Source organism: Mesoplodon mirus (assembly GCF_964341445.2).
Source record: "Mesoplodon mirus genome assembly, chromosome: 6".
Taxonomy (NCBI): domain Eukaryota; kingdom Metazoa; phylum Chordata; class Mammalia; order Artiodactyla; family Ziphiidae; genus Mesoplodon; species Mesoplodon mirus.
In genome coordinates, this window is record NC_138982.1 from 7,449,338 (window position 1) to 7,521,426 (window position 72,089).

Consider the following 72,089-nt stretch of genomic DNA (forward strand, 5'->3'; position numbering starts at 1 on the left):
GTCACTTGTTTTCTTTTGTACATGGTATTTTTTTTGCTCTACAGAAAATTTTCATCTCTATAATCAAATTTGTCTGTCTTTTATTCTATGCCATCTAGGTTTTATGCCCTATTTAGACAAGACAAAATTATATACTTTTTGAAGCCTCTCATATTTTCTTTTGTTTTTAAAAAATTTTTTAATTGAAGTGGAGTTGATTTACAACGCTGTGCTAATTTCTGCTGTACAGCAAACTGACTCAGTTATACACATATATACATTCTTTTTTTATATTCTTTTCCATTATGGTTTATCCCAGGAGACTGGATACAGTTCCCTGTGCTATACAGTAGGACACTGTTGTTTATCCATTCTAAATGTAATAGTTTGCATCTACCAACCCCAAACTCCCTGTCCATCCTTCTCCTTCCCCCTTCCCCCTTTTCATCTGTTCTCTATGTCTGTGAGTCTGTTCACTTGTGCCATAGATAGGTTCATTTGTGCCATATTTTAGATTCCACATATAACTGAAATCATATGGTATTTGTCTTTCACTTTCTGGAAGTCTCTCATATTTTCTTCTAACATTTTTATGGTTTCATTTTCAAATCACTTTTATTGAGGTATAATTTATGCACAATAAATGCACCCATTTCACGTATGCAGTTCAATGAGTTCTGACAAATATATATAGCCAAGTAATCAGCAGTACAGTTAAGAGCGTTTCCATCACCTCACTGATCGAGTTCCAGCCACTGAATTCCCTCCATGTGTCTCCATCCCCTTTACAGTCAATCCCCACCTCCAGCCCCACCCCAGTCAATCACGTGTCTGATTTCTCTCCCTCTAGATTAGTCTTGCCTATTCTAGAATGTCATATTGGAATTGTATCTGGCTTCTTTCACTAACATCTGTGAGATTTACCCATGTTATTGTGCATATTTTCTTTCTTTGGTATTGTTGAGTGTGTTTCATCATATGGATAAACCATAATTCGTTTATCCTTTCATCTGCTGCATCTTTTCCAGTTTGGGGTTATTATGAATAATACTGCTTGGCTCTGCTTTTTTGTTTTGCTTCTGATGGTTTAATTTTTTTAATACCCTTTATTTTGTAGAGTGGTTTTAGGTTCACAGCAAAATTGAGTGGAAAGCAGAGAATTTCCATACACTCCCTGACTCCACACACGTACAACCTGCCCACTGTCAACATTCCCAACCAGAGTGATACATTTGTTATCACTGATGAACATACACTGACACATCTTTGTCACTCACAGTCCATAGTTTACCTTAGGTTTTACCATAGGTTGTACATTCTATGGGTTTTGGCAAATGTGTAATTTTGACAAATGACCTGTATCCACCACTATAGTATCATAGAGAATAGTTCCACTGCCCTAAAAATCCCCTGTGCTTTGCCTATTCATCTCTCCTCCTTCAGCCCCTGGCAACCCCTGATCTTTTTACTGTCCCCATAGTTTTGCCTATTCCAGAATGTCATGTAGTTGGAATCATACAGTATGTAGGCTTTTTAGATTGGCTTTTTTCCCTTAGGAATATGCATTTAAGGTTCCTCCTCCATGTCTTTTCATGGCTTGATGGCTCATTTCTTTTTAGTGCTGAATAATATTCCATTGTATGGATGTACCACAGTCTATTTATCCATTCACCTACAAAGAACTTCTTGGTTGCTTCCAAATGTTGGCAATTATGAATAAAGCTGCTATAAACATCTGTGTGCCGATTTTTCTGTGGGGACATAACTTCTCAGCTCTTATGGGTAAATACCACGGAACACAATGGCTGGATTGTAGGGAAAGAATATGTTTAATTTGGTAAGAAACTGCCAAACTGTCTTCCAAAGTGGAAGCCAAAGTGGCTGTGAAACCGTCCACCTCAGATTGGGACTTGAACCCACGTGTCAGGACTCAAACCTGTCCAAAACCCTGATTGGGACTTGAACCCATGTGGCCAGGAGTCGAACATGGACAAAACCCACAGTCTTCCAAATGAGATCACACAACAGGTTTCAGGACTTAATGAAGCTCAGGTTCTTTTTTTTTTTAAATAAATTTATTTATTTTATTTATTTATTTTTGGCTGCTTTTGGTCTTCGTTGCTGCATGCGGGCTTTCTCTAGTTGCGGTGAGCAGGGACTACTCTTTGTTGCAGCGTGTGCTTCTCACTGAAGTGGCTTCTTTTGTTGCAGAGCATGGGCTCTAGGTGCACAGGCTTCAGTAGTTGTGGCACGTGGGCTCAGTAGTTGTGGCTCGCAGGCTCTAGAGTGCAGGCTCAGTAGTTGTGGTGCACAGGCTTAGTTGCTCCTCAGCATGTGGGATCTTCCCAGACCAGGGATTGAACCCATGTCCCCTGCCTTGACAGGCAGATTCTTAACCACTGCGCCACCAGGAAAGTCCCAAAGCTCAGGTTCTTGATGTCTGATCACAGAAAGAATTCAGTGAGAGACAAAGTGATAGGTAGGAAGTGGATTTATTTAGAGAGAAACACACTCCACAGACAGAGCGTGGGCCATCTCAGAAGGTGAGAGCAGCCTTGGGAGCAACACACTCAACAGACAGAGCACAGGCTATCTCAGAACGTGAGAGAGGTCTTGAGAGCAACACACTCCACAGACAGAGTGTGGGCTATCTCAGAAGGTGAGAGAGGCCTTGGAAGAAACACACTCCACAGAGTGTAGGCCATCTCAGAAGGTGAGGAAGGCACCAGGGTATGGGGTTGTCAGTTTTTATACAGGTGGGTAATTTCATAGGCTAATGAGTGGAAGGAGTATTCCAGCTATTTCAGGAAGGGGCGGGGATTTCCAGGAATTGGGCGACCGCCCACTTTTTTTTTTTTTTTTTTTTTTTTTTTTTTTTTTGTGGTACGTGGGCCTCTCTCTGTGGTGGCCTCTCACATTGTGGAGCACAGGCTCCGGACATGCAGGCTCAGCGGCCGTGGCTCACGGGCCCAGCCGCTCCGCGGCATGTGGGATCTTCCCAGACCGGGGCACGAACCCGTGTCCCCTGCATCGGCAGGCAGACTCTCAACCACTGCGCCACCAGGGAAGCCCGACCGCCCACTTTTTGATCCTTATGGTCAGTCTTGGAACTGTCATGGCGCCTGTGGATGTGTCATTTAGTGTGCTGATGTGTTACAGTGAGCATATACTCTTGAGGCTCAAGGTCTAGTGGAAGTCGACTTGTCTGCCATCTTGGACCCATTTGGTTCTAATCAGTTTATGTCATGTTCTTGGGCTAGTCATTCTTTCAAAGGTTGTGCCCTGCCCCCTTCCCTCCTACTTCAGCTGTACCGTTTTGCATTTTCATCAGGAATGAATGAGAGTTCCTGTTGATCCACATCCTCATCAACATTTGGTATTGCCAGTGTTTTGGATTTTGACCATTCTAATAGGTGTGTAGTGGTATCTCATCGTTTAATTTGCATTTCCCCGATGACATATGTTGTTGAACATGCATATTTGCTATCTGTATATCTTCTTCAGTGAAGTGTCTGTTCAGATCTCTTGCCCATATTTTACTTGGATTGTTCATTTTCTTATTTTTAAGAGTTCTTTGTATATTTTGGATAACAGTCCTTTAAAAGATATGTGTTTTGCAAATATTTTCTCCTGAACTGTGGTTTGTCTTCTCACTCTCTTGACTTGGCTTACCTTTCTGTATTTAAATATATCTGGAATTTAATTTTATCTAAGGAGTGAGATTGGAAGCCCAAGTTTTGTTTGTTTGTTGCAAATGGGATAATCTAGTAATCCCAACATGTTTTATCAAATAATTCATTTTCCCCCACTAATCTGCAATGCCACTTTTATACCAAATCCTCATATGTATTTGGATCTAAAAAACAGAATGGTTTTTAAAGTCTGTGTCTAATGGCTACTTAAAACAAGTAGCCTATATATAACCTAAAACTTCTTCAAATGTGACAAAGTACCTAAGTCATTTTCATGCATGTGTTCACCATTTCCTGTTCTTTATTGGAAACGGTGGTTGTATAAACTACATTGGGCTGGAATTTGCCCAGGGACAAATCAGGGGCTCCCTGAGAACACAGACCATGAGCCTGGGAGCTCCCTGACCTGTTTTCTCAGACTGGTCATTCCCTAAGGGCAGCAATCCAGTTACCTCCTTTATCAGCAGGTCAAACACAGTAACATGTTTCCTCCTACTTGGGGGGAAAAGACGCTTTTGCTACTGTTATGATGAGGATGCCCCAGAGTAGAGGCTGTACCATCTCTGAAAATCACTGGATACCCACCCCACATACTGGCCACTCCCTTCTTCTTGTTAACTGTTTATTAGACCTGCTCCTAGCCCTGGGGGCCCCCAAAGAGAAGGTGGCAGTGTGTGCTGTGGGCTGAGTAAAAATAAAGACCACCTCTGTTGGGTGTCCATTGCTGACAATCCTCCCAGCAAGCAGAAAACCACTTGGGGGGTGGAGGGTGGCCTAAGCTCAGGTCCACGTCCCCCTCTCAGTGGTCCACGCTGGAAGAGGAGGCCTTCAGCTTGACCTTGCGATGTCCCACACCCCACCTCCTCCTGGACGGCTGCTCCCCCAGCATTGCCAGCTGCCGCCCTTCCCACCCTGGGCTTCTCCCTCCCTTTCTTTCCCTTTGAATATTTTGTTTTCCTTTTCAGAAGAGAGGATCATGAGATAGAGCTCAGCTCTGGAAACAGAATTCGGAGGGTGGGGATAAGGGGAGGGCTCAGTACTTCCCTTTTTTATTTATCTTTTTTCTTTTTGGTGCGGGATAGTTCCCCAAGCAGGGACTGAACCTGCTCCCCCTGCAGTGGAAGCAGTCTTTTTTTTTTTTTTTTTAACATCTTTATTGGAGTGTAATTGCTTTACAGTGGTGTGTTAGCCAAGTGAATCAGTTATACATATACATATGTTCCCCATCTCTCTTCCCTCTTGCGTCTCCCTCCCTCCCACCCTCCCTATCCCACCCCTCTAGGTGGTCACAAAGCACCGAGCTGATCTCCCTGTGCTATGCGGCTGCTTCCCACTATCTATTTTACGTTTGGTAGTGTATATATGTCCATGCCTCTCTCTCACTTTGACACAGCTTGCACTTCCCCCTCCCCATATCCTCAAGTCCATTCTCTAGTAGGTCTGTGTCTTTATTCCTGTCTTACCCCTAGGTTCTTCATGACATTTTTTTTCTTAGAGTCCATATATATGTGTTAGCATACGGTATTTGTCTTTCTCTTTCTGACTTACTTCACTCTGTATGACAGACTCTAGGTCCATCCACCTCACTACAAATAACTCAATTTCGTTCCTTTTTATGGCTGAGTAATATTCCATTGTATATACGTGCCACATCTTCTATTTCTTTTTTCTTTTTTTTTTCTTTACTTTTTTCCACATCTTCTTTATCCATTCATCCAATGATGGACACTTAGGTTGTTTCCATCTCCTGGCTATTGTAAATAGAGCTGCAATGAACATTTTGGTACATGACTCCTTTTGAATTATGGTTTTCTCAGGGTATATGCCCAGTAGTGGGATTGCTGGGTCATATGGTAGTTCTATTTGTAGTTTTTTAAGGAACCTCCATACTGTTCTCCATAGTGGCTGTACCAATTCACATTCCCACCAGCAGTGCAAGAGTGTTCCCTTTTCTCCACACCCTCTCCAGCATTTATTGTTTCTAGATTTTTTGATGATGGCCAGTGGCCATTCTGACTGGTGTGAGATGATATCTCATTGTAGTTTTGAGTTGCACTTCTCTAACGATTAATGATGTTGAGCATTCTTTCATGTGTTTGTTGGCAACCTGTATCTCTTCTTTGGAGAAATGTCTATTTAGGTCTTCTGCCCATTTTTGGATTGGGTTGTTTGTTTTTTTGTTATTGAGCTGCATGAGCTGCCTGTAAATTTGAGAGATTAATCCTTTGTCAGTTGCTTCATTTGCAAATATTTTCTCCATTCTGAGGGTTGTCTTTTGGTCTTGTTTATGGTTTCCTTTGCTGTGCAAAAGCTTTTAAGGTTCATTAGGTCCCATTTGTTTATTTTTGTTTTTATTTCCATTTCTCTAGGAGGTGGGTCAAAAAGGATCTTGCTGTGATGTATGTCATAGAGTGTTCTGCCTATGTTTTCCTCTAAGAGTTTGATAGTTTCTGGCCTAACATTTAGGTCTTTAATCCATTTTGAGCTTATTTTTGTGTATGGTGTTAGGGAGTGTTCTAACCTCATACTTTTATATGTACCTGTCCAGTTTTCCCAGCACCACTTATTGAAGAGGCTGTCCTTTCTCCACTGTACCTTCCTGCCTCCTTTATCAAAGATAAGGTGACCATATGTGCATGGGTTTATCTCTGGGCTTTCTATCCTGTTCCATTGATCTATATTTCTGTTTTTGTGCCAGTACCATACTGTCTTGATTACTGTAGCTTTGTAGTATAGTCTGAAGCCAGGAAGCCTGATTCCTCCAGCTGCAGTTTTCGTTCTCAAAACTGCTTTGGCTATTCGGGGTCTTTTGTGTTTCCATACAAATTGTGAAATTTCTTGTTCTAGTTCTGTAAAAAATGTTGTTGGTAATTTGACAGGGATTGCACTGACTCTGTAGATTGCTTTGGGTAGTATAGTCATTTTCACAATGTTGATTCTTCCAATCCAAGAACATGGTATATCGCTCCTTCTATTTGTATCATCTTTAATTTCTTTCATCAGTGTCTTATAATTTTCTGCATACAGGTCTTTTGTCTCCTTAGGTTTATTCCTAGACATTTTATTCTTTTTGTTGCAATGGTAAATGAGAGTGTTTTCTTGATTTCACTTTCAAATTTTTCATCATTAGTGTATAGGAATGCCAGAGATTTTTGTGCATTAATTTTGTATCCTGCTACTTTACCAAATTCATTGATTAGCTCTAGTAGTTCTCTGGTAGCATCTTTAGGATTCACTATGTATAGTATCATGTCATCTGCAAACAGTGACAGCTTTACTTCTTCTTTTCCGATTTGATTCCTTTTATTACCTTTTCTTCTCTGATTGCTGTGGCTACAACTTCCAAAACTATGTTGAATAAGAGTGGTGTTCCTGATCTTAGTGGAAATGCTTTCAGTTTTTCACCATTGAGGACGATGTTGGCTGTGGGTTTGTCATATATGGCCTTTATTATGTTGAGGAAAGTTCCCTCTATGCCTACTTTCTGCAGGGTTTTTATCATAAATGGGTGTTGAATTTTGTCGAAAGCTTTCTCTGCATCTATTGAGATGATCATATGGTTTTTCTCCTTCAATTTGTTAATATGGTGTATCACGTTGATTGATTTGCGTATATTGAAGAATCCTTGCATCCCTGGAATAAACCCCACTTGATCATGGTGTATGATCCTTTTAATGTGCTGTTGGATTCTGTTTGCTAGTATTTTGTTGAGGATTTTTGCATCTATGTTCATCAGTGATATTGGCCTCTAGTTTTCTTTCTTTGTGACATCCTTGTCTGGTTTTGGTATCAGGGTGATGGAAGCACGGTCTTAAATACTGGACTGCCATGGATGTCCCAGGTTCAGTACTTTGAAGACTGCCCTAAGTCAAAGTTACTCACTGCTTCCTAAACCTTGTGTTAGCAGGAGCTCATGATTAATATTTCACAGAAAACAAATGAATAAAACATGCCGCTAAATGTTCCTTTTTAGCAGCTCTATCTCATTAAAGGCCTGCGCGGCAGGTCTGTGAGGCTCCCTCTGCTGGCAGATCTGAGACGGGCTCAGCGGCTCAGAGGAGGTAAAGGAGCCAGCAGCCGTCCTCCGAGCCCCACAGTGAGCAAAGCATCTTGGGAGGGCCCAGAGCAGGGGGAAAAACAGGGTACTGGGGGTTCGAGGGTGCATTTCCAGCTCTGATGCTCACCCGTGGTTTCACTAGAGCTTGTGTTTCCTCATCTCTACAATGATGGTGGTAACTCCCTCAAGGGGTTGTCATGAAGATGAGATGAAACCACACGTAAAGCAAGTATCCATCACATAGTCAAGGCTCAATGAATGGCACCAATCAAATTATCCAAGACTCATTGGAATAACTTTGCTCTATTCGTGGAAAGTGTTCTTAAATTAGCACCTTCTACTCACCCTGATGATGAATCTTGGTTGAAAACTACATTTTAATGAAAGGTATCATGGACCTTCTTCATTCTCCCCATTCACCTACTCTCCCCCGCACCCCAGCCTACTCATTATTCCTCTGAGAGTGCGCACCCAGTCCAAGCCACCAACTGCAACAGCCCCCTAAGGCATTTCCTGTTTCCTTTCTTGCCCTCCTTCCACCCAGCCTCCACACATTACCAGAGTGATCTTTTGAAATTGAAAACTGGGTCCCTTAACAGATACACACTACTATATATAAAATAGATAAACAACAAGGACCTACTGTGTACCACAGGGAACTATATTCAATATCTTATAATAACCTATAAGGGAAAAGAATCTAAAAAAGAATACATAAATAAATATATATATATGTAACTGAATCACTTTGCTGTACACCTGAAACGAACACAACATTGTACATTAACTATACAATTAAAAAATGGTTAAGAGAAAAAAGAAATAAAATACAACTGATGTTTTAAAATAATCTATATAGCTTTCAGTAAGAAAATTATTCAGTGTATATTGATTGTGTGCTTAGTTTAGGGCAATTACTTTAGGAGGCATAATTGAAATTATCATGATGTAAGGTGAGTATTGATATTTCAATTCTACATTTGAAATAGCTGAATGTCACAGACTGTTAATTAACTTGCTTGATATCACAAAGTGGCAGAAGTATAATTCAAACCCAGATTTTTCTAATTCCAAAGTCTGTATCTTTATTATTTCCCTAACCAAGTGGCTCTATTTGTAAGTTTGCAGGGTGGGGCAATGGGGCAGGGGAAAGTTACATAAAAGATAGGAAACTGACTATTCAAATAAAATGCAGTCTTTGACTCTGAGCCAAAAGAAAGAAAGGAAAAGAAAACTGGGTCCTTGCACTAGGGTGCTTAAAAGCCTCCAGTGGGTTTTCCTCTCACTTAGAATATGCAGACAAAAAAATGTCGCCTGCCAGTATCAGTAAACAAAGGATGTTGCAGCCATCAAGCCAGCAGCCACTACCCCCAATTGTGTACCCTGAGGGGATTCAGGATGGAAAAAAACAGGAGACTGGCCCTAGATAGTTAAGGTGCTTATCAAAGGAATGATTTCAATCAGCCCAGACTCTTGCATCTTCCCATACACAGGAAAGTGCTAAATTCATTAAGATGTCCGGTTTTCTTTCATTAGCAGTCATCTTTTGATGTTTGACTACCTGTTTTTTGTTTGTTTGAACTCCTGCATATCCTGGCCCCTCCCTTATCTTTTTGGAGCAGTTCCTCAGAACTATCTGAGAGGCTGAATCCCCAGGCTTACGTCCTCAGTAAGGCTGCTGAATAAAACATAATTCTCAACTTTTAGGTTGTGCGCTTTTTTTTTTTTTTCCGGTCACCAGACCTACAAGTGCCTGCATGAGCTGGCTCCTGTCCACCTGTCCAACTCCCTCTCCAACCTGTCTTTTCTTTTTTTTTTTTTTTTTGATGTTGGGGGTAGGCATTTATTTATTTATTTATCTTATTTATTTTCGCTGTGTTGGGTCTTCGTTTCTGTGCGAGGGCTTTCTCTAGTTGCGGCGAGCGGGGGCCACTCTTCATCGCGGTGCGTGGGCCTCTCACTATCGCAGCCTCTCTTATTGCAGAGCACAGGCTCCAGACGCGCAGGCTCAGTCGTTGTGGCTCACGGGCCTCGTGGCTCCGCGGCATGTGGGATCCTCCCAGTCCAGGGCTCGAACCCGTGTCCCCTGCATTAGCAGGCAGATTCTCAACCACTGCGCCACATGGGAAGCCCCCAACCTGTCTTGTCGTGCTCACTCCGCTCTGTCCCACTGCCTTCCTTGTTCCTTAAACTCACTCAGAGCCTTTTCACTTGCTCTGCCTAGAAATGCACTTCACCCCTGTTACCGGCTGAATCGTGTCCTCCCAAAATGCTTATGTTGAAGTCCTAACCTCCAGTACCTCGGAATGTGACTGGATTTGGAGAGAGGGCCTTTGAAGAGGAAATTAAGGTAAAATGAGGTCATGTGGGTGGGCCCTAATCCAATAGGACGGGTATCCTTATAAGAGGAGATTAGAACAGGGACACACACGGACTGAGAGACATTCATACGAGGACACGATGAGAAGGTGGCCATCTGCAAGCCAAGGAGATGCCTCAGAAGAAACCAAACCTGCCAGAACCTTGATCGTGGACTTCGAGCCTCCAGGACTGTGACAAAATAAATTTCTGTTGTTTAAGCCACCCAGTCTGTGGTATTTCCTTATGGCAGCCCTAGGGAACTAATACAACCCCCATCCTCACACAGCTGGTTCTTTTTTATCCTTCTCAGCAGTCAACCGAAAAGCCATGTCCCCAGAGAGTATGTCTATCACCACTCAGTCTAAACTACATCTTCCCATCCCTTAATTTTCTTCATGGTAAAATAGTTCCACAGCATGAAATTATGTGATTTGTTGACCAGCGTATTGTCTGTTGTAAAGGAGAATATAAACTCTGTGAGAGCTGCCACCTTGTCCGTCTCGTTGCTCTGCTAGGACAGTACCTGGCCCTGGGTAGGCACGTGGAAAATATTTATTTAATGTCCACGATGCCAAGTGCCCAAGAGGCTACATAGACAAATATGAAATGGTTCCCAACCTGGGGAAGCGTGGGGCCCGCGGTTGGCCAGGAATCCTGGCTCTCAGGGAGTGCACGAGCCTGCGGGGTGGACAGGGCATGGTCTGGAGAGGCCAGCACAGAGCTGTGCAAGCACACAGCAGAGGAGGGAGGTGTTGGGACATCTCTGAAAGCCCAGAGTGAAGCAACTGTGTGAATGTGGGCAATGCCAGCAGTTCAGTTGGCTTAGAGGGACCTGCGCTTATAGGAAGGGGTAGGAGAGTAGGGGGGCGGTAGACAGGGACTTCAGCATTAAGTGCCAAGCAGGGGCGTTGAACTGTCTTCGCTCTCCTTTCGCCTCTGTCTCACTCTTCCTCCTTCTCTATCTCTCTGTCTCTCTCTCTCTCTCTCTTTGCCTCTCTCTATCTCTGTCTCTGTCCCTCTCGTTTTTCTGCCTCTTCCTCTTCATCTCCTCTCTCTCTCCCTCTCCCTCCCCCCTCCCTCCCTCCCTTCCCCTTTTCTTTTTTTTCTTTTTTTTAAAAATAAATTTATTTATTTTTGGCTGCATCGGGTCTTCATTGCTGCGCGTGGGCTTCTCGTTGCGGTGGCTTCTCTTGTTGCGGAGCACAGGCTCTAGGTGCATGGGCTTCAGTAGCTGTGGCTCACAGGCTCTAGAGCTCAGGCTCAGTAGTTGTAATGCACAGGCTTAGTTGCTCCATGGCATGTGGGATCTTCCCAGACCAGGGATCAAACCCGTATCCCCCGCATTGGCAGGCGGATTCTTAACCACTGTGCCACCGGAGAAGGCCCCCCTTTTCTTATAAGTAGAAAAAAATAAAGAAATCCAACCTTATAGGTGTGCTGTGAGAACAGAATGATATAATACATGTGAAAGCATCCACCAACGTGTCAGATCCCTAACTGATAAATATTTGTTGAATAAAAGTTAGTTGCATAACTGTAATAAATAACTGCATAAACTGTAATAACTATCTAGGGGACCGTACATCCAAAAGCGCAGAATGCTTCCAGCTTTTTTCCATCCTGAATTCCCCTCACGGCACACTGGCACTGTGGGTTGTGACTTAATTCTCTGTAGAAGGGGATGATGAGCAATGCTCTTTGTTCTTTCTGTTTACAGTTTTATATATTTTGCCTGGATTTTCATATTTCTGATCCTTGTTACTCCATTTTGTTTGAAAGTGAAAGTCCTACAGAGCCAAAATTATGGAAAATCTGGGAAAACAACTTTAAGTATTTCCTAATCAATGAAAAGAGGAAAAACAGTTTCGCTGTGGCCAAGAAATTGGATGGCGATGGTTTCACGGACATCCTGAAAGAAGACATTAAGGGATTAATTGAGGAGCGAACAGGAACACAAAGTAAAAGAAGTTCTTGGCACCTCATACTTCTGGGAGATTTAAAGGCTTTTCCAAGGTAATTCTGACTACAGGCTGTGGGGCTTTCCCCGACACTGATCTTTGACCCTAACTCCAAGGTCAGTGAGACTTCCCAGTCCTGTTTTCTGTTTCTCTTCTGTTCACCCAACTACTAAGCAGGGTAAGAGGGCATGGCCTGAGGTCAAGGATGGAGAAGGTGGAAAGCTGCTGAAGCAGTTCTGGGGTGGGGCGTGAGGGGGGACCCAGACTCAAGGGAATCGGCCACCTATGAAATAAAAGTGTTATCACTCTCTTCACCACCAAATATTTGCCAAGTGCTGCTTTGCACAGCGTTGCTGCCAAACCAGAAGTCTATCCTTTTAACTTTCGGCCATTGACTCTGGGTATTGACCCAGTGCCAACTTCTTGCCAGGTACTGTTCAGGGGAGAAAAAATCAACTATGCTTTTTGGCTTTGGGGGTTGAAAGACCCAAACCAGCACACATGGAACTGTTAAAGAACACTCCAAGGGTGAATTCTAGTTTTCATTTATAGACTTAAAAGGCCCATAGGGTACCCAGCACAATGAATGAACAGACTCCACCACCATCATGGTACTTTGTGGTGAAATTTCCCAAAACCAGGGATAAAAGAAAGATCCTAAAAGGTTAAAATAGCAAAAAAACATGTTCTATATAAAGACCAGAGCTACAAATGGAGTCAAGCTTCTCAATATGAGCTCTGGATGCTAGAAACCAATGGGGCAGTGACTTCAAAAGTCAGAGTGGGGGAACTTCCCTGGTGGTGCAGTGGTTAAGAATCCACCTGCCAGTGCAGGGGACACAAGTTCGAGCCCTGGTCCGGGAAGATCCCACATGCCATGGAGCAACTAAGCCCGTGCGCCACAACTACTGAGCCTGCGCTCTAGAGCCCGCAAGCCAAAACTACTGAAGCCCGCGCGCCTAGAGCCCATGCTCTGCAACAAGAGAAGCCACCGCAATGAGAAGCCCGCACACCACAACGAAGAGTAGCCCCCGCTCGTCCCAACTAGAGAAAGCCCGCGCGCAGCAACGAAGACCCAATGCAGCCAAAAACAAATAAATAAAATAAATAAATTTATTTTTTTAGATGTATAACTAAATCACTTTGCTGTACAGCAGAAATTAGCACAACATTGTAAATCAACTATACTTCAATAAAAAAAAACAGAAAAAAAAAAAAAAGCAGGGACCCTTGGTAAGGCCCTTGGATGGTTTCTTAAATGGGAGGCGGGGCACAACGTCTGCATTACCACACACCGTTGAGGTCCCAGGCATTGTCCACACAAAAGTGTGTTACACCCTATCTCAACAAAATCTATGCATTTCTTTGCAAGGTGTCACTACCCTTCTAATACTCCTGTCCTGGAGGGTAGGAAAAGTCGTATTTTGTTTTCTGGGGTTTTTCTCCAAGCCACCTGGGACACATTCCTAAATTGCTCCCTGGTGGACAGTGTTTCCAACAAGCTAACTGAATCCTTCTGGGGGAAATCCATTTTCTACCAGCTCCTTAGATATTTCCAGTGTGAGCTCTGCTTATCATCTGCGTATCTATGGAGAGCCTTTAACCATGACTGAATTGAAATGTGACACAGAGTAACTGGTGTTGCTGATGGGAGAGGTGGCTCAATGGGACATGAAACCTGCATTTGGGAGCCACTGCCCTCATGGCTCCATCTGGGGCTCAGATATAAGTATACATTTCGTCCTCTGGGCACCGCATCTCCTTAAGTTCTCTCAAAAGCCCCCTCTCCCCCACCCCCACCCCCTTTTTTTTTTGAAACTATAGCTAATGTCTCATTCAACCAATGAACAATTGAGATGGTGTAGAACAGAGGATGAGAGTACAGATTCTGTAGCCCGACTCCCTAGGTTTCCATCCCAACTCAGCTACGTGCTAGTTGAGTCACCTTGACAAATCCTCTAACCCCTCTGTATCTCAGTCTCCTCGTCTATAAAATGTCCTTCATTGGGTTCTACAGTTAAAATACATGAAAAGTGCTTACAACAAGGCCTGGCACATGGTGAGTACTGTACACATCTGAAGCTCTTTGAGATGATTACCATGAAGGCATCAAGTACCCAGGAGGAGGACGCTTACCCAACTCTTACCAATGATGTCCTCTGAGGAGTAGGATTTAGGAAGGGAGGCTGAAGTGAGGATTTTAATTTCTAACTCATGCGCTTCTGTATTGTTTGAATGTATTACTTTCTATTAAAAGCAAAATAAGGAAAAAAATTTAATGGCATCTGGCTGAGAATATAAAACAATCTCTCCAAACCTCCCACTAAAAGCTAAAAAGACACAAAGATTTTTTTTAAAATCTTACCCAAATATTTAAAACTAATGTTGCCAATCTAGAGCCCATATGAATTTTCTGTACCTACAAGACCAACAAAGGCTAAGTGGGGGGAAAATGGCATCGGTTGTCCATCTGTGCTCCACTTCCCAACAAATAGCTATTAAGAACTTTTCTTCAGCCCATAGCAATTAAAAAAAATTTTTTTAGTAGAATTTTACTTTAATATAAAATGAAAAAAACCCACAAAAACCCAAAGCCCTAATAGGTTAAAACAAGTCAAACAATCATTCTACACAGATAAAACCTTCAAAAAGGTCAACTGAAGTAATCCAGAGCTAAAAGTGAATTGTGCAGATTTTCAAGGAAGTCACCAGTCATGTAACATAAACAAATTATTTACACACTTGCAAGCCCTCTAAGAAATGTGCCCCAAGAAGCATTAACTTTGTTTTTTCGTGTGCCATCCTGAAGACTTGCACATTTTATTTTTCAGATAATTTAACATTTTTAATAGAGTGTGTTCTGTACCAAGTGGTAGTGCTTTGGTACTATTCATATAGGACTGCTTATCCTAAAGAGTTGACATTTCCCCCAAGAGGAGCTTCTGCTTTAGAAGTTTCATATAAATTAAAATCTTTATCAAACATCAATATGGAGGGAGGTGACACAGGATGCAACATATACAGTCAAGTTACCTCTGTATATTTAGAAATTACTCTTTCAAGATATTCACACCAGAGAGCTTAGTCTGTCCTGCTTAATATTCAGTAGTACAGGTTTGAATCATCAGAACCTTGGCAAGACCTTAATATTTCAAAGTTATTAACAACTATAGGGGCAAGTCCATGTTTACTGAGTTATGACAAATATATTATAACGAAGGAAAACAAGTATAGCCAGCCATCTTTAAAAAATGCTCTAACCACTGCTTCTGAATATAGAAAGACTAAAACTACATACATTTATCATACAACAAATCCCATCTCTGTCCCCTGAAATTCCCCTAATTTCATTCAGTTGAAGGGGATTTTTTTTTAATAGATGGATACTAGGAAAGCCCAAGGGGATTTTTAAAAAAGACTTAAAAGCATTTTACAGCCACATTCAGCTTTCCTATGAAATACTCAGCATCTTAAATATTGGGTTGGCCAAAAGGTTCGTTTGGGTTTTTCCATGACATCGTACAGAAAAAACCCAAACGAACGTTTTGGCCAACCCGATATTATGTACACTTTTTTCTTTTCTTTTAGTAAGCTAGACACTGGCTTCAGAGTTTGTGGAACTGAAGGAAAAATAACCCAGTCAAAACTATCCTAAGGGCTTCCCTGGTGGCGCAGTGGTTAAGAATCCACCTGCCAAGGCAGGGGACACAGGTTCAAGCCCTGGTCCGGGAAGATCCCATATGCCGCGGAGCAACTAAGTCCATGAGAGCCTCCGCTCCGCAAGAAGAGAAGCCACTGCAATGAGAAGCCCACGCACCACAATGAAGACCCAATGCAGCCAAAAATAGATAAATAAAATAAATATATTTTTAAAACCTCTATTTAAAAAAAACAACTATTCTAGAGATCGTCATTTGGCAGAATAGCAGGTATCCAAGTTTAAAATAGGAGGGTCATTTTGTTGCTTTGTTTTCCAAAATTTAAATTGTTTTTTGTTTCCTTTCTACATAAACCTCAGTCACCACACCTGAGTGGAGATGGGCAGAGGCTCTGGCCCCTGTGCCTCCAGCTTCTCAGCAGCTGCTTTCTTATTGCTGCAGCAAGACTTGAATAGTGTGTATCAGATGAGGACTTCCCCAAGACAGCCTTTAGAGATAATGCCACAGCATATTTTCTGTCTTATCCAGTATGTGAGATCCAAAATGGAAAACACTGGCGTTCTGTTAGAGCCAGAAGCCGTCTCTGTATCTGAGCCATCATCTGACTGGTTACTATAACAAGGAGATTGAGCTGGGAAGGCACTTGAGGTGGTACTGTGAGCATCAGAATTACGACGTTTAAATTCCTTTGGCAGTTTGCTGATCTGGTTGCTTTTTATCCTGTTTCCAGATAGAGTTTTCACTTTCTCTGGTTTCAGTGTAGTTTTTAGACTGGGTCCTGCCCTTACATCTACCACGTGATTCCAGTTTTGTTTTTTGGTTGTTTTTTTTTTTGAGTCTGCTGGTAATTTCTTCCATCTTTTCACAGCAGGACAGGGGCATTACAGATGTCTCCTGATCAAGTCTCATGTAACCGAAAGCAGCTCTGGAAGTCCTTTTCATAGAGTTTACTGTCAGTGAATTGAGAACTGGAGGATTTAGCTCTACAAATACAGCAGCCCTCTATACTTTGGTATATCTTTGGCTTGTGAAAACCAAACACCTCTTCTTCTGGGCAATGGTCTTCCAAAAGCAGCCGATTCACATGCAATAACGTTCCTGAAGTGTGGAGTGCATGCCAAACCAATCCCCCCCTCCAATCGCTCCCTCCTCAACTGCCATGTCTAAAACGATTGTCTCCTGCAGTTCAGCAGCAATTAAAATTTGAGGTTAGTACCAATCAGGAAATAAAGTAGCAGTCCCCTCTACTTCACAACGAGCTTATTTGTTTGTTTTGAGCCAAGCAACCAGTTGTGGCCACTCACAGTTTCCCCATCAGTTTCTCTTCCTACATTCAGTTAAAAACTACAGCTCCCAGAAGACCCCTCGGTAGGAATGGGGGTCTGGAAGAGGTACAGGTGTGCCTGACACAAAAATTTAGCCCCACCCACCCTGCCTTAATATCATTCTGGAAAAGCACCTAGAAGCTTGTTTGTTTAAGGGGAAAGGGCTCAAGAAACCTCATCTTGTGCTGGTCCTGAAGGAATCACTTAAAGACATTAGCCAACAGCAATGAGGAAGGAAAATTATAAAAGAGATGGCAGATGACACAGTACAGTGGAACCTCAACAAACATGACAGCCAACTAACCCTGGAATCCCCACAAAAATGAAGGCATCATCCACCACACCCCAGTGGGCAGCCCCAGGGGCTACCGGATGGAATGTGCAGGGGGCAGAGTCTCCTTCCACGATGCCATCTGAATGAGGTTCCAAAGTAAACGGTCACATTATGAATTGCTATTGCTCTTACGGGAATAATTTACTCCACATAAGAACTTGGGCTCCCTCCTTACCAGTTTCAGAAGCTTCATTAAATGTAATTACCACAGCATTCACTATGCCAAAAACATGGAGCTACAGCCATTGTCTTAAAAGAAATACATCTAAAATGCTGCAGGCACTTTGGAAAACAGTCTGGCAGTTACTCCAAATGTTAAACATTGAATTATCATATGACCCAGCAATGACACTCTCAAGTATATTCCCAAGAGAAGTGAAAATGTATCTGCATGCTAAAACTTGTACACAAATATTCATGGCAGGATTATCCATGACAGCCAAAAAGTGGAAACAATCCAAATGGCCATCAATTGAGAATGGATAAACAAAATGTGATACAGTCATATGACAGACTATTATTCAGTCATAAAAGGGAATGAAGTACTTGATGTGTGCTGCAACATGAATGAACCTTGAAAACATTATGCTTAGTGAAAGAAACCAGACACAAAAGGCCACATATTGTATAATTCTATTTATATGAAAAGTCCAGATTAGACAAATACATAGAAAGTAGATTAGTGGTTGGCAGAGGATAGGGAGAGAGGAGAATGGGAGTGACTGATAACAAGTGTGGGGTTTCTTTTTGGGTGAGGAAAGTGTTCTGGAATTAGGTAGTGGTGATGGCTCTACAACCATCAGAATACACTAAAAACCACTAAACTGTACACTATACATAGGTGAATTTTATGGCATGTGAAAGATCCCTCAATAAAACTGCTGTAAAAAAGGATAGAACTAACCTTCCCACACACCAAAAGTTAATACAAGGGTTTGGGGGAAGTATGGCCAGGGTGTCAATTTTTATTTCTATTTTTTGGAGTTTCGTTTGTTTGTTTTTTTCAAAATTTCCCTCTCTAATGTGCAGCTATTATTTCACTAACTGAAGCTCTGGGATCAGAGAGATTCTGCTGGATTCAAATCCAATCTCTTTCTGGATGAACTGGATAATCTTGGGCAAGTCAATTATTCTAAATCTCAGTCTCCTCATGAAAAATTGGGGGAATAATATCAATGGCCTCATAGGGCAGTTGTGTTAGAGAATGCTGTAGATCAGAGCCTGGCATATTAGTAAGTGCTCAAGCAATATGCCTTGTGAGGTAGGTATTCTTGTGCCCATTTTACAGATGAGCATTTACTGTGGAGTGGATGCACACTTGCCAGTGACATGCAGTCTGTACATTTTGTGGGCATTTAGGAGCAGGTAATGAGCATAGAGAGCTAAGGCCATCAGGGAGGACTTCGTGAAGGAAATGGCCCTGGAAGGAAAGGAAGGTGAGCCCTGGATAACCCCACATGGGTGGGAAAGTGTAGTGAGGACCCTGCAGGTGAAATGGAAGTTACCAAACAAAGAGGCGGGAAATATCAACATTTGTTCATTGTGGGTGATGAATACAGATTATGTTATATTATTTCCTGCACTTCTGCACCTTAGAAATAATTACTAATTAACAAAAATTTTAAATATTTAATCATGTTGTAGAGGGATAAAACATTATCTTTCCCTCAGTCTTTGACCTTCTTGTATATACATACAAGAAAAAACTTGCTGGTTAGAAAAATGAGTAAATGCCAGTTTTCTTTATTCTTTCTAAAATAAAGAATATTTATTCTACACTAATCGTATACTACACTAAGCATTGTCTGTAAACACCGTACTGTTGTTTGTGATCCTGTACGAGTGTCTACAAGCCTTTCCATGCACTGAGTGCTACTCTGAGGTAGACACCAGGAAGCATAAATGCTGGGTCATAGATCCAATTATTAAAACGTGAATCAAGCAGGGGCCAATGGGAAATTTCACAATTTTGCTGTGAACGTCAAACAGCTCTAAAAAAAAATAGTCTAAAAAAAGTACATCAGAGTCTGGGCAGACTCGTGTCCCAACTCCTCTTGCTTACCGGATATCCAGGTCGTTTCTCACGTGGCGTGAAGTTCGAATCCGCTTGTCTGCGCGGGCCCAGGCGGCACCCGGTGCAGCCCTCGGGGCGGGAGGACTAGGTGCGAGGACCTGGTGACCCACTACCCTCCGGGCACGCGCTCTTGCCCCGCCTCCCGGCCCCTTCCATTGAGAAACCCCTTAGCGATCACGTGAAAGAGGCATGCCGGCTGCTTGACGTCACGCAGTGCGTACCAATGGTAGCTTCTGTTTATATCGCGGGGAGGGGGGGAGGGTCGGAATATTCACGCCCCCGCTGCCACCGAGTTGCCCTCTAGCGCGGGTGGTGAAAACCTAGCCAGGGTGGGAGGCGGCGTGGCTGCAGCGCGGCGGGGAGGGCCGCGCCGGTCGCCTTCTGCAGCCGCGTCTCCGTCAGTTCCCGTCGCCGTCACTGGAGCGCCGTGCGGCTCCAGTCCGGGGCGGAAGCTGCGGCCGTCGCGGCGGCCGGATCCGCGTCCCGCCTCAGCGCCCGGAGGACATGCGGGAGAGAGAATGAGCCAGAGGGACACGCTGGTGCATCTGTTTGCCGGAGGGTACGTCCCAGGAGGGGCTTGCAGACTGGGGCTGAGGGCGCTGGGCTGAGGCCGAGGGCCGTGGCCTGCGACGCGGGCGAGAAGGCAGAAGGGGCTTCAGCCCCGGGGACCGAGAGAGTGAGGCCTGGGCGGGGAGGGGTGAGGGGACTGGAGCCGGGGGAGCTGAGGGAACCCATGGGACTGAGGCCGAGGCGGGGAGGGGTGGGAGGGCGAAGCCGGCAGGACGTCAGGCTTTGGGCCCGCGGAACCGGAGCGAGGCCTAGAGAGTGGCCGGCGGGGCTGGCGTCCACGCAGGCCCAGTCCACGCGCCGCGGCCTAGCGGACGGCGGGGATGCGGGGCCATGGAAGGCCAGTAACTGCAAGCCTCACGTAGGTTGCTTGGCCGGGGCGGCGTGGGGGGGGCGGGCGGCGGGTAAAGCGGGAAGTGCGGAGGCCGAGGACAAAATGGGCGCCGGGCCTCCTCCTCCTTCCGTCCCTGGCGCGCGGGCTGCGGGGCTGCCTCACGTCGCTCACGCCCCGCCTCGGATCTCCGGCAGCTGATTTCCGGGCCCTCCTCGGCCCCGGTGGGTCATCTGGGGGCTTCCGGCGCCAGCTGGAAGGCTTTGGGGTTCTGTCGCCCGCAATAGCTGTAGGTTTCTAGGTCTTGGAAAATTTCCTTTCTCCAGGTTGCGAGATGCGCTACAAAGCGATAGTGCTTCTAGGGTCGGATTCTATTCCTGAGAACCAGGCGTCTTGCGTACCCGCTGCTTTTCGTCTGCTTAAACGGAGAAAGTGGAGGGTAGGGGAGAGGTCAGAAGCTTTGGCAGTAGTTACTGTGCGTACAAGATTAAGACTAAACTTGAAGTCTCAGTTCCCTGATGGCCAACTTGAGTGCTACAGATCTTTTGTTCACCCAGTTTAGTCTCCTTTTTAGGTGGTTCTTTCCAAATTATTTGGAGAGTCGTAGCAATTTTAAATTTAGGAGTTACTTCTTATCTGTAGGATCATAGTCGTATCAAAAATGGCTACGGTGAATTATGCTGAGGCTCTTTGCTGCCATTATGACCATATAAAGTCGCATCCCTTTAAAGCATACAGTTTTTTTTAAATCGACTACTTTAAGAATATTAAAGTAATACACAGGCGGTTCTATTCACAGTGGCTTGATTGGAGTTAAACGTGTGGACTCTATTGCCAGTGATGACAGTACTTTCCTTGAGTTGGCACATTCATTGAACAAACATTTATTGTACACCAGTAATGGGCCAGGCACTGTTCTGGCATTAAAATACTTTTCATTTAATACTATTCATTTATTCGTGAGACAGGGTTTAGGCAGGGTTTGCTTTCTATATTTCTGATACGTAAGAATAATCTTGGCAAATTAAATCATTTTTAAAAAACCATTAGCCATGTAGATGTTCTTATAAAGATGTCTTGTGCAAATAATTGGGTTCCCTCCTGTAATTAGATCATAAGGTAATTTTTGAAAGTTAGGAGACCACACATCTACTTCTGGCCACTATTTTGAGCAAAAAATGGACACGCTCTTTGATTTTAATTCATCTTCATCTGTAGAATGAAGAAGTTGTACTAAATGATCTCTAAGGCCCTATTCTAGGTCCTAACATTTTTATTGCTCTGCATTCAAGATTCAGATGTCAAGTTTTGTTAAAAATAGGGCATATTTATTTGAAATGTTAGCTTGATTGCACTAACTTCCCAGTTTGGATTAGGATCATCAGTCACGTTGTTGTTACTAATGTATGTCAAGGCCCTTATGGTTAGCGTTTTCTTTAAAAACAGAAATGGGGCATTTTTGCAGCATCTAAACCCAAATAGATTTAGGAGGCCCTCTACCCCCAAAAAAAAGAACCTAGCATATGCAGGTTTTTTAGAGTATTAAATGAAGTACTTGTTTATAGGTCCTGACACAAGATAGGTACTCAGGCTTATAAATTTTCTTCTTTTGCATCCCATCTCGATTTCATGTTTATATGTGGTCTCATAAGTCATTTCAGTAAGACTTGGCTTACCTTTTTTAGAGAAACAGTAGAACTAGGAAGGATGATGGTAAAGATCATCTGGTTTAGCCCCTTCAAAATATGGGAAAATACCAAGGTATAAAAAATTTCTTAACCAATATTAAACAGCTTTTCATACATGTTAAATGAGTTAAAATAATCTCTGAAGAACCTCCCAGCTCTATATTAAATGAAATCATTTAGAATAGATTATGAAATTTCTATTTCTGTATGAAATTTCTATAGGATATTCTGGAAATCTGTATGCTAAGCATTATGGAAATGCAAACTGAGTTGTGGGTAACATTGTTCTTAATTGAAGATGTCTAGTATATCTCAAGGTTGCATATTTAGGCAATCATTTTTTGGACGTTCTTCATAGAAAACTAGATTTCATTTTTTTATCATGATAGAATTATGTAAATTAGGAGTTAGGAAACTTATATTTTACTTTAATAATAACAAGATAGAGAAAAGGCGAGAGATCTTTTTATTAGCCGTTGTGCAAGAACCAATAACCTTTCACAGTGGCATTTAATCTTTAGACAAAAATTGTCTTAAGATGGAGCCTTTGGATTGTTTTCCTGATGGTTATAATTGTATTTATTCAAATATGTGTTTATCAGGATCTCACATTTCTAGTAGCCTTATAGATGTATTATTAAATCAGGAAAACTTGAAACAGACTAGCACTGGACCTTGGGTCTGGGTGACCGACTCACATGCATAACTCGTGCTTTCTTTAACACACCCTTTGGTCCCATTATGTTTTTGTCAGGGTTAATATTCAGAGTTTGTAAGGTCATCGGTTAGGTTGATTGAGTTACGGAGGCTACTCACAACTGCCCAAAAAGGGTGTAAATATGATTTAATTTTAGCTATGCTTTTAATAACACTATATGTTTATGTATGAAGACATAAGCAGTATGTTTTTAAATTCTTTGATAGATCTATATTGTTCAGTTGTGTGTCAGCTGCATATGTCCACCAAGAGGCAGTTTGGGCTTTTTTCCATTTGAGAGAGAGATTGCCTCAAATGAGAGGAATAAACCTTCACCCTTTAAGTGGATGAATTTCCTTCCTTTGTAGCTCCTGTGACAGTGAGAGCTTAATACATATAGTTAGTAATTTCAGATTATCTAAGAAATGGTTTATTTTTATATCCTGGAATTAATCAACCCATTCATTTATCAAACCATTTATTTTTCATTTATTCAGTAAGAAACTCCGTTTGGGTGTCAGATCTACGTTGATTCTGTAGAAATTTTGTCATAATATTTGTTAAATTACTTGCACCTGTTTCCTTGTAAAATCAGGGCAGAAGTAGACTACTTAAAAGTATAATGTGGTTTATTTACACTTTGTCTACATTTTTTATTAGCCTTATTTCCATAATTTTTATAACCTTTTCTTTTTTTTCTTTTTAAAAATACATTTTAATTCTTACTAGTAGATTGCATGAGTAAGGTAATTTGCTTATCCTGATGTATTCTCAAACTTATTTTCCTGTAAGGGGATTAGTGTAGTATAGCATTGTGGGTCAGGGACGCCTGGGAGTTTCCAAGACCTTTTTGGTGGTCTGAGACGTTAAAGCTCTTCTCATAAAAGTACTAACACATTATTTGCCTTTTCACTGAGTTGAGATTTGGACTGATGGTGCAAAAGCAATGACTGGTGAAGCTGCTGTTACCGTAGCGTACATCCAGGCAGCATCACCAGACTGTGCTAGTAGTCATTAGCACTTGCAATTTAAAAACACAGGGTCTCTTAAGAATGTTCTTGAAGCGGTAAAAATTAATGTTTTAAATCTTGACTCTTGGGATTTCCCTGGTGGTCCCGTGGTTAAGATTCCACGCTTCCACTGCAGGGAACGTGGGTTCAATCCCTGGTCAAGGAACTAAGATCCCACATGTCACGTGGCACGCCCCCCCCCAAAAAAATCTTGACTCTTAAGTACACATCTTCATTTCATATTCTGTTTGGCAAATGGGAAACATGAGTAAAGCATTTCTACAGTTGTTTCAGCCTCAAGCTGAACTAGCCTCCTTTTTCATGAGAACCACTCTTGAAAGAACAGTTGATAGAGAGACTGTGACAATTCAGACTTGAATATTTGGCAGACATTTTCTCAAAAAATGAAAGAAGTGGGCCTGTTGGTTCAAGGAAAACCACAACAAATGATAACATTTGTTGCCATATGATAAAATTTGAGTTTTCAAGCAAAAATTAGAATTTTTGAAATCTTTTTTTTTTTTTTTTTTTTTTTTTGCTGTACGCGGGCCTCTCACTGCTGTGGCCTCTCCCGTTGCGGAGCACAGGCTCCGGACACACAGGCTCCGCGGCCATGGCTCGCGGGCCCAGCCGCTCCGCGGCATGTGGGATCTTCCGGGATCGGGGCACGAACCCGTGTCCCCTGCATCGGCAGGCGGACTCTCAACCACTGCGCCACCAGGGAAGCCCTGAAATCTTTTTTTTTTTAAATCGTTTATTTATTTATTTATGGCTGCATTGGGTCTTCGTTGCTGGGCGCGGGCTTTCTTTAGTTTCAGTGAGCGAGGGCTGCTCTTCATTGTGTTGCACGGGCTTCTCATTGCTGTGGCTTCTCCCGTTGCTGAGCATGGGCTCTAGGCACATGGGCTTCAGTAGTTGTGGCTCGCGGGCTCTAGAGCGCAGGCTCAGTAGTTGTGGCGCACGGGCTTAGTTGCTCCGCAGCATGTGGGATCTTCCGGGACCAGGGCTCAAACCCATGTCCCCTGCATTGGCAGGCGGATTCTTAACCACTGCGCCACCAGGGAAGTCCCTTGAAATCTAGAATAGATAGAAAATGTAATTTTTAAAATATTGTATCACAAAACGTATCTACACTTGGAAGACCTGTATAATCCAGTGAACCAATGGTTTTCAAATAACCAACGCATGATGTTATAGAGTAGTGCATAGGTAAAAGATTCAGAATGTAAAATAAAGCAATGGATTTTAATGTAACAATATGAAAAGTTTATTGGTATAGTTCAGATTCCATATTGCAGCTAATTTCAAGAGCCTACCACATGCCCAGTTTTAATGTAATATTGAAAAATATCCACAGTTATCTGAAAGGGGGCGTTGAATTGTTACACTAAGTAAATTATATCATTAATTAAAAGGTTTCAGTGCCATGGTTGAGGAAAAAGTGGAGTGGGATAAAGGAGAATAATGGGGGTGCACTGTAGTTCTAAGTAGGAGGATAATAGAGTCTTTGAGAAGGTGACTTTTGAACAAAGACCTGGAGAGGAGAGAGTTAACTATTCAGAGGGAACAGGCAGTGAAAAGACCCTAAGTAGGGTAGGAGCACTGAAATGAGGCAAGTATAGCCAGAGTAGTAAGCCATTGTTAGGCCATTGAAGATCTTTGGCTTTTCTGAAATGGGAAAAGTCATTGCAGGAGTCTTAAAGCCAAATTCTGGTCGCACCATGCTTAGAACAGACTGTACGTAGGGGCAGGGCCAGAAGTAGGGAAATGATTTGGCTACTGGAGTAATCAAAGCGAGAGGTAACGGTTCTTCAGAGAAGGCTGTAATGTACTGTATGTGGTGTGTGCAGAAGAGTCAAGAATAACTCCAAGGTTTTTAGTTCAGGCACCTAGAGGGAGGGAATTGCTGTTAACTGAGATGGGAAGGTTGTGGATGGCATACGGTTGGGGTGGGGGAAGATCAGTATGTAGTTCCATTTAAGACGAAAATTTGAGAAGTAGAGAAGTCAAAAAGCCAGTTGTTTAGGTGGATGGTTATATTAGGTAACTCCAGGAAGGAGCTCTGGACTAGAGATAACACATTTAATAGTTAATGGAACATAGATGATGACATGAGCCTAGACGAGGTCACTAAGGGAGTGAATATAGAGCAGAAGAGAGGAAATTTCAGCAAAAGAGATCAGAAGAAGAGCAGGAACCAGCAAAGTAGACTTAAAAAGTGACCAAGAAAATGTGTTCTGAAAGTCAAATGAAGAAACAAATATACAGTATTTAGGAAGGACATATGTTATTGTCCATTAAGATGAGGTCTGAGAGCTATTAATTATTGAATTTATCAATTGTGGAGACCTTGGTTACCTTGATCAGCAGTTTTCAAGGCAGAGCAGGGGAGGGAAATCTCATGGGAGTGGGAGAGAAATTAGAGACAGTAAATAGGATTTTGAGATTTGTTGCAAAGGGGGATCAAAGAAACAAAGCAGTAATTTGGGTGGGGGGGGGTTACTTTTACTAAAACTACCACATACCCTCAGCATATTTTGCTTCTGTAGTGAATTTTAGTCTTGATATCATTGTTTTTCCTTACATTAAAGACTATACATCTACATCTTGGGCTGTATGATAACGGCTTTCCTCTGTGTTTCCATGTTTATCAAAGTTGTTGGTTAACATTTTCTTTTTTTTTCAGTTTATCAGTGTTTTGATTTTGCTTTAGCATTTCAAATAAGCCTAGCTTGTTAATTGTTTTCCTGCATGAGAAACACTACATGTACCCCCCCAGCCAAATACCATTATTTTCAACCACTCTTATATCTGACTTTTCATAAGGTAGTCTGTCAAGTATGTAGAATATGTCCTTCATTCTTCAAGAATTTGTTTCTTGCCCGAACATTAAAGCTTCAGAAGAAATAACCTGTACAAATATACTATCAGAGAAACAATCTTTAGTAAGACTTCCTAAATGATTTTTATGGAATTTCAGAGACAGGCTACATGTTTTGAGATTGCAAAACTCTATAGCTAACATTTCTTTTTTTTTTCCTTTTTAACTTTTTAAAATATTTGTTTATCTAATTTTGGCTGTGTCGGGTCTTAGTTGCAGCAGGAGGGCTCTTCATTGCTGCACGCGGTCTTCTCTCTAATTGTGGCGCCCAGTCTCCAGAGCGTGTGGGCTCAGTAGTTGCAGCACGTGGCTTAGTTGCCCCGTGGCATGTGGGATCTTAGTTCCCTGACCAGGGATTGAACCCTTGTTCCCTGCATTGGAAGGCAGATTCTTAACCACTGGACCACTAGGGAAGTCCCTATAGCTAACATTTTAATGAATCTCTTTCTTAGCGGTATTTCTTAATTTGACTAATGCCCTAATTAGGAAATTACAGGGGAGTGTTAACCTGCAGCAGAAAAATGACAAAATATTTTAACATATTCACTTTGCTTTACAAAGCTAGACACTGCAGTTGTCTGACAAAATAGTTTTGTTTAATGTTAACAGAAATATATTTCTAAAGTACCTACATATACATATATATGTGTGTATATACGTACACACACATACACACAAATATTGTGGACCCAATCAGAATAGATTTTGTCCATTTATAAATTAACCTTGCCTATTCAAAACAAGTGTCCTGATCCATACGTGCTCAAAAGGTCAGAATCAAAGATACATGTGTAACAACCACAGTCTTAGAATCCCGTTTCTTTTCCTTGAGCCATCCTTTCCTTAGAAACCTGGGGCACCTTAAATTCCTCCATAGGTGTGGCTAGTAAAGTTCTCTAAAGCCAGGGGAACTGAATCTAGTGGTTCAGGCCCTTGGGGCTATCCTGCTGATCAGGTTTTGCATTTGCACTGACCTAGGGATTTATGACTCTTGGCATCATGGCTGAACTGATCTGCTTGTTACTCATGTTTACTTAGTGAACAATTTCTTTTTCCCCTTCCCTATCTTCCCCCAGCCTCCCACATTTCTGATTCTTGTGTTGCTGTAACTTGGGTGAGGGAGAGTATTTTAGGGCCCTCAGAGTCCTTTCTCTTTCTTAAAGATCTATTTTCCCAGATTTTTTTGTTTTGTTTTTTTAACCAGTTTCTTCGTTACATTGTGCCTAGCTTCAAAAAAAAAAATTTCCATTCTAAGCAGCTTTTAGCCATTGCTTTACTCAAGGAATCCATAGCCCTTGAGTAGTCAGAACCCCTGGCATGTCAAAAAATGTTACCTTCATTATATACAGTAAACAAGTAGAAGCAACACTTGAAAGTTCTGAGACATTTACACTCCCAACTTAGCATAGGCTAAAAATGTGTCTACATTCCAGCAAATTCCTGGGGTGACTTGATTTACTTATTGTATAATTTCTCAAACATGAAAATAGAATAGTTTTAAATGTCTTGTAAAGGTGTTTCGTGATAACCATGTTAAACAATTCTTAAATATTCTCTAAAATCAGTGCATAGTTATATGATAACCTGACTCTCACCAAGCAGCCTTGGCCTCATATCTTTAAAAGGTATGAGATTTGCCTTTGAAACTTTAAAATTAGCATTGATCCAAATAGTTTTATGAAGAATACATAGTTGAGATTTTCTAACGTGGATATACCAAGGGTATAGGGACATTTAACAGTTTTATTTGTTTCATAACCTTAGAAACCCCCTTTCTAGATTTTTTTTTTTTTAAACAGGATCTTTTTTTTTTTTTTTTTTGGCTGCATTGGGTCTTCATTGCTGTGTGTGGGCTTTCTCTAGTTATGGCGAACGGGGGCTACTCTTAGTTGCAGTGCACGGGCCTCTCATTGCGGTGGCTTCTCTTGTTGTGGAGCACGGGGTCTAGGTGCATGGGCTTCGGTAGTTGTGGCTCGCGGGCTCAGTAGTTGTGGCTCACCGGCTTAGTTGCTCCGTGGCATGTGGGATCTTACCAGGCCAGGGCTCGAACCCGTGCCCCCTGCATTGGCAGGCGGATTCTTAACCACTGCACCACCAGAGCAGTCCCCTTTCTAGATTTTTGATGTTACAGAATAACACATTTATATGCTCTTCTGCAATCAAACTTGGCTGTTCTCTCCTTGGAATTCTTTGCTAATCAAAGCATTTAAAGCAAATGAGTGAGAGACTTTGAATTGTAACTTTTTCTTTTAACAGTAAAGCATCCAACTTAGTACTTTCGTTAGTAACAAATTACTTTGGTGACACCTTGCAATTGATCTTGACACATAGGCCACATCACTGGATCAGAAGGGACTCAGGACCAGCTAGAAGGCTAGAAACAAAATGAGGCCCTGCATAAAAACAGAAAGATAGATCAGTGGATCAGGATAGAAAGCCCAGAGATAAACCCATGCACATATGGCCAACTTATCTTTGATAAAGGAGGCAGGAATGTACAGTGGAGAAAGGACAGCCTCTTCAATAAGTGGTGCTGGGAAAACTGGACAAGGACATGTAAAAGTTTGAGATTAGATCATTCCCTAACACCATACACAAAAATAAGCTCAAAATGGATTAAAGACTTAAATGTAAGGCCAGAAACTATCAAACTCTTAGAGGAAAACATAGGTAGAACACTCTATGACATAAATCACAGCAAGATCCTTTTGGACCCACCTCCTAGAGAAATGGAAATAAAAACAAAGATAAACAAATGGGACCTAATGAAACTTCAAAGCTTTTGCACAGCAAAGGAAACCATAAACAAGACCAAAAGACAACCCTCAGAATGGGAGAAAATATTTGCAAATGAAGCAACTGACAAAGGATTAATCTCCAAAATTTATAAACAGCTCATGCAGCTCAATAGCAAAAAAACAAACAACCCAATCCAAAAATGGGCAGAAGACTTAAATAGGCATTTCTCCAAAGAAGATATACAGACTGCCAACAAACACATGAAAGAATGCTCAACATCATTAATCATCAGAGAAATGCAAATCAAAACTACAATGAGATATCATCTCACACCAGTCAGAATGGCCATCATCAAGAAATCTAGAAACAATAAATGCTGGAGAGGGTGTGGAGAAAAGGGAACACTCTTGCACTGCTGGTGGGAATGTGAATTGGTACAGCCACTATGGAGAACAGTATGGAGGTTCCTTAAAAAACTAAAAATAGAACTACCATATGACCCAGCCATCCCACTACTGGGCATATACCCTGAGAAAACCATAATTCAAAAAGAGACATGTACCAAAATGTTCATTGCAGCTCTATTCACAATAGCCCGGAGCTGGAAACAACCTAAGTGTCCATCATCGGATGAATGGATAAAGAAGATGTGGCACATATATACAATGGAATATTACTCAGCCATAAAAAGAAACGAAACTGAGCTATTTGTAATGAGGTGGATAGACCTAGAGTTTGTCATACAGAGTGAAGTAAGTCAGAAAGAGAAAGACAAATACCGTATGCTAACACACATATACGGAATTAAAAAAAAAAAAAATGGCATGAAGAACCTAGGGGTAAAACGGGAATAAAGACACAGACCTACTTGAGAATGGACTTGAGGATATGGGGAGGGGGAAGGGTAAGCTGTGACAAAGCGAAAGAGAGGCATGGACATATATACACTACCAAACGTGGGGTAGATAGATGGTGGGAAGCGGCCGCATGGCACAGGGAGATCAGCTCGGTGCCTTGTGACCGCCTGGAGGGGTGGGATGGGGAGGGTGGGAGGGAGGGAGATGCATGAGGGAAGGGATGTGGGAACAGATGTATGTGTATGACTGATTCACTTTGTTATAAAGCAGAAACTAATAAAAATAAATAAATAAATAAAAAATAAAAAGCAAAAAAAAAAAAAAAATGAGGCCCTGCTTTAAGGCACTTGCAGTGGGGATGGTGAGGGGAAATATAAGAGGAAGTTTAGAATGTAGAACCAGTGAGACTTGAGGATAGTCGGATATCAGAAGGCCTCTTTATCCTTTGATCTCCCTTCGAACTGATGATTGTTAGCCTCCAGTACCACAAAAGCATGCTTGGTGTGTTAAACTCTAATAATTAGAATTAGAGCAGAGGCCAGTATGGTTGGAACAGAGGGAGTGAGAAGGTGGATAGTAGATGAGATCAGGAGGAATCAGGGAAGATCAGATTGTGTTAGATCCTGTAGGCCATTGTGAGGACTTGGGCTTTTATTCTGAATGACACAGGAAGTCTTTGGAAAGCTTTGAGCAGAGGAGTGACTTGATCTGACAAGATTTTAATAAGTCACTCTTATGTATTGAAGATACATTGGAGGGAATCCGGTAAGGGTAGAAGAAGAGGGACACAATTAGGAGGTTACTGCAGTGACCTCGACAAAATGTTGTGGCTTAGACCAGGGTGGAAATGGTGAGAGGTGGTCAAGATTCTGGATTTATTTTGGAGTTCTGAGTCAAAGACACTGGCGCAAATACATCATTTTCTCCTGGAGTCCATTGGGTCCCAGAAACATCCACCACATTCTCCAGTTAAAAACCCGTGCTGTTTTTAAAGGATACTTACTGCTAAAATTATGATTAAACATTTATTTAAAAATAAAGAAATGTATACGTATAGTTTTAAACAAAGCTGCTGAAAGACAGTAAAAACCAACGTTTCCCTGCTCCCTTCCTCTGTGTCTCCTTACCAGTGGGAACTTCTTATTTTCTCTGCTTAACAGTTAGGTTTGGCATAGAATTCTAGAATAAGTAATTTTCTGCCGTTGTTGAGTGATGTGATGCTATTACGACTTTTCCTGTGTATGCGACCTTTTGTTCTTTCTAGAAATTCTTCATGAGATCTTTGTCTCCAGTATTATGAAAGATTGCAGTATTGTAACTTGATGTGGGTGTTTTGCATCCATTGTACCCATTAAACCTGAGCTCACAGTTTGAGTTCATGTTCTTCAGAAAATTAGGCTTCTGCCCTGGAATACAGTTTTACCCATGGTGGGGAGGAAGAGAATACCGCCTGGGTATCCTAGCTTTGCTACATGACCTGTCAGCCAGTCCTTCTGTTTTAAATTCTTAGCCTTACCTCCATCTTGAGTACTTGGTGCCCTTAGTCATTAGGCCTGTTGTAAGGAGTTCAGCAGGGCAAAACTGTTTGCTTCTCTTTGGTATTTCCTTCTGCAAGCCTTTCTTCCTCTTTTCCAAGGCAGTTAATCTTTCCCATTTGCTTCATTGCTTGAAATCGTGTTAATTTCTCCTCTCTTTGTCCTTGTGGCATTTTCCTTTAGACAGTGAGATTTTTGACATGGTGAAGAGATAAACTAATGTAATTAATCCTGCTTTCATACATAGAGATTTTTAAATGTTTATTGACAACAGTAGTTTTGTTCTCTACATCAAGTATGACTTCAGTGTACAAAATAATTACTTTAAAATGACTAAGATAAAAGCAGCATGAGAAACACTGGAGTGTCACTCCTGTACTACATACCTATTGCATTTTATGATGTAAAACTGCTTCAGGACAGTGTAAGTGCTTGTGTATACACCCACTTACACCGCCCCCCCCCTGCAGCTCTGTACAGTTTAGATCGTCATGTATTTTATTTATTGAAGTGGTTTTTTTAGGAATCATAGTATATGTCTGTGCTCTGCCATGAAGTATTTGTAATAGTTCTGTTAAAAAATTTAGTTGCTATAATCAGTAACAGATGCTGACAACTTCAGTAGCTAATGCTTATTGAGTACTTTCTATGTGTCACGTCATGGGTTATATCATGTATCGTATATTATCCTTACAACAAGCCGGTGAGGCATAGATACTGTTCTTCCCTGGTAGGTTAGTTGGTTGTTTTCTTTGTGTAATGTGTTTATTCTCTCGGAACCAGGAATGACTGAGTATGATATAGGTAGTCATTCCTGTGAATGTGATAACTTTGCTTTTTGCTTGTTTTTATTTACTTTAATTATGGAAGTAATTCATGTTCATTGTGAAAACCAAGGACATATTCTTTAGGTGTTACAGAATATAAATTTGCATGTTTATTACAAATTTGGGTCTATTGGGTTTCATGTTCAATAAGCTTACAAAGTAAATATATTAAACAGCTTTCAAAAAGCTAGGCAGATTTGAATTAAAAACAAATATGAGTTACTATAAATAAATCACTACTATAGTGTGAATACAGTGTGGTCTACCATGTAGGCTCTCTTGAGTTCTGAAGTATATACTAAAGTGTATACTGTGATTCATATCTCTACTACTTAGCCTCAACAATTAACATAAATAAACTATGGCTTCTGTTTTTAAGATTCTCCTTGGGCCTTATATATAATTAGGTTTTTTTTGTTTTTTGTGTTTTTTTTAAGATGTTGGGGGTAGGAGTTTATTAATTAATTTATTTATTTATGCTGTCTTGGGTCTTCTTTTCTGTGCGAGGGCTTTCTCTAGTTGTGGCAAGGAGGGGCCACTCTTCATCGCGGTGCGCGGGCCTCTCACTATCGCGGCCTCTCTTGTTGCGGAGCACAGGCTCCAGACGCGCAAGCTCAGTAGTTGTGGCTCACGGGCCTAGTTGCTCCGCGGCATGTGGGATCTTCCCAGACCAGGGCTCGAACCCGTGTCCCCTGCATTAGCAGGCAGATATTCTCAGCCACTGCGCCACCAGGGAAGCCCTATAATTAGGTTTTTAAGCCTATTTCATAGCTGTTTAAAAATACCAGTTTCTTATTCATTGAGTGTAGAAGTCTCCCTTGGCTTGCTTAATTTTGTTTCAAATCTTTTATGGCCCTACTATTTGTCTAATTGACGCTTGATTTCTGAAAATATAATCATGGTTTTGATCTTTTATTTTGGGGGATTAAATTTTTTAATTTCCTATTTAAAGTCGTAAGTGGAATTTTTGAGAAATACTTATTTTTTGGTTTCCTAGTACATATAAAGGTTTGCTTATACTATACTGTAGTCTATTAAGTGTTCAATAGCATTATGTCTAAAAAAAACAACGTATATACCTTAATTTAAAAACACAGATGACCCGGGGACTTCCCTGGTGGCACAGTGGTTAAGAATCCACCTGCCAATTCAGGGGACACAGGTTCGATCTCTGGTCCGGGAAGATACCACGTGCCGCGAAGCAACTAAGTCCATGTGCCACAACTACTGAGCCTGCGCTTTAGAGCCCATGAGCCACAACTACTGAGCCCAAGCGCCACAACTACTGAAGCCCGCGTGCCTAGAGCCCATGCTCTGCAATAAGAGAAGCCACCGCGGTAAGAGGAGCCACTGCAATGAGAAGCCCACACACCACAACAAAGAGTAGCCCCCGCTCCACAACTAGAGAAAGCCCGCGTACAGCAACAAAGACGCAACGCAGCCAAAAATAAAATAAATAAGTAAATAAATAAATTTATATAAAAATACAGATGACCCTTGAACAACACAGGTTTGAACTGCACAGGTTCACTTATAGGCAGATTTTTTCAGTAAATGCATACCATAGGACTACACAACCCATGGTTGGTTGAATCCACAAATGTGGAACCACGGATACAGGAGGGCTGACTATATAGTTATACGTGGATTTTTGACTGTGCAGAGGATCGGCACCCCTAACCCCCAAGTTATTCAAGGATCAAATGTACTTGATTGCTGGGAATTCCCTGGCTGTCCAGTGGTTAGAACTCCGCGCTTCCACTGCAGGGGGCGTGGGTTTGATCCCTGGTTGGGGAGCTAAGATCCCGCAAGCCGTGAGGCGCTGCCAAAAAAAACAAACAAAAAATGTATTGATACTTGATCGCTATAAAATGCCAACCATCATCTAACAACACAGCGTTGCCACAGACCTTCAATTTATAAAAAAACGCAGTACTTGTGAGGCACAATAAAATGATGTATGCCTATACTATAATCAAAACATAGGACATTTCTGTTATCCCAGGAATTTCTCCATGCCCTTGGCGGTCAGTTATTCCCACCTCAGCTGCCTCTTGGTGACCACTGATCTTACTTCTGTTCTAGTTTTTTTGCCTGTTACAGAATGTCATAAAAATGAAAATGTTATAAAATGAAAGCCTTTTGTGCCGGTTTTTTTCAGTTAGCATAATGTTTTTGAGATTCATCCAGGTTGCTGCTTTTTATTACAGAGCAGTAATCCATTGTATGAATAGACCACAGTCTGTTTATCCTTCATCAGTTGATGGACATTTTGGTTGTTTCCCGTTTCTGGCTATTAAGAGTAAAGCTGCTGTAAACGTTCATGGACAGGTTTTGTGTGGACATATACAGGCATAGCACGTTTTATTGCACTTGGCTTTATTGTATTTTGAAGATAATGCCTTTTTTAAAAAAAAAACAAAGGTTTGTGGCAACCCTGTGTTGAGCAAGTCTATCAGAGCCATTTTCCCAACAGCATTTTTATTTCTTTGCTCATACCCTTTTTCTGTCCTGTCACATTTTCCCACGATTTTCCATTCTTCATCAAACCTAGCATAAAAATGCTCAGTTTTAGCCACTTCTTAGGGTCTTCGTTTTCTTACAAAGTTTTCCACATAAAACTTACATTAAATAAATTATATGCTTTTCTCTCTTTTTTTTTTAAATTGAAGTATAGTTGATTTACAATGTTGTGTTAGTTTCTGGTGTTCGGCAAAGTGATTGTTGTTTATATATATATCCTTTTCAGATTCTTTCCCATTATAGTTTATTACAAGATATTGAATATAGTTCCCTGTGCTGTACAGTAGAACCTTGTTGTTTATTTTATATATACTGGTTTGTGTCTGCTAATCCCAAACTCTAATTTATCCCTCACTCTCCCTTTCCCCTTTGGTAACCATAAGTTTGTTTGTAAGTTCATTTGTAGCATTTTTTTTAGATTCCACATAAAAGTGATATCATATATTTGTCTTTCTGTCTGACTTCCTTCACTTAGTGTGATAATCTCTAGGTCCATCTAGTGTTGCTGCAGATGGCATTATTTCATTTTTTTTCATGGCTGAGTAACATTCCATTGTGTATTTAATACCACATCTTCTTTATCCATTCATCTGTTTATGGACATTTAGGTTGCTTCCATGTCTTAGTTATTGTAAATAGTACTGCTATGAACACTGGGTGCATGTATCTTTTTGAATTAGAGTTTTCTCCAGATACATGCCCAAGAGTGGAATTGCTAGATCATATGGTAACTCTATTTTTAGTTTTTTAAGAATCTCCATACTGTTCTCCATAGCAGCTGCACCAATTTACATACCCACCAACAATGTAGGAGGGTTCCCTTTTCTCCACACCCTCTCCAGCATGTATTATTTGTAGACTTTTTGATGATAGCCATTCTGACTGGTGCAAGGTGATAACCTCATGGTAATTTTGATTTGCATTTCTCTGATAAGTAGTGGTGTTGAGCTTCTTTTCATGTGCCTGTTGGCCCTCTGTATGTCTTTGGAGAAATGTCTATTTAGGTCTTCTGCCCATTTTTTGATTAGGTTGTTTTTTTTTGATATTGAGTTGTATGAACTATTTGTACATTTTGGAAATTAATACCTTGTCAGTTGCATCATGTGCAAATATTTTCTCCCATTTCTGTAGGTTGTCTTTTCATTTTGTTTATGGTTTCCTTCGCTGTGCAAAAGCTTATAAATTTGCTATTATATATAGAATGGATAAACAACAAGGTCCTACTCTTATAGTACAGGGAACTGTATTTAATATCCTGTGATAAACCATAATGAAAAAGAATATGAAAAAGAATGTAAATATATATGTATGACTGAATCACTTTGCTGTACAGTAAAAATTAATATAACATTGTAAATCAACTATATGTCAACAAAATAAATTTAAAAAAGAAACTCATCTCTTTTTTCAAAGCAAAAAACTTACAAGTTTGATCAGCATTTTTAAAAATTAAGATGTACTTTTTTTAGACATAATGCTATTATTGCACACTTAATATACTACAGTATAGTGTAAACATAACTTTTATATGCACTAAAACAAAAAATTCATGTGACTCAATTTATTGTGGTAGTCACTGTATTGAGATGGTCTGGAACTGAATCTACATCTCTCTAAAGTATGCCTGTATGTGTGATTTTTCCCAGGTCAACACCTTGGGAGTGGGATTGCAGGGATGTACAGCAGTAATATGTTTAACTTTGTAAGAAACCAGACTTTTTCTCAAACTGTAACTTTTTTTTTTTCTCCGAAATCTACCATTTTGCGGGAATTCCCTGGTGTTCCACTGGTTAGGACTCTGCACTTTCACTGCTGGTCCGGGGTTCAATCCCGGGTTGGGGAACTAAGATCCTGCAAGCCACACAGTGTGGCCCCCCCCCAAAAAAAATCTGCCATTTTGCATTCCCACCAGCAGTGTTTGAGGTTTCTAGTTGCTCTGTATCAACACTTGTTATTGTCCATCTTTTTAATTTTATCCATTAGTGGATGTGCAGTGTACCTCATTGAGGTTTTAATTTGCATTTTCCTGATGAAAAATGATTTTGAAAAATCTTTCTGTGTTTATTTGTATCCATATATCTTTGTTGAAGTATCTGTTCATCTTTTTTTAGTTGTTTTTATTTTTGAGTTTTGTTTCTGAATATAAGCATTTACAAGATAAGTGTTTTGCAAATAGTTCTCTCAGACTGTGGTTTGTTTTTTCATTTTCTTAACAGTTTCTTCCAGAGTGTGGAATTTTTAAACTTTGGTGAAGTCCAATTTATCAGTTTTTTCTTTTATGATTCATGCGTTTGCTTTTTGTTGTTCAATCTACGAAATGTGTGCCTAACCCAAAGTCAAAAAGATTTTTCTCCAAATGTTTCCTTCTAAAAGTTCTGTATTGTCCATTTTGAGTTACTTTTTAAAATATGATATGAGGTAAGAATCAAGTTTTATTTTACATGTGGATGTTCTCTGTTTTTCATTTGTTGTGTTAATTTTTCTCTTTTATTGCATAAAGTTTGTTTCAATTCTATTTTCTTGATGGCATGTACTGTTAGATTAATATGAAATACTCTTATTAATGATTTCTTATCTTAACTTTTTTTGGAATGGTATCGTTTTCATGCCTACTTCCCTTTTATTATATCTTTTTAAAATATAATAAAATATTATAAATTTTTAAAATTCTATATGTAGAATTGTTTAGTATCTTTCTGTGGTGGGCTGTTTTTCTTCTTGCTCTAATGCCTGTTTTGGAGGTCCAGGTTACTTCTGACTCAGTCTGCTTTTCTCTTTCAATGCAGTAAGAGGTCTCTTGAGTGATTTTCCTCCGGTTAGAAAACAGTTCTCAGAACTCCATTGAGTAGCTATTAATGCTTTAAGAGAAAATTATTTTCCAGTCTTGCATTTAAAAAGAATAATTACTCAGCCTGTCTCTTATATACCTTTAAAAAGTTTAAATAATATCATTTAAGAGCTTTTATTTTGTTGTTGTTTTGGTGATCAGTCCTTATATTTAAATTGGATTCTTCTAGCTAAGCCTACCTACTTTGCACAGGTTCCCACATGGTGAGCCTAACATACAGATTTTGAGACTCAAATTCCTTATTTATTTGTAGGTGAAATGCCTCTGAGTATTTGGATATTTAAAATAAGGGGACATGTATGATTATCCATCAGTGGTTTATTTCGTATTGCTCTCAAGACCATTTCTTGAATTTTGAAAGATAGGATAGGAGTTTGAAAAATAGGATATATGTCAAATAATGGTCTAGGTTTCAACACACGTAATATCTGGGCAAGGAGGACCAAATAAAGCCCTAGAACAGTGTTTAAAAGCTATGATGTGACGTACCAGTAAATTTCAGTAGTAACACCCACTGTTTGGAATCTTCAGCTAATTATTCTTGCTAGGTAGATATTAATCTCAGTTACTTTTAACTACTAAAGGTGTTTGTATACAGTCAAATAAGTGAAACATTTAAAAAACTATTTCGTCCTCTAAAATCAAAAATCGTAAATTTTAGTACCTTCGCAAAGCCCCAGTTGTTCATTTGTTTCACAGCTCTGCGCGTGTGTACTAATTTGTGAATTAAGTAGATAAGTTTTGTTCTTTGCATTTTTTTGTAGATGTGGTGGTACGGTGGGAGCTATTCTGACATGTCCACTGGAAGTTGTAAAAACACGGCTGCAGTCATCTTCTGTGACACTTTATATCTCTGAAGTTCAGCTGAACACCATGGCTGGAGCCAGTGTCAATCGAGTAGTGTCTCCTGGACCTCTCCATTGTCTAAAGTGAGAGCACAGTATTCATGAATTTTTTCTGTCGGCTTTACCTTAATGATGCCTATGTTTGTTTATTTATATTCTGCCATATTTAAAAAGGTTTTTACAAACTTAATGACAGAATTACTCCCATAAATTCAGTAGAAACAATAATCCCTAATGGACAGGAACAGTAAGTTGGATAATATAAAATGTAATATCATTTCCAAATCATGTGTATTTGGAGTATTTTTCTACATTTATCCAGTGGATTTATTTTCTCAAGACATTATAGGTATTTTGCTTTGTTTAAATAAATTCATTTATTTTTGAAATGTGATCATGTTAAATGCTAACTCTATGTGTATTTTTAATTTTCAAAGTGCTCACACAAGTAAGTACATCCAATTAATGTCAGTCTGATTTTTATATAACCTAAATATAACTAAGATTTAAAGCAGAGTTCTACTGATTTTAAAGTGTACTTCAGTGTTCGGCATTTCTTAATGGTTTGAAAAAGATGTGTTTTTACATTTTACCATACTTCATTGTGTTACAAATTAGATTTGAAATTTCAAAACTATTGAAATTGAGTTTTATATGTTTAAACTTAGGTATGTAACTGAATGCCTTGTGTGTCTGTCTTATCAGCTCAGTTGGGACATAATCTATTTGAGCTTAGTTCAGTAGTGTTTATTTTGTAGTAGCAAGTAAACTCATACTGTGTGTTTTTCACTACCAAAAGATTTCATCACTCTTCTTTTTTCAAATTTACTTAAGTACATGAGCAGGTAGAATAAAATTGTTAACAAGTTGGGGTTAAAATGCCATTGTTGTAGATATATACTTCTATCTGCTTAATAATAGAGTATTTTAATATCATGACTTTGACAGTTATTACCGAATGTAATGCTCCTCTTCTTAAAATTCTTCCTTTGACCTTTGTGACAATACTATATATTTTTTATTCTATTTTTCAGTGGTTTTGCCTTCTCTGACTTTCCTCAGAGGAACTGTAGGAATCCCTCTGGGTTCTGTTTTAATTTCTTATTTAAGAGACAGTTTAATGTTTCACCTGTCATCGGTATCCAGATGGCTTCCAACTCTGCATTCTCTTGCCTTAAACTCTCTTGACTCTTATTCCCATTTTTTCCCTACTCTGGGGCTCTGTCCTAATCAATCTGTTTCATGGTTTCTTCCTTTGGTTTTTAATTTCCCAACATCTCTTGAGAGATAATTTACATACCATAAAATTCACCCATTTAAAGTGTACAATTCAGTTGTTTTTAGTATATTCACAGAGTTGTTCAAACCATCACCACACTCTAAATTTAGAACATATTCATCACCACCACAAAAAGAAACCCTTTCCTGTTAGCAGTCACTCCTATTTTCTCCTCTTCCTCTCCCCCTAGCCCTAGGCAACAACTACTAATCTACTTTCTGTCATTATAGATTTGCATATTCAGGACATTTTACATAAATGAAATTAAATAGTATGTGGTCTTTTACTGGTTTCTTTCATTTAGTATGTTTTCAAGGTTCATCTGTGTTGTAACAAATATCTTTTTATTGCCAAATATTCCATTGTATAGGTATGTACCACATTTTATTTATCCACCCATTGGTTGATGAACCATTTGCATTTCTCCCCTTTTGGGGTATTATGAGTAATGCCGTTATAGGAACACATGTTTTATTTTTCTGGGGGATATACTAGGAGTGGAATTGCTGGGTTGTATGGTTACTATATTTAACACTTTAGGGAACTGCCAAACTGTTTTCCAAAGCGGATACATCATTTTACATCCCCACCACCAGTGAATGAGATTTCCAGTTCCTTGCCAAAAAATAATAAAGTATAAAATAAAATTCCTCACCAACCTTTGTTTTACTCCATCTGTCTTTCTGATTATAGCCATCCTAGTGGCTATGAAGTGTTTCATGGCTTCTTAACCAGGAACTATGGGAATTCCCCCCAGGCTTTGTCAATTTCTTAGGGGCTCTTGGATGAGCTTCAGGAGGTCTGTAAATTAGGTGAAATTGTATGCAAAATTGTGAGTGTTTGCAAATGTGTTTTTTTTTAAAGGACACTTACCTTTCTTTACTTCTCAAAGAGATTATTAACAGAAAGGGCGAGCAAACACGGAAATTTTCAAAATGTGCTCTACAATTTCTCATTCTTAATTCTGCTTCTGTCTAATCTAGTTTTATCAAAAGTGCTTCTGGGGACTTCCCTGGTGGTCCTCTGCGCTCCCAGCGCAGGGGGCCTAGGTTCGATCCCTGGTCAGGGAACTAGATCCCACATGCATGCTGCAGTGAAGATCCTGTGTGCCGCAACTAACACCTGGCACAGCCAAATCAATAAATAAATTTTTTGTCTCTCTTTCTTTTTTAAGTGCTTCTGTATCACCTGTGTCAGTCATCTGGTGGCGTGGTAAAAATGTAGATTGCTGGGCACTGTCCTGTACCTATTGAATCAAGAATACTTTGAGGGTGGGATCTAAGAAATTAGCATTTTGAACAAATGTTCCACTAATAATGATAATAGTAAGAGTTATCAAGTGCTTACTGTGAGCCAGGTACTCTTTTAAGCTCTTTTTTTTTTTTTTTTTTTTTTTTTTAATTTTTGGCTGTGTTGGGTCTTTGTTGCTGCGCACGGGCTTTCTCTAGTTGCAGCGAGCAGGGGCTGCTCTTCATTGTGGTGTGCAGGATTCTCTTTGCGATGGCTTGTTACGGAGCATGGGCTCTAGGCACATGGGCTTCAGTAGTTGTGGCCCACGGGCTCTAGAGCTCAGGCTCAGTAGTTGTGGCGCACGGTCTTAGTTGCTCTGTGGCATGTGGGATCTTCCCGGACCAGGGCTCAAACCCATGTCGCCTGCATTGGCAGGCAGAATCTTAACCACTACGCCACCAGGGAAGTCTTATGCTGTTTTTTTAATTAACTTATTTATTCCTTATAGTAACCACCACCCTACCTGCCCCCTTCCCCCAAAAGTACTGTTTTTCTCTGTTTACTGCTGATGAAAATTAAGGATAAGAGAAAAGTCATTACTTACCAAAATTGAGCTCTTTATATTGGGAAGTCCGTCCCCACAGTTCAGGCCCTTAATTAACCATTCTGCTCAGCTGCCTTTGAAGAGATCATTCTTAAGTATATAGGTGCTTCAGAACCACTGGCCCAGTCTGTTAAGTCTGAATTAAAATACTTACTCTTCCTCAATCTTTGTTTCTTACTCCAAAACTTCATTTAATAACTCACCTTCAGAAAGCCTTCCATGACTTGGACATGCCTCTGTTCCTTTTCCTACTGGGCATATATATCTAGCTTGTATAGTATTTGCTTATTGATATGGTCTGTTAAATTATTTATTTCAATATAATTCTTTTTTCCACCACTGGATAGCAAACTTCTCAGTGGCAGGGGCCTTACCCTCTTTTCTGTCTCCTTACTCTGCTTAGTCTTTATACAGTACCTATTCAATATAGTAAATGTTAACTTAGTAGAGGAAGAAATAGTAGCAGACTAACCATTTTAGTACCCTAAAGGATGTTAGGGTGATACATTTTGCCATGGCATTTCACTGGAATGGTTGGATAAGATAATGCTGCAGTATGAGGGAGTTGTCCAATATCAAGGAAAGGACCTCAAATACTAGGAGGGAACTACATTTCTAATTGGGAATTGAATTTGCTGGTAAAGGTAGTAAAATGGAGGAGATTGAAGATAAGAGTAGCATGATCATATGAAAATAAATGTAGAAATCTATATTGATAATTATGTCTTGAAAACTTTGAGGAAAGAATCTGAAAGGAGTTCTTTTTATTATTGCTACAAAATCTGTTATCAATCTTTATTAATTTATACTTTGTCAAGAAAAACAGATTTTTATAAGTGAGCAACACTGACAAAAGAGTATTTATAACATGTTATAGTGCAAACATGGGGAATTTAGACTCTACATTTGCTATATAAATAAAGTAGCACACTTTGAAGGACATTTCTAAATACTATTTTTCTCTTTCAGGGTGATCTTGGAAAAAGAAGGGCCTCGTTCCCTGTTTAGAGGATTAGGCCCCAATTTAGTGGGGGTGGCCCCTTCCAGGTAAAAAAAAAAAAATTCATTTAAGTTAATCAAATTGTGGCAGTCTTTCTTGTTTCAAGCTTCATGAGGGGGGATCCTGAAGAGAAATCAAGATAAAGCACTCTGGTATAACAAATGGGTATCAGTAGCCATCTGAAAGGATAGGCAGATGTACCGTGTGCAGGTGCCGAGGACCTCTTAGTGAGATCATTGTGAAGCGGTTTTTGCACCAAGTTCAAGAAACCAAGAAGGCCTTAATACATTCGTCATTTTTCTATGATTTCTTTTTATCTTAGATTGACTTCTTCCATGATAGAACACTGCAGAGTTCACATTCAGAGTGAAAATGTGTACCCAGCTCTCTGTATTCAAACAGTGTAGTAGATCCATATCTTATTTATTGGGTTTCAACTTTTTATGGGCTCTTTCTTTTTTTAAAATGATCCAAAATTTCATTCTTATTGTAAAGACTAAAAAAAGTGTAAAGCTTGACATGTTACCTTAAACCATCACCTATCACCGTGTGCACCTGTCCACACAGTTACTCCTCTTCCCTCCCCGTACATAACCACCAATATAGTCTTCCATTAATTTTTCTGGCTTATGCACATAAAAAGCATAATATGTAGACTTATTATTATTTACGTAAGTTGAATCATATTTCACCAAATTTGTTTTGAAGCTTTTTCCGTGAAAATAAGTGAAGCTTTTAAAAATTGTATAGTATGACTGATCCCTTATTGATAAACCTTTAGATTTATTTCCAGATTTTTGCTGTTAAAAACATGGTTTTGTGAACATAGCTGTGCCTTTATCCTTGAGTATTTAAGCAGGTATTTTTCTTTAGGATAGTTACCGAAAAGTAGAATTTCTGGATAAAAGGGCGTATGAACATTTAAACTTAGTGAACATTGCTCAATTGCCTTCTGAAAAGGCATGCCATCTTTTTATTCTCAGATAGTGAATTAGTTGCTCTTTATCCACATATTACCAGTGTTGGCTACTATCCATGTCTTTTAGTACTTGCCAAATAGACTAAACATGATTTTTCACTGTTTTATTTTTAAATATACATTTGTTTTATTTTGGTGCTTTCATATCCTCCTTCCTGTAATTATTTGTCATTTGTATCTCTCTTCTGTGAATTACCTATGTATATTCCTTGCCCATTTTCTCATTAGGATGCTTTTTTTTCTTATTCATTGCTAGTAATGCATTATTTATTCCCCTTGCTAATTTGTTATCATTCAGTGTATCCTTTTTTTTTTCTTTTTCGTGAAGTAGGATGTTTCATTTTCAGTCATATTAACTTCCTTTTTTTCTTAAGCACATTAAAAAAGCACAGCAGTGATACTCTCCCCATTTTTACTTGTTTACTCTCCCCTTATTGGACAGATAATCAGGATTGTTGGGCAATATTTGATACAGCAAGCAAGTAACTCAATGCCTGGAAAGCTAAACAGTGAGGAGGTAGTTGGGATGCATGACGTCATAGTCAATGAGTTAACAGGGAAAATATTTACAAATTTAATGGAATGTTTACAAATGTTAGGAAACAAGATCTGACCTGATGGGACTGATTTCTTTTGCAATTGTTCTTTTAAAGGGTGCTGTGAACTACTCTTTGTGTAGTATAGGTTGGTATATAGCACAGTATCTCAAAATTGTTTAACATATACTTTGATCACTTGAGTCAGTTCTACCTTCCTCTCTTCAAAAAAACATAAAGTACTCATATCACGTTTCCTTAACTCAAGTGTATTTAACTTAGCCTTATTAGCATTATAGAGGCCTGCCAAAGTCTTATACTTTTTCAGTTAGTTGCTGTCAAATTATTGGGGTAGGACTATCTGAGGATGCTTTATCTTTAATGAGTTGATACAAAAAGTACTTCATGGTCTTCATGAAAAAATATGTATGTGATGTTACATGAAAATGTAAATAAAAACTAAGGCATTATGTTTTTATATTTCTGGACTCTGGAATAATAAAGATCAATTTATATGTCTTTTAAATCTTATGAATTAAGCAATATGTTTATTGACAAAATTTAAATCTTTATTTTAGAGCAATATACTTTGCTGCTTATTCAAACTGCAAGGAAAAGTTGAATGGTTTATTTGATCCTGATTCTACCCAGGTACACATGATTTCAGCTGCAGTGGCAGGTATGAGTATATGATATTAAAAACCAAAAAATTTTCTGACACCTAGAGACTTAGTATTGAATTTTGATGAATTTAACCTTGTAAAGTTAAGGCAGTTAATGTGCTTTTCATTGATTAGCATCTGTAAACATGATTTTTACATTTATTAGTATACAATAAATTTGATTAGGTGGTATATGTAAAATCTGTTGTCAACTGGCATTTTTGTATTTAGGAGTTTGTGATAGCATGCAGGTAATATAATATTTACATTGTCTTGTGTAGTCCACTGAATATTTAGTGATCACTTTTAACAGTTTTAAGAATCCAACCATAATTACACTTACAAGTTACAGAGCTGTAATTTACTCTTTTCTCCTCAATTTCTGTTAGTGCCTTTTCCCTTTTTGCTGCATGTTTTGGCTTCTGTCTGAAATGTGCCGGCAGTTCTTGGTAAAGTATTCATTTTGTCCTGTGCTCAAATGCTGAAATTTTTGTGAGTGATATATTATTGATAATTCAGAGTTATTGTAACATATGTATTGAAAAATATGTTTATCATTCCACATAAATCGCACTAAGATAACACTCAAAATGTAGGCACCAGATATGTGTACATGCTTGCTCTAGAAATGTTTCCAGGAACTCTTGTATCATCATTGATGAGACTATATGATTCTGAATTAAAACAACTAGTCCTGGGCCTCTGCACTGCCTTAAAGATAAGCTGGGAGATTGGTTTGACTAGTGCGGTTCTGGAATCATTTGCTGCCCTGCATGTTAGACAAAGCCATGACCTTTGGTTCTCATTAAAAAAATTCTCTATAGTTTTCTGAGATTTGTTGTATATTTAACCATGTCTCACATTTCCAAAATATGCTGTGACTTTATAAAGCAAATTATAACTACTTTTGTCAACTGTTGATCAGTATATTGAGTTTCAATTAGATGCTTAATAATGAGTGCCTTAAACTGTTAACCATTTTCTGTTTAGAAATAAATGGATCAATTTCCACCACATACTTAATGAACTAAGAGTAAGTTTGAAATACTAATTTCTGAAAGGTCAATAGCCATATAATAAATCTAGCATGTACCTTAAAAATTATTTTCATGGCTTTTTATATTTAGTAATTGTTGACTGACTCATTGAAGTTTTAAAGCTGGAAGGTAAAGCTTTAAAGATCAAGGTGGTGAAATACTCTTTACCAATGAAGAGAGATCTTGGGCAAGTTAGGTAATTTATGTGAATCTCCATTACCTTATTCTTGTAATGAGTGGGTTGCTCTACATAGGTTTATGTTTTGAGAATTAGTTCTTTAATACCACAGAGATCATCTAGTTTCAACTAGAATTTTTTTAATGTACTTTTACAGATGTTGAATACAACTAGGTATGATTTTTCCCTCTACAAATTTGAGTGTAAAGTTAGTGGCTAATTTCAGACTACATAACCACTGTATTAGGGTCTTTAAGAATATATTTCTGGATTACCAGTGTTCATGTTTTTGTTTCTTAACCCCAGAAAATTGTAAAGAAATGTTAATCTTTCTTTTTTGAAAGAATTGATGCCAAGAAAGTAGGTAAGCAATTATTTTAAGTTGAGGATAGTTATATATTCAGTATTACAAATTTAGAGTTTCAGAATATCTTAATTCCCACTGGAACATCTTTTTTCATTGGCATATCTAATCAGAATTTATTACTGTATTTGTATCACATTGCAGAGAATTTCAGTGCAATTGTCATTTTGTACTTTTTTTCTCAAATGTGTACAAATGTTAACTCATAGTTTTCAGTTTTTATTTATACATTGATACTATTTCCCAACTTGAATTTCTTGAATTTTGGTAAATTGATAGTCTTATACTTGTTCAGAGAGTCTTGCACTATTCATTTATTGTATAATTTGAAAATACTTCTTCCATTTGTTTGCAGTTAGATTTTTCTGAGAACTATGCCTTCAGAGCTTCCTTGCAGTATTCATGAGCAATAACATTTAGCTTTGCAGTTTTTATACATAGCTACATGGTTTGTGAAACTGAATGGTCCCATGCAGACTTGTTAAGGTAGCCTTTTGCTCCCTTCATTCTTGTAAGAATCTAGACCAGACTGCATTGGTTTTTCTTCAGGATAATTTTTAGAGGTCTTCAGAATATGAATTGGGGGTGCAAAGTGCTTAGAGGCAGTCATGTGAAAACTTGTTTTCTAACTGGCTATTCAAAAAAAAATGCTAACCTTGTCACTTTATCATCAAAAATGCACTAAGATACACCATTAATGATAGTGTCTGCAAGATTTTGCCACATCAAATAGCACATGCATTAAGCTTTAATAACATACCTTGTATGTAGTTTTTATTCCAAGTAACCTCAATTCAGTTGCATTTTGTATTTTATTAATATGAACTTGAGTGTTTTAGATACTAAACCTTTTTAATTAAAAGGACAGTTTGTTTAAAGGCCATCTTATTTTCTTTTGTTTTAGTATTTCAAGGGAATAGTATAAGAATTTGTAAACCTCTCAATTTGAGCTATGAATTTTCATACATTGAAAAATTTTTTTCCAGTTGTGAGGCTATTTAATCAAATCAAGTAATGGTGACTCTGTTTTACCTGCCTTCCCCCCACCCCCTCCCCGTATGACACTTGCCAGACTAAGTGTGTCTTAGCTATTGAGGGTATTTATTTTCTTGAGAGTTTCTGTGTGTTTTTGTTAAAATGAATTTGCGTATCCCTCTGTATACACCTGGACACAGGCGTGTATACAAAAAAAAATAGTATTACATTTCTTCTTTATAGTAACTCCCAATTTTCAAAAGTTTTTATCTGGGTTGTATATACTTTTCTATACAACAGTACAGATTTAAAAGAAATGAATTTTGGTTTTTATTGGATTATATATTCACACAGTGATTGCTTAATTTTTTCAATACCAACAATGTAATTGTTTAACATTTACTACATACCTAGTGGGTTTTATTTGCTTATAGCATTCACTGTTATTTTTCAGGATACATTTTCTATTTGACTTATTATTAAAGGTTAAATTTTTACTCATTAAGTAGAAATTTTGTCTTGCATTATAAAATATTCTTTTAAATAATTTGTCCATGGCAGTTTATTTAGCCAAATGGATGGCTAGACGTTTTGTGTGTTTGTATGTAAACATTCTTCCTGTTTTTTATTTTGTAGAGCACAAGAAACTGAATACAAAATAATCCAAAATATTTCATAAAAATGGATGTGCAATATTACTGATCATAGTGCAAAAGGTGAAAGGTACTATTGTAGCCACCTATACTTTATTTTTTTAAAAAAATTATAGTTACAAAATGAAGTTACTTGAATTTTCTATTTTTGTTTTATTTATTTATTTATTTATTTATTTATTTATTTATTTATTTATTTATTTATTTATTTTAATTTTGATATTAATTCTTTTGGCCGTGCTGCGCAGCTTGCAGGATCTTAGTTCCCCCACCAAGGATTTAACCCGGGCCCACAGCAGTGAATATGTCAGTCCTAGCCACTGGACCACCAGGGAACTCCCCTGTTTTTGTTTTTTTAGATTTACTAAGTAGGCTGATTGTTAAGGAATAGAAAGTTGTGATTTCAGCTCTGAGCATGGTAGATAATGGTAGGAAAATGGGGTATGATAATCCCCTCTAAATATTTTCTTAGATTCCCCTTTGACAAGGTTAGCATTTTTTCTTTAAGGCAAAATTGATCTTCTTTTAGGTAAGTATTTGGACTCTGAAACTGCTACAGATGGCAGAATTTTCAGTACTCGGTACTTTTTAAAAAAAATTATGGCCCATTCTTATATTCCTTTCTTTTTCTTTTTTAACTTAAAATTTTCAAAAAGTTAGATCTCACAGTAAATATTTCTCAAATCCTTCCAGTGGGATTCATTTTGTACACATGTTTCTGATGAGGTCACTGCTTGTTGTTATGATACAGAAAAGCCTGTGTCTATTTTAGGCATTTACTGTACATTTCTCCCGAGAAAAGAGTGAGATCGTGTCATCTCATGCTCCCCATCCGCAGGTCACTTCCTGTAGAAATATGGACTAACTTAAACCTCGTGAGTACTGATCTGAGCATCTCTTGCAGCCTCTAGTTATAAGAAACACACCCTGGGAATTTATAATAGCTGTGGAATTAATAGAAGGCGGGAAATGAATTTTTATTTCCTGAATTTGTGTGTGCATTATCTGAGTATTTTATAAAACTTTAATTCTGATTCCTTTATAATATTCCTTCTAGAAGGAAAAATTGGGTAACTTTTCAGTTATCGTGTACTAAAAGCTTGGGGTCGTTAGCTTGGCCATAGTAGCCTTGACCTCCAAAGAATTCCTTAGCAGTATTTAAGATTTACATAGCTATAAATGGTATCATGCCGTCCAACAGCTTTTAGAAAAAACAGTAGTTCTCTTCGCTTAGCATAATGTATTTTAAAAGTCTAATACAGTGCTTTCTATTCTCTTGTCTGTTGATACTTGCCTTTCTACCTTCTTGCAAAAACATTGATCTTAATACCTCCCATTACTTTCCAAATATGGGACAAGAATATATGGGATCTTGTTTGTTTTAGTTTTAATTAGGTTTTTGGGGGGTTTTTTAGTAGTTTTAATATATTTTTCTTAGAAGGTTAGGTGGGCTTTGTTCTACAGAAGTTAATTGAAATAAAAAGTACTGAAAATGCAATACTACAGGTATCACTCACTTAATGAAATAGACATTTTCAGCAAGTTTACTGTAACCAGGATTTCTGTTAATCTGGTTTTTAATTGGTTTACATTATCAAATGGAATATTAGATGAAACAAAACTTTAAAAGTTGCATTTTAAAAGTTTTTTTTAACTTTCTAATAAACTATTAACTATACTACTAATTGTATGGCCAGTATACTGCCATTTTGCTTTAACTAACTGTGGAGCAGCAACATTAATTCTTCTTAACCTACAAGTAGATTCTTCATATACTTCTAAATCAGTTTTAATGTTTAATGGGGTACTCAGAATATTAATATGAAATAGCGTATTATCAAAATGTCACAAAATTTAAATGTCAAAATAAAAAGTAAGAGGAAATTTCTAAATTTCAGGGGCACCATCCCCCGTATCTTTGTTTGTCTTAAAAGGAGTAGGAAGATATGTTTAACTTTGACTGTTTGTCAACTTCAAACTGCTTTACCATATATCATTCTAAGCTAGTAATAAATTTTTATTTCTTCCTGCTTGTTTCATGTTTTGAATTAATAGATTATATTTTTCTAGATTTAATTAGCCTAATACTGTCTCCATACGTTTATAATTAGAGTGTCTTTGGTTAAGAGGATGTAATAACATAAAACCCAAGGACCAGAACTGGTAAAGGACCAGTAGCTAAAAACCTGTGGATTATGCCTTGATTCTTTTGTCTGACTTAATGGTTTGCTAGCAGTTAGGCTAGTGTCTGTATTAAGAACTAGCTTGTTACTAGGAGAGTTGAGCCCCAACTGTAGTAAGCACACGCTGTATAGATATAAGATGATGACATTCTCTCACTTACCTAAATTTTAATGTGTCATGTTCCATAGGTCAATCTGTGTCTGGAAATGAATTTTAGTTAAGTGAGAAATACCTGTTGTTTGCTTCCTGTTTAGTTTATTAACATGTACAGAGCATTATGGGTATTTAAATTTTTATTCCTAGTAATATTTATAAAAATGTATTGTAATATTTTAAAGTTTACACATATGGGGTTTTTTTCAGCCTCTAATTGAGGAATTTGAGACTTGGAAGAGTGTTAATAAGCTGGGTCCTAAGCTTATATTTTTAGACATAGAACTTTTATTTTCTTAAAAAAGAAAGCTTTGATGCTCATCTTCTTTTCAAGTAAAGTATAATGAATGAGATTTTTACCTAGACAGACTGCTTTTTTAAAAGTTGGATATAAGCATTCCCAGTTTTAGGCTTTCAAAATTTAAAAAAAGCAAATGTTTTTTTCCTACATTTTCCACATAATAATAAAAACCATTGTGAGTAATGCAGAGTGTTTTGTTGGTTTGTGCTGCTAAGCAGCTTTTTACTAATAAACTCCTAATATTACTGTATAGTTATAGACATTTAGCTAATGCACATATTTAAGTTTAAAATAAAGAATCATTAAATTAGGCTTATGACCAGAATTCTGATGTCAGGTGCACATTTGCTTTAGAATATAATTTGAATATCTTTAGTTTGACATTTTCACTGAGAAGAATGGGGTTCAAGAGAAAAAAAAATTGAACTCCATAACTTTATTCTCAGTTAAGCCAACATGCAAGAAAAATCTTTTCCAAACAAAATATTTAAACTGATCTGGTTTCATATTTTTCTTCTCTTTCCTTTTCTCAAGAATATGTGCATGAAAAGAACCTTTTATTTGAAACATCTTCCTGACACCCTGTCCAACACATTAAATTTTTATTATTTTAGTACTGGCTGATGCTTACAACATTGTCGGTCCCTTTCTAGTTTTATATTATGTATGTATGTAGTATTAAAAGCACTTGAGAAATGGAGACTATATAATCATTACAAAATTATTGAAGGAGTTATTAAACTTATTTCAGTTATTTTGCTTGATAATAGAGTCAGTTTGAGCATCTCTTTGTGAAACATCTGGCTGTTTCCACAGTATTAATATAGTGGATTAAGGGAGTAAATTTTGAGTTAGCTGATTATCTGACATTATAGAAGGGAAAAGAACCTGTGAGACTAAATTCTACTTTGTAAACAATTTAGTAAAATTATTTTGCCTTTGTAGATATACCCATACTAACTTCGAAAGCGAAAAAAGGTTTATGATTAGTTCTCCACTACACGTTAACTAAAAAAAACAAATTACTCCTAAGTGTACCACAGCATTTTTGTTCCTGAAAGTACTTTACTAATATTAAGTGTGCTGGTTATATTTCAAAACCTTTCTAAAAATAATGTGCTTGACCCGCTAGTATTTGACAGCAAGTATTAAAAATTAAGATCCTTAGACATTACTACATGTAAGTTTTCACTGAATTTAAAGGCCAAATGAATAAATGTAGGTTGATGTAAGTTCTATCAAGTTTGTGTAGTGATCTTAAGTGTTCACAAGTATTATATGAAAATCCTGTTTTGTATAGATGAAGCAATCTTCATAAATTTCCATCATCAAGATTGCATTTCATGTGCTGCTATTTTCCCACAACACTAGGAAGATAGCAAGTAAAAGGTGTGCACTAGCCTAGAAACATACTGTTCCAGAGATCTTACTTTACTACCTGGAATGAGCTAGGGGACCACCCTTCTGCACTGATAGTTACTAAATAGTACTTTAGTTTTAAAGTAAGATAGAACTACCTTCTACCTTAAGTTTCTCTCTTCAGTGTCTATAAAAGTAAGAGGGAAGTTCTGATGTGTAACTTTTTGGACTTTTAAGTTTTTGTATGTTTTTAAGTGGATGAAAAATAGATCTGTCCTATTAACCCTAACAGAAACCTTATCTCTGTGATACCATTATTTTAACAGTATTAGTAATTGTGTGCTTATAAAAAGTATTCACAAGGCCAAACAACAATTCTTTCTGTTGTACAATCAACTTAAGATCAGATATTGGTAAATGCTGACGTTTATGTAGACTCCATTTTGAACATAGTGATTTGTGATTTAGTTGGACCCCAAGTAGCTGTTGTAGAGTTTGCATGCTAAAAAGCCCTAGAATACACAAAATTTCTATGTTTCTTTGTAGAAATGGGTTTCTGAATTTAGCTTAGAGAGTAGAGAGTGCCACCCATAGGATATTTTGAATATATTGGAAGAGAAGTTTATATATAATCAGATTTTGCTCTTAAAAGAATCTTTTAGTTATGGTCAGAATTTGAGACTGATTTGGAAATAAAAAGTACAAATGTTCATGGTTGAATGGATTTGTAAAATAAAAGTGTAAAGCATACATCAGTTGATAGTTTAAATATTTATTTTCTTTAATATAGATTTATATAGTTTTAAAAATCTTGAAGTTAATAGTGTGTTCTTCATTTTTACCAGAGTTCATTTTAAACATGTTTGTTTAGGTTTTACTGCAATCACAGCGACCAACCCCATTTGGCTTATAAAGACTCGGTTACAGCTTGATGCAAGGTATGTTAATACATTAAAACAAAATTTGTTAAAGTTGGCTTCAACTAAATTTCTTCTATAAATTTGTATCAGTGAGGTCTCAGTGCCAGGTATCCAAACATTTTTTCCCCTCATTTGCTGCTGATTTTTTTTGTTTTATTTGTTTTTTGGTTTGGTTTTTTGTTTGGTTTTGAAACTTGGATGTACCATCAGAGGCAAAAGTGAACTAATAGTTGGCAGTATGACAGTTTCTAGGAAAGAAAGTATACTATGCATTGTGTTTTTCAGTAAAGGAAGAAGAAAGAAAAAGGACTTGTTAATCTAGCCTGACCTGTGGTACTTTCATTCACTCCATGTGTGATTATAATCGGCCTCCTAACACCTAAGTAAACATGATCAATGAGTCTAGACTGAGTCTTTAAGGATCATTGCTCAGACTCATGAACCTTGTACCCAGAGCGTTCTGGCGTGGAATTTAGCTCTCGTGTATTCATGGACTTCATCTGTTACCGCCAGCCACTTTATAGCAGCAAGATCATTCATTCAGTACATCTATAATGAGCAGGTACTGGTAGGTTCTAGAGATAGCCGAGGAAACAGTTGGGTCCAGCTTTAAATGGAATAGTCAAGGGTTGGTTTTTTGAGCCCATTTTTAACCATAGGCAGTAGTGCAAATCTCACATATCCTAAGTTTAGGGCCTCTGACGTGTTCTAGGAGCTGAGAGAAAGCTAGAAGCAGTGTGGCTGAGAGTCCTGCCATCTCAACTCCTGTTGGCCTTCAGAATGGAGGACAGGGAAAAAGTAACACTTTTACGTAGAGAGATGACCTTATCTGATGTATTATAATAATAATAATCACGTTGATAGTTTTGAAACTGTTTAGCCTTTCAGTCTGGAGTAGACTGTGTATAACAATTTTCACTGTTTTTTATAGTTTAGGGTTTGGGAAGTCTAGTGTAGATATCATAGATTATAAATAAAACTGATCTAAGAAATTATTAACAGTTATGCCTGCTGAAAGCTCTGTTTCCCACGTCCTGTCATGTGGAATTGTATGCTATTTGGAGACTTGAAAAGCAGTGTCTAATTCTTGTTTCATCTAGAATAATTTTTAATGAAATCTTAAGTTGAGTGTTGCAGCAGGACTCAGAGTTTATCTCCTAAAGCCAGAGATCTGAAAGGTAATGGTAGGTAAGCCAACCCAGAGGTTAAAAAGTGTGAGATGCCATTCCCTACTGTACTGTGATAAACTACCAGGGGCTTGCTTCAGTATGCTAGAGGGTGGATTGTAGGTGATCCCGGAAAAGCATGGATTAAAACTCTTTAATGTTGTAAGTGAAAAAAATAATAAGCCAGCACAATTTCCTAGGCTTAGGGGTGGGGAAATGGGATGGGGCTGGGGTAGTAGTGAAAGGTTGATTTGAGGACGCTCCCTTACAGCACAGATCAAGAACAGGGCTGATGTGTTTGCATATTGACCTTGAGGACTCACAGCCCTTGACTTCCTTGTAAGAAAGGATTTGATAGCAGAAACTAATTACAGTTGGTTGTATGGATCATTCAACTAAGAAACTATTTATTCAGTACCATTAGTTGAGGATAGTCATTGATTCAAGACTATTATTAGTTTATAAAATTGGAGGAATCTGTAGGTTATCAGGTAGGTGTCTTAGTTGTGGTTTTATTTTGTTATGTTATCCAGTTGTATATAATTTATAAATAGTTAAGTTTTCTATTTCTTTTCCCGTGGGTGGCATTTAAACCCATTTCTTACAGATAAAGTTCTATTGGGGGAATCATAATGAAGGTAATAAATATTTTTACAAACTCAAAATTATATACTTGTAGAAGAGTAGATGCTGCACCCTAAGTAGCACTAAGAAAGTTTTCTTGGGCACAGTGCTTCATAAATACTTGATAACTGTAGAAGTCCTCATTCACTATTTACTGAGGTGAAAGGTACGGCCATTACCTTCAAAGGATCATAGGAAATTTGATTTAAAGTCACCCAGTCACTTTTGGGGAAGAACTGGGTGGGCTTGGAAGAATCCCCCAGGTACACAGAAATTAGCTTAATTATACTCCTTGCTATACTCCTTTCTTTGTGATATTCTATTATCATTGGTGTCTCATTTTTTTTTTTTTCCCTGTATTGGGTCTTTGTTGCAGTGTTCAGGCTTTTCCTAGTTGCAGTGAGCAGGGGCTACTCTTTGTTGCGGTGTGCGGGCTTCTCATTGTGGTGGCTTGTCTTGTTGTGGAGCACGGGCTCTAGGCGCGAGGGCTTCAGTGGTTGCGGCACACGGGCTCAGTAGTTGTGGCTCATGCGCTCTAGAGTGCAGGCTCAGTAGTTGTGGCGCACAGGCTTAGTTGCTCCGTGGCATGTGGGATCTTCCCCCGGGACACGGGATTGAACCCGTGTCCCCTGCATTGGCAGGCAGATTCTTAACCACTGCACCACCAGGGAAGTCCCAGTCCTTCTTTTTATATATTATTGAATGCAAAAGACTCAGCTTACTTAGAACAACATTTAATATAATGTGAGGGGTTTTTGTTTATTTTGTTCTGTTTTTATCTTGAGCTGCAGTCACAGTGTGTTTGAACACAGTCACAGTGGATTTTGTTGCTTATTCATACAGTCGGACTTTAATGAAACTGAAGATTCAAAGTAGTTATTTTGCATTCAGTAAAATAAACTACTTATATGTTACCTATTTAATATGGCAAATTTGGGACAGAAGAATAGGAAATCTAAAATGAATGTTTTAAAATCTGATTTTACTTCCTCATGAATTAAAGAGGGTTATTCTTTAGTAGAGTGGCATATCTCTATATATTTTATTTACTTTATTTAAAAACCTATACTACTTTATTTTTGTTAATAAGGTTTTTCCCTTTTACTTTTCAGGAACCGTGGGGAAAAGCGAATGGGCGCTTTTGAGTGTGTCCGTAAAGTGTATCAGACAGATGGACTTAGAGGATTTTATAGGGGCATGTCTGCTTCATATGCTGGCATATCAGAGACTGTTATCCATTTTGTTATTTATGAAAGTATTAAGCAAAAACTACTGGAATATAAGATTGCTTCTACGATGGAAAATGAAGAAGAGTCTGTAAAAGAAGCATCAGATTTTGTGGGAATGATGCTAGCCGCTGCCACCTCAAAAACGTGTGCCACAACTATAGCGTATCCACATGGTAAGAGGACTTGAATGTGTATGAGTAATCTTCTATTAAATCAGAAATGTTTTCCTACCCCAGCCACTGGCCAACTTATTAGAGTATTTATAAGTTTACTGAATTACAGTATAACTAAATACAGTTCACCGTAATGGGATTAAACCTGTATGAGTAACATAAGGCTGTTTTAATAGGTCAGTGTAGGTACGCTATAGTAGCATGGTGGTGATTTAGCATGGGCTCTGGGCAGTCAGATTTCAGCCCAGAGTCAGATTCCAGCCAGGTGACTTGGGCAAGTTTCTGTTTTTTAAAGTATGGATGTGGGTGCCATACTAGATACTTTATTATTACATACATATATGCAGTATACATTATTGCTAATCTGCAGAAAAATCGTGCAAAGTACTTACAAGTCTAGAGATATGCCAGAACATAACCAGAATTGTCTTCATTTTCAGATGGGAAACCAGAAATGTTAAGATGAAGTAACTTGCTCAAGGTCACATAGCTTACTCAGTGGTGGAGCTCAAATTTGAACTGAAGTCTATAATCCCAAAGACCAAGTTATTTTACATTGTTTCGTGTTGGCAAATAAGTATATATTAATGATTTTTAAAACTTCTGTTTTTTAAGTTTTATAATATTAGCCTTTTTCATTAATAACTAAGAAAACCACTTAAGAATTTCTCTGTAACACGCTGAGGGTTTTTTTGTAACATTTTTGTTGTTTTGTTAAAGTGTAAACTTTGATTTTGGTATGTTTGAGGGTTTAGTTTGGTTTAGGTTTTTCATCTAAGTGCTTCACTTTTGTTATGCTGATTAATGTTTACAGTCACCTTTGCAAAGCTAAGGCTATGTGATTAAAGCTCTGTCAGGAAAAATGAAATACAGCTAGAAAATGAGTATTTGCTCTAAAACGTAATTTATGAATAAAACCAACTCTTGAACAAAATTGGACTGTCAGCTTACCTCCAGTTTCCTGAGGGCCATTCCTGACTTCTTTAAGAGAAATCAAAAGAGGACAGTACCGGCAGCACTGGGTAGGTTCTGGCCTCGTATGGGATGGTGACCTGCTCAGGTGAGAGAGAGAGAGGGTTTTGGAGTTGCAAGCACCCTGTCTCTTCAAGTGAGATGATGTCATTATAAGAAGAGGTACAGTTTATAAACAGCATTTTGGAGTGAAATATATAAATGACATGGATATTTAAGACAGGACATAGAAGATTTCAAATGTTAACATTTGCAGTGAAAGTTACTTTCAGCCGTTTCCCTCAGGCCCATCAGGAGCATTGTGTTGAAAAAGTTTGAAAAATAATGGGCGTGGAAAGAAGAGATTCTTAATTCTTAAGTTGAAACTCTTAATTCTTGTCCCAGCCTCTGCCTTCAGCTGACTAAAACTTCTTCGTAGCCCCCATTTCTTTCTTTACCTTTTAAAATGAAGAAAAATTAGACTAACCTTTAAGATCCTTTTCAGCTCTAAAGGTTTATGATTTTTGCCTGGTTGCTTCCCAGATGTGGCCTTTTAGCTGACACTAGTATTTTAAACATTTTCAGACTTATCCACATGAAATTTCATGTTGGTGTATGTGGACCATTGTGAATAAATTAATAATTCTGTTTTTTCATTGTAACGTCCTCTTCTTAAAAATCTTTCCTGCTTGTTTCTCACTATCTTTCTGTATTCATCTTTGATACCACCTCTTCTCTTTCCGGTTTACCTTTATTTATCACATCTATTCTCCCTTTTATCTATACCCAGTATACAGCTGATACTTTTGTTTATTCTGTCTTTTACCATTCAGGAACCTATGAAATTTTATAATTAGTATATGTGATTTTAGCCAGCTAGCTTAGGAGTTTGGTGAAAGACATGGCTATGGTAACTAGTTTCAATAAGTTGCACATTAAAAATTACTCCTCATTTATCCTAAGCTTACACTTACAGTCTGATCAATGGGATGTGTCCAGTATTAGGAGGGTATAAAGATATCACACTGGTGTTTAAATAAAATGACTTTATTTTTTCCCCATACAGAAGTTGTAAGAACAAGACTGCGTGAGGAGGGAACAAAATATAGATCCTTTTTTCAGACACTGTCTTTGCTTGTTCAAGAAGAAGGCTATGGGTCTCTTTACCGTGGTCTGACAACTCATCTGGTGAGACAGATTCCAAACACAGCCATTATGATGGCCACCTATGAATTAGTGGTCTACCTGCTCAACGGATAGCACCACCAGGCTGCTGTACTATAAAGAGGGAAGACCAAAAGATACAGTGGACCATGGAGTACCGAAGCCAGCTTGGTGGACAGAAGGAAAACAGTGTGGGAACACGGAACTATACCTAAGTGGAAGTTTGGTTGTAGGAATTAAAGTAATCATAACCACATTACTTAGTCTTTTTAGTAATGTGAAAAAAACCCTTGGCTGCCTCCAAGAGAAAGCCTTTAGAAGCGCTCCTTCTTCAAAATTGCCATTTTCTCTTCCGTGTCCACAGGACACAGTTGGCATTTTGTTGAGTTATGGCAATCAGAGTATAGTGTTTATTCCATGAGCACTTTTCCAGTCTTCTAGACAGAGCCATCTGTAACTATATACTATACTATAACCATCCAAAGATAGTATTGACAGTCATAAATTTCTGACTTCTGCATAATTCCTATAAAATTGGAAACTAACAATGATAGTAGGAGTATTTTCACATTTCCTTGAGAGGATCTGGCACTATATTTTAAAGGTACTCATTTGGCATTAGTAGTCACTGTTTTTGACGACAAATGAAGTAGTGTCTAAACGTGTTTATTTTTAGCTTTAAAATGTTTTGGTTTCCACTGCTCACAGGTGCTTATGTGAACGCTTAAATTGTTCGTTAATGTATCAACTCAAATGGTAATAGTTTGGGACACAATAAACCGGTAAAATGTTGATTCTTGGCCATTTCAGTGACTTGAGCATGTCCTCTTTTCTAACCTAATGATACATGAATGAATGCAGTGTCTTTTCAGTGACTTATTAATTATGAACTTGAATTATCCCCTGTCATACCTAAGTATCATTTTCTTAAAGTGGAAAAAATTTACTGCTTCTGAATCTTTCTCTGTTTGGTTTCACATTAAGAATTTGAACCTTTGGATTATTTCCAGAACCTCTTCATACATTGCATTTATTTAGTAGAGAAAATGGTAATTTTCAGCTTTGTCCTTACAAGGTGTTTTCTTTTTTTAAGGTGACGTTATAAATATCTGGGGCAGCGTAAACATTATAGAAGAAGGGCCCTCTGCAATCTGATTGGGCAGGTAGTGATCCTAATTAACTTACAGGTTTATAAATGAACAAACTGCTTTGGACAAGGAGTTTATTCCATCCAAATTTCTTGAATGGTAAATCATAGAAAGATTCAAGTTAATTCAGATTAAGCGTGTTAACAGGATATAGCTTTTACATTTTGCTGTTGAGTTCAACTGCACCTTTTAATACTTTAAATGTATTATATGTATGGCCCTTATGAAGATATTTGCTGTAATTCAATTAAAAGACTTTCGCTTATGGATGTTGCTATACTGGTGTATGAAACTTATCCAATTAAACTCCAGTGTGGTAGTCATTTCAGTATACATGAACTGTACATTTTGTGCAATGGCTTTATCTTAAGAATGACTTTTTGTGAATGCACTTTGTGGCCTTTTGGGGGGGGAGGGTGAGAGTAGGAGAGAATTCCCAAGTTAAGATTACTTTTTTTAAGTATTGGTTATGTATTAGGCAGAAACAGTGTTCATAACATTTTTCTGGGATTTAGGTATATTTTGGAGATCTTTACTATAAATGTTTTAAGTATTCTTATGTACACTGTAGTGCCCCTAACATATAAAAAATCATAGCATGTCATTGCAAGCTTTCTCCACTGTCACCAGTGAGACACAGTGCCCTCTTAAATTCCTACACCTTAACTTCCTTTCAATCAACAGTAACTGGATGTTTTTGAGGTGCTTCGATTGGAATTTAAAATATTCCAATCTCTTTGGAGACCAAAGGCAAATTCAGTTTCATTACCTTTGGGATTATTCATACCTTTTATGGTGAATTTCAGCTTTGACATTTATTGTGAGGAACATGCCCCCCAACCCTCCCAAAAAAACAGTAATGGGGTTTCTAACTTAAATCTGTAAAGAAAGTGTCAATATATAGTGTTTTCATTTTCATGTGCCATTTATACTGCCTAATACAGTGCAATTTGCCTTGTGAAGATCTGTAAACATTAGTTGTATTGAATGTCAGACAGAGACTTTCTAATCTTAGTGATCTGAATACCCCACAAATGATTAAGAATGATATAAAAACCAGCAGCTAAGGAACATCTTATTTAGTTGTAGCAAATTCATAACAAGTGTCCTTCAAGGATGAACTCGTATTCTATTCCTGTTTGTATTTGTATTGACCCTTTAGTGCATTTTTTTCAGCTTTTAAAAATGAGTATATTTATGTGCTGGAAGGAAGAGATCTTAGAGTCTCAGACTTTGTTTCTTTGTGTGACAACTGGAAAGGAGCAGTGAAGTTTATTTTTTCTCCCCCCCAAAGTACAATCTGCTGTAATTTATATATGACAAAGCTAATTTAAAAAGAAAACTTTATATAAAAATTGCACATAAAGTTTGTCTTTGAAACATTTCTTTGGAGATTTTTTTTTTAATTGATGCAAACGTTTAAAAAGAAGAAAAGAAAAACACTTAAAAAGCATTGGACTTCTTTTTTAAACTGTGTTTTATTTTCATCTGTTTTTGTCAGATAGCTTTTTATTTCTAGTTTAGAGGTAGTCAGCACTCTTCAAATTGGTATGTACTTTTATTGGAGAATTGTCTCAGAAAATTGAACTTTTCAGGTTAAAGCGGTACATACGGAAAGAACATACTCATAGAGCAGCAGATAAGAACTCTGGTACTTGGGGCTCACAGAAACAGTTTATTAGATTTCAAAGTCAAAAATCTGATGATGACCAACCTGTGATTGCGGGGTACCATACAGTGCTTTTAAATCCAGGGAAAAAACTGTATCACCAAAGCTTTTGTCTTGGTTTTCCTTATGTTTGTAATTTCGTGGAACCAATCTTACTAGATGGGACCCGCAAACAATTGATTTTTTAACTCTGACACCAAGAGAGAATATCATTACATTATTTAATCTAGCCTTTTGTCTCCTAAAACCAAATGCCCATTGTGGAATAGCATTATTCTATTAGGGCCAGCTGAGTTTGGGTTGTTAAGAATAATGAGTGTTTACTCTTTTACTGGAGTGTAAATACGTCAGCATTTTTAGATTCTGTTTTAGATCACTAAAAATACTGGTTTGATCTTGAAGGACTTAAGTGCTAGGAATCAGTTTATCCTTTACCCTTCCAGCGTTGTCCGTGCTGTCGTCTGTTGTTTACATGCTCTGCTGCCTGGACTGTTAGCACTATAGGCCCTTTGGGGCTGGCAAATAATAGTTCAGCCTTTTTCTCCTCTAGTATTGATCATAACTTTCACATTCCTAAGAATATAGATGTTTCTAAATGATTTAAATTGGAAGGGGATTTTAACTATATAAAAGTGTTTAATACAATGTACTAACTTTCGGCCCACACAGATCTCCATTGTGCCCTTATATTTCTCAATCTACACTCTGCTTTTTATGCTACCCCTTTTAGAAACTGAAGATTCTAGTTTTACTCAGTTTTTGTGTTATTTTGAATGTGTACCCCTGCATATGTGAACCATTAAATTATGGCCTGTCAGTCATAGCTAAATAATCAACTTCAAAGAGTTGATATCCTTTGACCATTTATGTGAGATTTGCTATTGAATTCCTGTATGTGGCTGTAAATTATGTGCATTTACTCTGTATTTATGTTAACTAGCTGAATTTTATTTGAATTGTTAAAATTCCAAAAATTAAAATATGCATATGAAAATCTGGTGTTCGTTTTTCAGTTTTTCTATAATGTATCCTAATACTCTGGTATGGTGAGAATGTAATCGTAGTTTCTTAGGATTAATGTGTAGAACAAAAGTGCGTTGCCATTTTTTTCAAGTTAAGTGTTAGGGTCCTACCTGCTGTATCTAGTGATAGATGCCTCTAGCAATTGAAAGGTCAAATAATCCCACTCCCTCATAGTTCAGGAAGAAATTTCTGTTCTTGCATATTTTCCACAGGTTTGTTGATCTGTAAATCCAGTACTTATCATGTATCAAAATATCTAATTTGCAAAGAATATTTGAAAAATTGGAGCCTGATTAGGTTATTTGATTGATTCCTCCCTAGCTTGTAATTTTTTTTAAACAGTAGGAGTTTTTGTTTGTTTTAATTTCAGCCTTTGGGAAAGCTAAGAATATTAAAGGTAAAGAGCTGGAAACTTGTTACAATAACCAAATGAATCCACATATGATAGATTGAAATAAAAGTGACACAGTGTTACGTAGTGCCTACCCACTTTATATTTTGTCTGTTTTGTTTTTTTAGGTTTTCCCAAATTGTAGCAACCATCAAACCACCTAGTTTTGTTAGTAAGGAAACCAGGACAAATTTGTCATGTTCCATTTCTCAGCATCATGCTGAAATTGGCCTCCTGACAGTACTCTTTCCACTGAAGACTGAAATGGTGGGTAGAGTGAAGATATTGGCAAAATAATGGTCTGACTTAGCTCAAGTGTCCCAGGTTTAAATTGTGTGGATGTGTGTTCATTACCAAATATCAGGAGCTGTGATAGAAGAAGGAATCTGTGAGTTAATGATTTCTTAAGGTTCAAGTGTGACATCTGTACAGCTGATACTCAGGCAAGCAAGCAAAGTGTAGTTAAATGATTTCCTTTGTTAATTTTTTGCATTGCACAGACCAGCTGACTACCTTTATATATGGAGTCAACTCAGCAAATTTGTAGAGTGCTATGTCTATACAGTGATTTCATGTGATTTCCCAACAGCCTATATATTGGGTGAATAGACACATGATATTTAAAGGGTTGTTAGATAAAGCTGGTCTTTTTCAATTTGGGTGTTCATGTTTACTGACTACACTAGCTTATTCATCAGCACTTGAGATGACCCTGAGATGATTTAAAAAAAAAAAAAAAGATAGATGGGGATTGGCTTAGAATGAAACATTGGGGAGTGATGAGAAATGGAGCTCAGTAAGTAAACTGGAACAACATGGCCTGTCTTTGAAACTGATCTATATAGAGCTTAGATTACATCCTGAGGCTACTGGAACAGCAGTGGATTTTTTTTTCCCCAAAGCATCATAGAAAATCAGACTTAACAAATAGGTTCAGTTTGTCTTAGATGGGCAGCCCTCAATTATACTACCTGTGAACCTCAGGGATGTCGTATTTTCTCTGAAGTGTCATGGTGATTAATTCTGTTAAAAAAATCTGGAAAGGCTGCCTGGAAAAAAATAGTATTTTTACCCAGACTTTGAAACAGGGATGGAAATATGGGCTGATACAGGGAGGGGTGTTCCTTGAAGTAAAGATCAAAGTTTTCTAATAGCCCATTAGGAAAAATAACCCATTTTCTTTTATTCTTTCCTGGGAATTGATTCAAAAGTAACTGTCTTGACATTTTGAAAACTAGTGGTAGATCCAGGATTCTAAACGTAGTCAAATTCAAAGGAGCTCATTACATGTAGCCCAACAAAATTCAGTGCCAGACCCTCGTTTTCTGTTACCCAGTTCCCTACTCTTAAAAGCACCTCATAGGGGCTTCCCTGGTGGCGCAGTGGTAGAGAGTCCGCCTGCCGATGCAGGGGACGCAGGTTCGTGCCCTGGTCTGGGAAGATCCCACATGCCGCGGAGTGGCTGGGCCCATGAGCCATGGCCGCTGAGCCTGCGCGTCCGGAGCCTGTGCTCCGCAACGGGAGAGGCCACAACAGTGAGAGGCCTGCGTACCGCAAAAAAAAAAAAAAAAAAAAAAAAACACACCTCATGATTCCTCCTTGAGTCTCATCGTCAAGAATAAATAGCCCATTTTCCACTGCTACTTCTGAACCTTAGCTTTCAAGATTATCCAATAAGATTAATGAAAACTGCATGAACTGCGAGTTTTAGTGGCCCAAGTTATTTGATATATATCTTCCTAAACTATACACTGATTTTTTGTTTTGCTTTTTGTCTCCACACCCCTGATAAGTATGCTAGGGCAACTAGACAATAATAAGAATAAAAATGAACAATTACTTCACCATACACAAAAGATGGATGATAGGTCTAAAGGTAAAAATTAAAATTGTAAACCTAGAAGAAAATATCTTTGCAACCTTGGAGTAGGCAAGGATTGAAATTTACCAAAAAAAGGCACTAACCATTAAAAAGAAGAAACATCAAAATTAAAAAGACACCATTAAAAGTTAAAATGCAGCCACAGACAAAATATTCACAGTATATCTGACAGGACATTTAATAAGGAAAATTTTTAAGGTAAAGACCTGAACAGCCACTTTACAAAAAAGTAGGCATATGAGAAGATACGTAACATGATTAATGAATTAGAACCAAGGAAACGCTACAGTGCACCCTGTACAATGACAAGTAGACATCATACCAAGGATGTTCAAACAACTGGGACTCATACATTGTTTAGAGTGTAAAATGGTACAGCTACTTTGGAAAGATGCCATTTCTAGGAAAAGTTAAAACTATATCCACTCTATCATCCAGAATTATTACCAGGTGGGGAGGAAACGTTTCCCAAGAGAAATGAAAAGTTGTCCTCAAATGTTCATAGCAGCTTTATTACTAAAGGTGGTCATCAAGAGAAGGTCACTTTATGTTCATACAGTGCAATACTGCATAGCAAAAAGCAAGATGGGAATTACTGATACATGCCATAGCATGGATGAGTATCAAAAACATGTTAGATGCAAGAAGCCTGACACAGAATAGTATATCCTCTATTCCATTTATGTGAGGGTCAGGAACAGGCAAAACTAGTCAACATGATAGAAGCCAAATTAATGTTTACTGGAAGGTGTGGGGGAGGAGCTGACTAACAAGGGGGCCTAGTGGAACTCTCTGGAGTAATGGCCATCTCTCACATGTTGATTTGGGTAGTGGTTAAATAGGTGTGTACACAATATGAAAATCATTAACTGTACATTTAATATTTCACTTTAAACGTATTTAAAAAGTAACGTGAAATAAAGATACTTAAGGTAAAGAGTAAATTTTGAGTGAAAGCTACAGAATGAAACCCATGAAGACTTGAGATACTGGAAGTATCAAAGTACAGTTCATAAAGTAGTCATGCTTAATATGTTTCAAGAAATATATAAAGTGGAGGTTTTACAAGTGAATATCTGATTTTGGTATCATGAGTAAGCCAGACCTCTGAGCAACTCACCTCTTCTGTGACAGCTAATCTTAGGACATGCTTCTTAAGGCATTGCTGGCAAAAAAAACAGAAGGGTTCCCCAAGGACGTTTTCCCCTCCTCTACCCCAAGCCCAAAGCTAAACAATTAGAGTAAATCTGGATTAATCAGGGTAGGGACTGGTGCTGCAGCTTAGATGACCAGGAGCACTTAGTTATGTTTGGGGTCTGGGGCTGAAGAGTAGGGGAGTCAGAGCAGGCTGAGGTGCTTCCAGGATGGGGATACCAGTAGAAGTAGAATCAAATCGTTAGAGGAAAACTTTCCAAGTTAGGCCTACAGAATTCTCATAGCATTACTTGATGATCACCAAACACGTAAGACCAGCCACTGTGAGTGATTACAGAAACACGGAAACAACACATCTAACACTGTCAAACACTTAATAGGTTCTAACTGTCAAGAGAAAATGCAGAGTAGCTGTAATTACTAAGATGAGCATACAATAAGAAACAAGGGATAAACAGACCAAAAGTTAAAGTACAGGAACTGACATCAACTCAATAGATAAGTCAAAAATGGACTAGACAGGGGCTTCCCTGGTGGCACAGTGGTTGGGAGTCCACCTGCCGATGCAGGGGACACAGGTTCGTGCCCCGGTCCGGGAGGATGCCACATGCTGTGGAGCGGCTGGGCCCGTGAGCCATGGCTGCTGAGCCTGCGCGTCCGGAGCCTGTGCTCCGCAAAGGGAGAGGCTACAGCAGTGACAGGCCCACGTACGCCAAAAAAAAAAAAAAAAAGGACTAGACATAAGTGAAGTGATTTAAACTGTAAGGTATATCTAAATAATTGACCTAGAAGACAGCGAAGAGAGAGAAAAGGACTGTATGAATGAGAAGTTAGGAGACATGGAGGATGGAATGAGAATGTCTAATACTACATTATATTAAAATAATGAAGAGCATAGAGAAGAGGCAATATTTTAAAAGGTAAAATTCCCAGAGTTGATAAACATGAATCCATAGCTCCACGAATCACAGTATCCTAAGTAGGATTAAATCATGCCTATACACATAGCGAAACTGAAGAACATCAAAGCAAGGTGAAGATCTTGATTTCTGCTACCTGCATAATGGGCTACGTTTTAGGGCCAAAGTTTCTAATGAGTGCAACTAAAATGCTAGATAAAATACTTCAAAAATCTTATCATCCTAGAGTTAATATAATAATGAGGAACAAGCAGGCCAAAATCCAAGATACAGCAAGAACCTATAAAGTTAATAGGCACTTAGATGTGTTTGCTGATCTAACTATAATCTTGATAGCCTTTCAGAACAAGGGAGACAGAAGCAGATGACCAAGCAGGCCTCCCCTAAGTTGAGGAGCCTAGTAGACCCTTCCCGTTAAGTTGGGACCCCAGAAGTACATTTGGATTCTTTTTTCTGCCCCCTTGGGACTAGACAAAGTTTCCTTGGTGCTGAGCAGAGCTGAGAAGAAAAATTGAAAGAGGAAAAGAGCCTATCCCTGAGACTGTAGATCAAGTACTGACCCTTGAGCAGAATTAAAGCCCAAATCTGCATTATTAGAGTGGGGAGGGGGACCCTCGGGTCATGAATTAAAGTGGTTCCAGAAATATAAATCTCAAGTGCACAATAGAAGCAAATCTGATTCATTTCTGGAAAAAGCAATCCTCATCCCTCATCCCAGGTCGTGGTAAAACCACATCAAGAGTTTTTCAAGGCCTATGGGCAGCACACAGTGAATAATAAGCAGGGAAGGAGACCACTGGTGAAAACCCTCAAAATAGAAGCAAAAACAGCCTATCCTCCCCTCACCAAAAAAAAAAAAGATTCTGGAGTTATCAAATAAAGATTGCAAAATGCAAATTAGTACATTTTTTAAAATATAAGGCCTACTTGAAAACAGAATGGGCCACTTAAAAATGGTAGAACAGATTTGAAAACCAAATATAACTTCTAGAAATGAAAAATAAAATTTAAACCGCAGTTGGACAACGTTGAAGGAGAATTGTTGAACTGAAAGATGGAGCAGAAGAAATGCAGAATGCAGCAAAGAGGAAGAAATTACAGATGAGAGAGTAAGATGCAGGCAGGATACACAGCAAGTCCAATAGATGTTTGATTGGTGTCCCAGAGAAGCAGAGAGAAAATGGATCATAGAGATCGTCTGAAGCTACAAAGGCTGAGAATTTTCTCAAACTGATGAAGAACAGTACTCCACAGATTCAAAATCCCAGGTAATCCCTATGAGAATAAGTAAAAATGGGCCCCTATCTAGACACAAAGTCGTGAAATTAGATAATCAAAGGCAAAGAGAAAAATTTGAGACAAAAGCATCCAGAATTTTTCCTTTGACAGAACCTTCAAAGCAATGACAGCTAGGCTGACAACCAACTCCACATTAATAACAGAAGACAATGGAACAATTCTTTCCAGGGTACTGCCAAACTAGGATTTTATACCCAGTAAAAATCTTTCAGAAATGAGAATAGAATAAAGAAATTTCAGAAAAATTAAAACTGGGAGTTTGCTATCAACAGAAACTCACCAAAGAAAATCCTAAAAGATTTAGGCAGAAGGAATCTGAGACAAAATGGAAGGCCTAAAATGCAAGATAACATGGTAAACAAAAAAGCAGTAAGTTAGGCAGGCAAATGCAAGAGGTGTTTAACCATATAAAAGAGATAATTGTGGCATTTTTTTAAATAACAGAAAAATACAGGACATTACAATTTTTTTTTAATGTTTTAATTTTTGGCTGCATTGGGTCTTCATTGCTGTGCGCAGGCTTTCTCTAGTTGCAGTGAGCGGGGGCTACGCTTTCGTTGCGGTGCGCGGGCTTCTCACTGTGGTGGCATCTCTTGTTGCGGAGCACAGGCTCTAGGTCTGCGGGCTTCAGCAGTTGTGGCATGCGAACTCAGTAGTTGTGGCGCACGGCTTAGTTGCTTCGCGGCATGTGGGATCTTCCCGGACCACGGCTTGAACCCATGTCCCCTGCCTGCACTGGCAGGCGGATTTTTAACCACTGCACCACCAGGGAAGCCCCGAGCACATTACAATTTTATGAAAGTGAGGAAGGAGGTAAGTGGGAGTTTGAACATTTATGATCCTTGTATTAACCAGAAGGAAGACAAAGATTTTGATTCATTTAAAATTTTAAACATACATTGTAAGACATAGGATAACCAATGCAAGGCCTCTCCCCCATACTAGTAGAAGGGGAAAACATGAAATTCAGTTAAAAAGAAGGCCAGAAAGGAGAGACAAAAAGCATGAAATAAGATAGTTTTAAATCCAAATATATCAGTAGTTACATTAAGTGGAAAAGGACCAAATGTTCCAGTTTAAAGATTTTCAGGCTGAATTTATTTATTTATTTATTTATTTATTTATTTATTTATTTATTTTGCGGTACGCGGTCCTCTCACTGCTGTGGCCTCTCCCGTTGCGGAGCACAGGCTCCAGACGTGCAGGCTCAGCGGCCATGGCTCACGGGCCTAGCTGCTCTGTGGCATGTGGGATCTTCCTGGACCAGGGGAAGAACCCGCTTCCCCTGCATCGGCAGGCGGACTCTCAACCACTGCGCCACCAGGGAAGCCAGGCTGAATTTAAAAACAAACAACAATTTTGTGAAAGATATGGCTAAACCATAAGGACATGCTAAGGTTGAAAATAAAAGAATTGGATAAGGTGTAAAAATACTACCCAAAGGAAAATAAGTGTAACTATATTGCTACCAGAGAAAAAAGGCTTTTAGGCAAGAAAACATTCCTAGAATTCAAGAAGGTTAGTCACCACATATTAATAAAAGATTGGTTTCACCAAAACACAATGATTCAATGATTTAAAATTTTCATGCATCCAATGACATTTCCTCATTGTATAAAGCCAAAATGGAAAGAACCACAAGAAGAAACAGACAAACCCACAGCAATAGAGGTAGTTTTTGACAAAGTTCACTCAGAAATTGATAGAACAAGGAAATAAAAACAGTAAGCATATAGATTTCAACAAGATGGTTAACAACTCTGACCCAGTGGAAACACATAGAACACTGCATTCAACATCTACAGAATATGTGTGCTTTTTCAAGCATACACAGAATGTTGATAAAAAAGGACCCAAGCAGTCTCATCGAACTTCAAAGTATTAAAGTCATACAGAGGAGTTTCTGGGACCACAAAGCAATTAAACTGGAAATCAACAAGAAGACTGAAGAACTTTGTAAGTTTGGAAATTGAGACACATGCTTCTAAAGAATCCACAAGTCCCCTCAATCAAATGGACAAAATATTTTAAACTGAATGATAATCAAAAGTCTAAATGTCAAAACTGATAACTTTTTAAGCAGTCCTTAGAGAAAATTTTACCTTTTGAGCCCATATATTATAAAAGGAAAAAAGCCTGAAAATTAATGAGGTAAGCATTTATATTAGTTAGGGTAGGCTAGGGCACAGTAGTGTAGAGACTCAAATACATAGTGGCTCAACCTAATAGGAATTTATTGCTTGCTCATTTAAGGATCTTGGGCTGAGAACAGGTTGGTTCTGCTCTAACAGTCCTTTAGAGACTCAGCTGACTGAGGCTCTGTGATTCTCAAAACTCCTCTTCCAAGGGTACACTGGGGCTGTGGCTCTCATACTTCAGCATGTACCCAAATCATGCAGACAGTTTTGTTTTGTTTTGTTTTTCTGGTGTTGTCATTGTTCTTTAAAGTGCAAAATGATACCTGTCTTAGAGAAGCTATAAATCGGTAGGCAAAATTCCATCATTTGGGGAAATAGTTCAGAGAATAGAACTTTTAGATGTATTTTCCCCATACTATTACAAAAATATTTTCCCCCCAGCCTTATTGAGATATAGTTGACATATAACATTGTATACATTTAAGGTGTACAACATGATGATTTGAAAGTACACTTTTGTGTGCAAAATTGTTGCAGGAAAGAGAGTGGGCCAGGAGAGGATGGTCACATCCCAGGTCACGTCTGAGTCCCTGGGATGGCCACCAAGTGTGGGTTCTTGGCTTCACACAGGAAAGAATTCAAGAGCGAGCCATAGCAAGTGAAAGAAGGTTTATTCAGGGAGAAACACACTCCATATCTCAGAGTGTGGGCCATCTGGGAAGGTGAGAGAGGCCCCAGGGTATGGGGTGGTCAGTTTTTATAGGGGTGGGTAATTTCATAGGCTAAGGAGTGAGAGGAGTATTCCAGCTATTTTGGGGAAGGAGTGGGGATTTCCAGGAATTGGGCCACTGCCCACTTTTGTGGTCAGCCTTGAAACTGTCATGGTGCCTGTGGATGTATCATTTAGTTTGCTGAAGTGTTACAATGAGCATATACTGAGGCTCAAGGTCTAGTCATCTGCCATCTTGGACCTATTTGGTTCTAATCAGTTTATGTCATGTCCTCGGGCTATGTCATTCTTTTAACGGTTGTGCCCTGCTCCCATCCTTTCTCAAAATGATTACCACAATAAGGTTAGTTAACACCTCCATCCCCTCTCATAATTACCATTTGTGTGTGTGTGTGTGTGTGTGTGTGTGTGTGTGTGTGGTAAAACATTTAAAATCGGACTCTTGGCAACTTTCAAGTATATAATACAGTATTGTAAATATCGTCACCATGCTGTACTTTAGATCCCCAGAACTCATAACTGGCAGTTTCTACCCCTTGACTAAGATCTCCCCAGATCCCCTCAATCCCAGCCCTTAGCAACTACCATTCTATTCTCTATTTCTATGAGTTCAGCTCTTTTAGATTCGTGTGAGATCATACAGAATTTGCCTTTCTCTGTCTAACTTATTTCAGAAGACGTTTTAGTATGATGTAGTTTCACTTATTAATTTTTGCTCTTGGTGTCATATCTAAAAAATTGTTGCCAAGACCAATGTCAAGGAGATTTTCCCCTATTTTTCTTCTAAAACTTTTACATTTTCAGGTCTTCCATTTAAGTCTTTAATCCATTTTTACTTAAATTTTAATCCATTTTGAGTTAATTTTTGTGTAAGATCGGAGTTCAATGTCATTCTTTTGCATGTGACTATCCAGTTTTCCCACCAAAATTTATTGAAGATACAATCTTTTCCATATTGAGTGTTCCTGTCTCTCTTGTCAAATACTAGTTGACTATATATGCATGGCCAGTATCCTGTTTTTCTCCATCCTGAATCCCCTCAGGGTACACCAGGGAAGAAGTCGGGGGCAGCGGCTGTAGTGGCTGATAGCTTTAAGACCTCCAAAACATCCTTTGTTTACTGAAATGGCAGGCGACTTTCTTTGTCCACAGTAGATTATGACCAAATTGGGATAATCCCAACAACAGAAGGCTAGTTTAACATTAAATAATGTATTAATGCAAAT

The 72,089-nt window shown here is 38.5% G+C and overlaps 1 protein-coding gene and 1 pseudogene across 2 annotated transcripts; one reads left to right on the forward strand and one right to left on the reverse strand.

Moving 5' to 3' along the window:
• Positions 1–16,065: 16,065 nt before the first annotated feature.
• LOC309806519 (SIN3-HDAC complex-associated factor-like) lies at positions 16,066–17,363 on the reverse strand (annotated as a pseudogene). Its single transcript has 2 exons — positions 17,336–17,363; positions 16,066–16,804 (listed from the first exon to the last, which is right to left on the reverse strand). The product of its transcript is annotated as an SIN3-HDAC complex-associated factor-like (transcript).
• A 2,354-nt stretch (positions 17,364–19,717) lies between these two features.
• SLC25A36 (solute carrier family 25 member 36) lies at positions 19,718–59,302 on the forward strand. The gene is made up of 7 exons (XM_082624189.1): positions 19,718–19,998; positions 38,707–38,871; positions 42,870–42,947; positions 44,994–45,094; positions 53,153–53,219; positions 56,104–56,393; positions 58,411–59,302. The coding sequence occupies exons 1-7, from the start codon at positions 19,958–19,960 to the stop codon at positions 58,602–58,604; spliced, it is 936 nt and encodes a 311-aa protein (XP_082480315.1). The 5' UTR covers positions 19,718–19,957; the 3' UTR covers positions 58,605–59,302.
• The last annotated feature ends 12,787 nt before the right edge of the window (positions 59,303–72,089 follow it).

What these genes read in the sequence shown, in the direction of transcription:
- SLC25A36 (XM_082624189.1), top strand. Translation starts at nt 19,958, where the DNA reads ATGAGCCAGAGGGACACGCTGGTGCATCTGTTTGCCGGAGG. An exon ending in GGACCTCTCCATTGTCTAAA is followed by an intron (nt 38,872 to 42,869) that starts GTGAGAGCACAG and finishes TTTCTCTTTCAG; the next exon opens with GGTGATCTTGGAAAAAGAAG. An exon ending in GTGGGGGTGGCCCCTTCCAG is followed by an intron (nt 42,948 to 44,993) that starts GTAAAAAAAAAA and finishes TCTTTATTTTAG; the next exon opens with AGCAATATACTTTGCTGCTT.